General features: G+C 55.3%; 25 protein-coding genes across 25 annotated transcripts; 10 read left to right on the forward strand and 15 right to left on the reverse strand.

Annotated features, from left to right (window-relative positions):
• Positions 1–215: 215 nt before the first annotated feature.
• On the forward strand, positions 216–854 carry KRP23_9061 (DNA mismatch repair protein PMS1; the record flags this gene model as incomplete). Its single annotated transcript, XM_067894576.1, has 3 exons — positions 216–355; positions 455–569; positions 657–854. 3 exons carry the CDS (start codon positions 216–218, stop codon positions 852–854), a joined length of 453 nt encoding a protein of 150 aa, XP_067742237.1.
• A 29-nt stretch (positions 855–883) lies between these two features.
• On the forward strand, positions 884–2,576 carry KRP23_9062 (Mismatch repair endonuclease PMS2; the record flags this gene model as incomplete). Its single annotated transcript, XM_067894577.1, has 6 exons — positions 884–1,700; positions 1,766–1,914; positions 1,994–2,042; positions 2,228–2,237; positions 2,305–2,454; positions 2,570–2,576. 6 exons carry the CDS (start codon positions 884–886, stop codon positions 2,574–2,576), a joined length of 1,182 nt encoding a protein of 393 aa, XP_067742238.1.
• Positions 2,577–2,832: 256 nt separating this feature from the next.
• KRP23_9063 (Vacuolar protein sorting-associated protein 27) lies at positions 2,833–5,704 on the reverse strand (the record flags this gene model as incomplete). Its single annotated transcript, XM_067894578.1, has 3 exons — positions 2,833–4,554; positions 4,642–4,737; positions 5,699–5,704. 3 exons carry the CDS (start codon positions 5,702–5,704, stop codon positions 2,833–2,835), a joined length of 1,824 nt encoding a protein of 607 aa, XP_067742239.1.
• Positions 5,705–8,751: 3,047 nt separating this feature from the next.
• Positions 8,752–10,184, forward strand: KRP23_9064 (putative acyl-CoA thioester hydrolase; the record flags this gene model as incomplete). Its single annotated transcript, XM_067894579.1, has 6 exons — positions 8,752–8,856; positions 8,922–9,007; positions 9,069–9,576; positions 9,639–9,778; positions 9,834–9,911; positions 9,974–10,184. The coding sequence occupies 6 exons, from the start codon at positions 8,752–8,754 to the stop codon at positions 10,182–10,184; spliced, it is 1,128 nt and encodes a 375-aa protein (XP_067742240.1).
• Positions 10,185–10,252: 68 nt separating this feature from the next.
• KRP23_9065 (uncharacterized protein) lies at positions 10,253–11,244 on the reverse strand (the record flags this gene model as incomplete). Its single annotated transcript, XM_067894580.1, has 4 exons — positions 10,253–10,258; positions 10,359–10,597; positions 10,672–11,118; positions 11,190–11,244. 4 exons carry the CDS (start codon positions 11,242–11,244, stop codon positions 10,253–10,255), a joined length of 747 nt encoding a protein of 248 aa, XP_067742241.1.
• Positions 11,245–11,414: 170 nt separating this feature from the next.
• Positions 11,415–12,852, forward strand: KRP23_9066 (Protein zntC; the record flags this gene model as incomplete). The annotated part of the gene is made up of 5 exons (XM_067894582.1): positions 11,415–11,829; positions 11,891–12,081; positions 12,138–12,268; positions 12,332–12,461; positions 12,526–12,852. 5 exons carry the CDS (start codon positions 11,415–11,417, stop codon positions 12,850–12,852), a joined length of 1,194 nt encoding a protein of 397 aa, XP_067742242.1.
• Positions 12,853–15,287: 2,435 nt separating this feature from the next.
• Positions 15,288–15,806, forward strand: KRP23_9067 (uncharacterized protein; the record flags this gene model as incomplete). Its single annotated transcript, XM_067894583.1, has 1 exon — positions 15,288–15,806. The coding sequence occupies one exon, from the start codon at positions 15,288–15,290 to the stop codon at positions 15,804–15,806; it is 519 nt and encodes a 172-aa protein (XP_067742243.1).
• A 2,119-nt stretch (positions 15,807–17,925) lies between these two features.
• Positions 17,926–18,774, forward strand: KRP23_9068 (uncharacterized protein; the record flags this gene model as incomplete). Its single annotated transcript, XM_067894584.1, has 1 exon — positions 17,926–18,774. The coding sequence occupies one exon, from the start codon at positions 17,926–17,928 to the stop codon at positions 18,772–18,774; it is 849 nt and encodes a 282-aa protein (XP_067742244.1).
• Positions 18,775–18,897: 123 nt separating this feature from the next.
• On the reverse strand, positions 18,898–21,297 carry KRP23_9069 (3'(2'),5'-bisphosphate nucleotidase 1; the record flags this gene model as incomplete). The annotated part of the gene is made up of 4 exons (XM_067894585.1): positions 18,898–20,191; positions 20,268–20,730; positions 20,789–20,967; positions 21,023–21,297. The coding sequence occupies 4 exons, from the start codon at positions 21,295–21,297 to the stop codon at positions 18,898–18,900; spliced, it is 2,211 nt and encodes a 736-aa protein (XP_067742245.1).
• Positions 21,298–22,303: 1,006 nt separating this feature from the next.
• KRP23_9070 (uncharacterized protein) lies at positions 22,304–22,822 on the reverse strand (the record flags this gene model as incomplete). Its single annotated transcript, XM_067894586.1, has 1 exon — positions 22,304–22,822. The coding sequence occupies one exon, from the start codon at positions 22,820–22,822 to the stop codon at positions 22,304–22,306; it is 519 nt and encodes a 172-aa protein (XP_067742246.1).
• A 2,436-nt stretch (positions 22,823–25,258) lies between these two features.
• Positions 25,259–25,573, reverse strand: KRP23_9071 (Protein zntC; the record flags this gene model as incomplete). Its single annotated transcript, XM_067894587.1, has 1 exon — positions 25,259–25,573. One exon carries the CDS (start codon positions 25,571–25,573, stop codon positions 25,259–25,261), a length of 315 nt encoding a protein of 104 aa, XP_067742247.1.
• Positions 25,574–25,669: 96 nt separating this feature from the next.
• Positions 25,670–29,911, forward strand: KRP23_9072 (Dynein regulatory complex subunit 6; the record flags this gene model as incomplete). The annotated part of the gene is made up of 8 exons (XM_067894588.1): positions 25,670–25,780; positions 25,878–25,952; positions 26,021–26,123; positions 26,186–26,291; positions 26,363–27,092; positions 27,154–27,474; positions 27,541–29,078; positions 29,221–29,911. The coding sequence occupies 8 exons, from the start codon at positions 25,670–25,672 to the stop codon at positions 29,909–29,911; spliced, it is 3,675 nt and encodes a 1,224-aa protein (XP_067742248.1).
• Positions 29,912–30,076: 165 nt separating this feature from the next.
• Positions 30,077–31,483, reverse strand: KRP23_9073 (Glucokinase; the record flags this gene model as incomplete). The annotated part of the gene is made up of 4 exons (XM_067894589.1): positions 30,077–30,467; positions 30,542–31,084; positions 31,159–31,416; positions 31,479–31,483. 4 exons carry the CDS (start codon positions 31,481–31,483, stop codon positions 30,077–30,079), a joined length of 1,197 nt encoding a protein of 398 aa, XP_067742249.1.
• Positions 31,484–32,125: 642 nt separating this feature from the next.
• On the reverse strand, positions 32,126–33,294 carry KRP23_9074 (Glucokinase; the record flags this gene model as incomplete). Its single annotated transcript, XM_067894590.1, has 3 exons — positions 32,126–32,506; positions 32,556–33,183; positions 33,290–33,294. 3 exons carry the CDS (start codon positions 33,292–33,294, stop codon positions 32,126–32,128), a joined length of 1,014 nt encoding a protein of 337 aa, XP_067742250.1.
• A 789-nt stretch (positions 33,295–34,083) lies between these two features.
• On the reverse strand, positions 34,084–35,142 carry KRP23_9075 (Glucokinase; the record flags this gene model as incomplete). The annotated part of the gene is made up of 1 exon (XM_067894591.1): positions 34,084–35,142. The coding sequence occupies one exon, from the start codon at positions 35,140–35,142 to the stop codon at positions 34,084–34,086; it is 1,059 nt and encodes a 352-aa protein (XP_067742251.1).
• A 479-nt stretch (positions 35,143–35,621) lies between these two features.
• On the forward strand, positions 35,622–36,011 carry KRP23_9076 (uncharacterized protein; the record flags this gene model as incomplete). Its single annotated transcript, XM_067894593.1, has 1 exon — positions 35,622–36,011. The coding sequence occupies one exon, from the start codon at positions 35,622–35,624 to the stop codon at positions 36,009–36,011; it is 390 nt and encodes a 129-aa protein (XP_067742252.1).
• A 1,046-nt stretch (positions 36,012–37,057) lies between these two features.
• On the reverse strand, positions 37,058–38,270 carry KRP23_9077 (Glucokinase; the record flags this gene model as incomplete). Its single annotated transcript, XM_067894594.1, has 2 exons — positions 37,058–38,177; positions 38,263–38,270. The coding sequence occupies 2 exons, from the start codon at positions 38,268–38,270 to the stop codon at positions 37,058–37,060; spliced, it is 1,128 nt and encodes a 375-aa protein (XP_067742253.1).
• An 805-nt stretch (positions 38,271–39,075) lies between these two features.
• Positions 39,076–40,137, reverse strand: KRP23_9078 (Glucokinase; the record flags this gene model as incomplete). Its single annotated transcript, XM_067894595.1, has 1 exon — positions 39,076–40,137. One exon carries the CDS (start codon positions 40,135–40,137, stop codon positions 39,076–39,078), a length of 1,062 nt encoding a protein of 353 aa, XP_067742254.1.
• A 1,880-nt stretch (positions 40,138–42,017) lies between these two features.
• Positions 42,018–43,433, reverse strand: KRP23_9079 (putative signaling protein; the record flags this gene model as incomplete). The annotated part of the gene is made up of 4 exons (XM_067894596.1): positions 42,018–42,509; positions 42,583–42,852; positions 42,932–43,227; positions 43,292–43,433. 4 exons carry the CDS (start codon positions 43,431–43,433, stop codon positions 42,018–42,020), a joined length of 1,200 nt encoding a protein of 399 aa, XP_067742255.1.
• A 196-nt stretch (positions 43,434–43,629) lies between these two features.
• On the reverse strand, positions 43,630–44,905 carry KRP23_9080 (putative signaling protein; the record flags this gene model as incomplete). The annotated part of the gene is made up of 5 exons (XM_067894597.1): positions 43,630–43,983; positions 44,043–44,243; positions 44,308–44,376; positions 44,444–44,739; positions 44,812–44,905. 5 exons carry the CDS (start codon positions 44,903–44,905, stop codon positions 43,630–43,632), a joined length of 1,014 nt encoding a protein of 337 aa, XP_067742256.1.
• A 628-nt stretch (positions 44,906–45,533) lies between these two features.
• On the forward strand, positions 45,534–47,412 carry KRP23_9081 (uncharacterized protein; the record flags this gene model as incomplete). The annotated part of the gene is made up of 2 exons (XM_067894598.1): positions 45,534–46,334; positions 46,393–47,412. The coding sequence occupies 2 exons, from the start codon at positions 45,534–45,536 to the stop codon at positions 47,410–47,412; spliced, it is 1,821 nt and encodes a 606-aa protein (XP_067742257.1).
• A 667-nt stretch (positions 47,413–48,079) lies between these two features.
• Positions 48,080–49,769, forward strand: KRP23_9082 (uncharacterized protein; the record flags this gene model as incomplete). Its single annotated transcript, XM_067894599.1, has 3 exons — positions 48,080–48,802; positions 48,867–49,193; positions 49,263–49,769. The coding sequence occupies 3 exons, from the start codon at positions 48,080–48,082 to the stop codon at positions 49,767–49,769; spliced, it is 1,557 nt and encodes a 518-aa protein (XP_067742258.1).
• A 2,832-nt stretch (positions 49,770–52,601) lies between these two features.
• On the reverse strand, positions 52,602–53,775 carry KRP23_9083 (uncharacterized protein; the record flags this gene model as incomplete). The annotated part of the gene is made up of 2 exons (XM_067894600.1): positions 52,602–53,438; positions 53,524–53,775. 2 exons carry the CDS (start codon positions 53,773–53,775, stop codon positions 52,602–52,604), a joined length of 1,089 nt encoding a protein of 362 aa, XP_067742259.1.
• A 2,385-nt stretch (positions 53,776–56,160) lies between these two features.
• On the reverse strand, positions 56,161–56,745 carry KRP23_9084 (uncharacterized protein; the record flags this gene model as incomplete). Its single annotated transcript, XM_067894601.1, has 1 exon — positions 56,161–56,745. The coding sequence occupies one exon, from the start codon at positions 56,743–56,745 to the stop codon at positions 56,161–56,163; it is 585 nt and encodes a 194-aa protein (XP_067742260.1).
• A 228-nt stretch (positions 56,746–56,973) lies between these two features.
• On the reverse strand, positions 56,974–57,365 carry KRP23_9085 (uncharacterized protein; the record flags this gene model as incomplete). Its single annotated transcript, XM_067894602.1, has 2 exons — positions 56,974–57,020; positions 57,119–57,365. 2 exons carry the CDS (start codon positions 57,363–57,365, stop codon positions 56,974–56,976), a joined length of 294 nt encoding a protein of 97 aa, XP_067742261.1.
• Between the last annotated feature and the right edge of the window lie 7,920 nt (positions 57,366–65,285).

The raw sequence follows: 65,285 nt of genomic DNA on the forward strand, positions 1-65,285 counted from the left end.
GCGTGTTTAATATTACCGGCAAGAACGCCACTCGCCATGTTGTGCTGGCTACTCAAGCGCATCAGACGATGGGGGAGAATATCGCCAACGTGTTCGGCACCAAGTTTTTCAGAACTTGGTACACGTGGACTTTGAGCTGTGTAGTATGAACAAGGAGAGAGATGATAAGGACAGGGCAAGTGGTGATGACAATGACAGTGAAAAAAAGCTCTGAGATGGAAGAGGAAGAGGATACTTTGAGTGGACAGGTGCGCAAGGTGGAGGGATACGTTTCCAAAGTTGGAGCTGGGGTCGGCCGAAGCGACAACGACCGGCAGTTCTTCTTCATCAATGGCCGACCGTTGATTTGCCAAAGGTACGTACAATGTTTGAGCAGTTGGAAGTGAGTTTGGATACCTAACACATATTATTCCTTTTATATGCTACGTGTAGATGGCCAAGATGCTGAATGAAGTGTGGCGCCAATACGAAATGAAGCAGAAGCCGGCGTGTGTACTGAACTTTCACCTTCCTCTGGCGACTACGACGTGAATGTTACTCCCGACAAACGCGAGACCTTTGTGAAGCATGTTCGTGTGGCATCTCTCCTATCAGAAACTACGTTTTGTGTATGAATCTAATCTTCGCGTTTGTTTTACATTTGACTCGATGTTTAGGAAGCAGAAATTATCGATGCCTTCAAGAGAGGTCTGAACACGTTATACGAGCCTAGCCGAGGGACATTTACAGTCCAGCCGTTGATGACAACGTTTGCTCGAGTGGCAAAACCTGAGGAGTCTACTGCTACGTCAATCCCTCATCTCCAGGCCAAAAAGACACAGCAATTGAACAGTCTGAACGCGTGCTCACTGTAGAAACCCGGGAAGACGACAACGGCAAGCCAATGGATACTGGCTCACAACGTGAAGCAACTCGAGATAACTCGGATGAGCAAAGGCCAAAGCATGCAATTGTTGAAGTCTTGCAGCCGAGGTTCCAGAGGGATCAAAGTGCTGACCGAGTGCCAGAGAGACTACGAGAAATCGAGAAAACAAAACCGGCGCCATCATCGAAAACGAGCACTGCATCTCCACCTTCATCTCCAGAAACCGTCGTCTTGGACTTGCGGAACCCTGCAAAGAGGCAGAAATTATACTCCCCTTTGCCGTCTGAATCGGCCCCTTCGACTCCAGAGGAGCACGTGTGGTCTTTCGACGAGATGCTCAAGCAGCGTCAGCAGTATTTCGAGGAAGAAGTCGAATACAAGCAGAAACACAAGACAAATCGTCTCAAGGTTCCGAAGGCATGTTCGACCTCGGTCGATAGTAACACTGTCGAGACAGACAATGCGATCGCAGCAGCAGCTTTACAGCGCGTGCTGAAGAAAGAGGATTTCAAGCGCATGGAGGTACTTGGTCAGTTCAACCTTGGCTTCATCATTGGCAAGCTGGACAACGACTTGTTCATCATTGACCAGCACGCAAGCGACGAAAAGTTCAACTACGAAACACTGCAACAGACCACAGTCATGCACCAGCAGCCTCTTGTCCGACCGCTGATGTTGGAACTGACAGCTGGAGAAGAAATGATCGTTTTGGACCATCTGGATGTGTTTGCGAAGAATGGGTTTACCTTTTTGGTAGACAAAGACGCTCCGACCACACGAAAGTTGAAGCTGCTTTCGTTGCCTTTCACGAAGCACACGCAGTTCGGTACCGAAGGTACGTAATGCCATGCACTGCCACCCAGATGAAGTGATCTAATCTTACGTCTATGTCGGGTTCAGATATTCGCGAGCTCGCATCGCTTCTCATGGACGCACCGTTAAATCCATCGACCATCCGCTTGCCTAAAGTAATGGCAATGTTTGCATCGCGAGCGTGTAGAAGTTCGATTATGATTGGAACGGCACTGCACAAGGAGGAGATGCAAAAGGTAGGCTGCACTTATATGACGCTACGAAGCAAACTAGCTGGTCTCTGACTTTTGAAACCTCGTGCCCTTGCCATCATAGATCGTTCGCAATCTCTCTGGCCTGGACCAGCCGTGGAATTGTCCACACGGTAAGCCTTGAGCTGAATTGGGTCATCTCTAGGTATCTAACATGGTCTTTTTTGCCTCCAGCCGCCCTACCCTTCGCCACTTAGTCGATCTTATGCATCTCGATGACAGCAACAGCAACAAATGAACGCGAGATATCTCTTGTACTCAAGCACGCAGTCCCGTCCGACTAGCGCGTGAGTGTGAGCCACTTTCATGTAAGGCTACCAGAATAATTATCTACCTTTGCCGCGTCTTATGGCGCTGTCCCATTTGCCATTGCAGGATTTTTGTTGCTGGAGCTCGAGGGTGGCAGTTGTTTGTGATACTTCTCGCACAGCTTGTTGTAGGCATCCACGATGACGGGGTCGTTGGGATCTCCGCGGTAATTAGCGTTAACGAACTCCGTCCACTGGCGAATGTCGTTCTCTTCGGGTGAGTGTGTGAAGCAGCCTCCTTCGCACTGGCATTCACCGCCGTATTCTTTAGGCAGGTTCTCGGGTGCAACGAATTCTAACAGAGCTTTGGTGATATCCTTCTGGCCCCGTAGCACGTGAATACGCTCGCGCGTTTTGGGGTTGACAAGGGGAGACACAAGTTTCCAGATGAGGTTGAACCAAGCCGGTGGGTTAATGATGAAAACCTGGTAAACACGCTCCGGATTGTAGGTAGCAATCACCTCGCCCCACTTCTTCGTGTAATTGACCACATCGCTCGACATGTCAGCCATCGAGATGCCTTTGATGTCGTAGATCTTGAGCATGTTGCCTTCTGGGAACGGCCGCGGGTCGACCACATTCCACATGAACTCCATCATGCGAACGTGGTGCATGATTGCCTCATTTCCGTCACACCGCGGGCCGTGAAATCATGCAGCGCCTTCCGTTGACCGCCTAGGAACTCGAAGGAAATCGGGTGCCCCAGTCTATCCTTCTTGTGGATAAAGTGCGTGAAGCACTCCTTCATGTCCGTCAACACGTGCGACGGACGTAGTAGAATTGTGTCAACGTCGTTTTCTTTTCGCCACTTCTTCGTGGTAGCGTAGCGTTCCTTCGCTTCTTCAACGTCGCCTTCGCAACCTGCCAGGAAACGGGTATCAAGCTCTAGTTCCTCGTGTTGCTCGTCTTCATCGCCGTCAGACGAACCCTCGCTCTTGCCCATCGTGATCTCCACACATTCAACACGCAACTGCTGAGCCCGCGAGAACCTTTTCGTCGTGAGCAACAGGCTGATACGCTCATGGAAGCGAGTGAGGAACAAAACGAGAGCTGACAGCCACGCCAGCAGCTCAAATGATCCGTTATCCATCGAGTTCATGACTGCTGCTACGGCTGCCAGGAACGAGGTCAGGCCCCAGAAGCGTCTGTTGGTCTCCTCCGAACCATCGAGACTGCCCAAAGCCTTCTCCGTTCGGACGGAAACATGCAGCACGTGGTCATCGCGCGGGCCATTTCCCAAGGGTTCAGCCTCCACTACAACAGGTGGACGTCCCTTCTTACCGCGAGCGAGCATCTCGCACGAGTAGAGCGCCGTGCCATTAGCCAAAGGGCCGTTCACATAAAATCGGAGAATGCTCGAGGGATACATCTCCACCAGGAAAGCTTCACCAACGGCCGGGTTGCTGATGACTACAGACTCTGGGAGTGAAGACTCGTGCTGGACAGTCACACAACTGATGCTGTTGTCCTCAGGTTGCGGACCACGCTGCAGTTTGAAGAGGGCGTCCTGGAAGAGCTGCATGGCCTTGCGCAGCGTTACCGCAATCTCCGTGCACTGTTCGGGCGTACGTGCACGCACGCGGAACACTCGACCGTCTGCGCGGATCACCGTGAGAATGCGTGGAAACTGGTCGTTCACCTCGATGTGCAAAATATCTGACAGGTGAACGGAAGAACGCACTTCACCCAGCGCCATCGACAACATCGTAGCCGAGTCATCGTCAGAAATGGATCCTGTAGCCTTAAAGCACAACATCTCCGCCGTCGTAAGCATGAAGATTCTCCACTTCCACAATGCCACGTTGGCGCTCATTCGACGACTCGCAAGCGAGCGTCCTCCCATGGTAAACGTTCCCAAATACAGGATCTCGTCCATAGTGTTGTCTTGTTCCTCCAGCAAGCAGCTGTACAAGATGCCAGGCATCGCGTTAGCGGTGCTGTTCACGAGTCCGCTGCCCAACGAGTTCAAGTTGAAGCTCCCTCGACCGCTCACCTCGGGCGTTCCTGGTGTGCCGTCCATCGACGGCAGTCTGTCCTTGCCAAGAGCCGGCGGCGTCAACGGCGCCAAGAGCATCGGCATTCTCTCCCCAGAGAGCGGCGACAACTCCGGGTCGCTCTCTCTCTCAGCAAAATTGGGGTTCGAGTTCTGCCTGGCTCTGGGAATCTTGGGGCTGCGGTATCCCGCTCGACGCTGCACCAACTGTCTCGTACACAAGTCGCACACTCGCACCTCCTTCATGATCCCCAAGTGAGGCAACGGCACTTGGTTCTTACTGTGCACGCCGCACACCGCCATGCCACAGTTGCGACAGTGATGCTGCAGTCAATCCACAAAACTCCATCAGCGATCAATAAAAACTCAATCCCAACTTAATAAACCCAGTGAAAGTATAATAAAACCCACCCGAACACGCAGCAGGCGGAGAGAAGCATTGCATACGTGACACTTTGAGTCTGCGCCGCTTTGCGGGGCCACGGGCGTCACGCCGTCCAGCGACCGCTGGCTGCTCCAGTCTCCGGTGAGCACCGTGTCCTCCCCTGCTCGTTTGGCTGTTGTTGCTCTTGAAATGCGCCAAGAAGGCGGCTTTGCGTCTCTGGAGCTCCTCGACCATCGACGATTCGGCGTCACCAGCGCTGGGCGACGCAGGGGACGGAGACGCAGAAGAGGAGGAGGAGGAGGAAGGAACCACGTCGGGCGCACGCTCGCGGACGCTTTCGCGCAGGAATCGGGGCATCGCGAGGCGTTCGCCGGCCCCCATGGTAGCAGATTACGACGCCGTGGAGAGGTCCTGTGCTGGCGTTCACCACTTGTGAAGTGGGGCACACAAAGGCCGGAACGTTGAGATGACGTGCAAGCGACACGTGATAAAATGGAAAGTTACAGGACCGGTATTCCTAATGTCCTTGCATATCTGTTTGTCACGGAAGAGGCAGTAAGCAGTATTGAGTATTCATCTTGGGCTGCTATCATACATTCCCTCCCTAATCACAGCCATGGATTACGCTGTACTGATTGGTTCCGTTTAGGTAAAGTATATGCTGTTGGTCATCGTTAAATAGTAAGGGATCCGACCCTTCGTCATGTCTCACGCTCACTTATTCGGGATATGACGCTGCAGGGTTCAATGGAACTTCACCTGGCTAAGCTGGCAGGCTTGCAATCGCTGCCGCTGTCGAGCGCTACTGCTTGCGGACGCTGCCGATACGCGTCGAACGAAACTCCTTCGCCAGGGGGATCAACTGTCGCGAGATCGGTCGCGAGGTCGTGGAGATGCTCCCGGCGACTGTCTCCATAGTCCGATGTTTACGCTTTCGACTAAGTCGCTGGATTTTAGCGAATGGATGAAGCGTATCAATCACTTTTTCAACCAGTCACAGCGCGTTTCAGCACTCACTTCAACTTGCTCTTCAAGTACAGGTACTTGCAACTTCCTGCACCGATACTTTGTCTTTTAACGCACCAGCATGGTTATCCAAAGCCGCCTCGCTGCTGGTGCGTTAGTTGGTCGGCAGCACCGTCGTGCGTTGTCAACGACTCGTCGAACTGTCGTCGAGACGGCACAGCACCCGGTTGTTGCTTTCTCGCCGACGTTCACCTGTCTATCGGACGACTAGAGCAGACAGGAACAAGCACCGCACGTCTGCAAAGAGGAGACTTCCAGCTGGATACTGCTAGGACAAATAGGTCTGTAGCTTGCTGCAGCCAGCCAAGACCCATGCAAAGTGCTGGCCTCGGCTTGCTCGAAGACTGCTCCATCGCAGAAACAGCCAGCAGAAACCATTACAAGCGATACGGGTGCCTGCCACCTCCCAGCGCGTTGACAGTATCGAGTGGATAAGAGAGTGAACGCGCTTGGCCTGCGTGAGTCAAGTGCGAGTCACAGAGTTGCTCGCACCTTGCAATCACATTGCGCTAAGCTATCCGATGGAGCATATTAATCATACGCACAACCATTGCAATGCAGGCTCCTGTTGAGCAGCGCCACCATCGACGACGGAGCCCGCGTTGGTTTCCGCTAACTGCTCCGTTCCGCGGAAAAATTCTCGGACAGACGTAGCCAGCTCATTTGCCTCTCCGCATCGCCGGTGCTGGGCTGTTGCCAGCACCACCAGCAGTCTTCTACATTCTCATTGCTGTGGAGTATAGTTTTCGCGTGCATTCGTGGAGATCAAGGGAGTGCCGGAGGCGAAAAACTGCGCGCCGTTCGGGCGGTTAGCATAGTGGGAAAAGCTGTTCTGGAGGCAAGTTGCTGCCTGGTCCGAAACTCAATATGCGCGGGCGATTTGGGGGCTCCATGGCCGATACTTGCATCTCGAGCAGCACTCCGCTCACGCCGACTCCGTACGACCCATCGGACGGAATTTCCGTGGCCTCATCCGGCGTCGGAGACGCTATCGACAGCGCTGACTTCGAGGCTGGGCACGGGTGCAGTTTAACGACACCAACAAGTGAGCTACGGTCTCCTTCAATCACCATGGACGCCCACTACGGTTGCCTGAACACGAGTACAGCCGACGGTGCTGTGTCCGAAGCCAAGAAGTCCAAATCGTTTGATTTCGCAGCGGAAGTAGAGTCTGCGCAACGTCGCCAGCGTGGTTCCTTGCAGCAGTGCTCGATCAGTTGGCAACACGTTTCGTACATCATCCAGCCCAAAACGCGCTGGTTTCCAGGTCGATTCGCACGCAACAGCTCCGATCAGCAGCGACGCCTTGAACTCGAACGTCGGCAGCCTCGAAAAATCCTGAAGAACGTGTGGGGCAGATCGGGTCCTGGGGATCTTACAGCTATCGGTCCGTCCGGAGCCGGCAAAACTACGCTGTTGGACATCCTCGCAGATCGAGTGCCGCCAGGAGGCCCCGGAGTACGCGTCGAGGGCATTGTGGACGTGAACGGTCAGCCTCGAAACCCACGCACCTTCCATTCGATCATGAACTACGTCTCGCAAGACATGGCATTTCTCGGGTCGTTTTCAGTTCTGGAAACTCTCCAAATCGCGGCAGGCCTTGGGCTGCCAAGTCACGTCCCCGCTCTCACGCGCGAGTCACGCGTACAAGACGTTATCGACGCCATGGGGCTACGGACTTGCATGAACGCAAACGTTGGAGATGTCTTCCACAAAGGGATCTCATCTGGGCAGCGCAAGAGACTGGGAATTGCTGTGGAACTTCTGTCAGATCCGGCGTTGCTCCTGCTTGACGAGCCTACCTCAGGCCTAGACGCTTCGTCGGCCCGTAGTGTCATGCAGCACATCGAACGCCTCTGCCAGGAGGGTGGCAAGAACGTGATATGCACAATTCACCAGCCATCGTCTTCCGTGTACGAAATGCTGACAAACCTGGTGATCCTAAGCAACGGCGAACTGGTGTACTTTGGTCCAGCAACAGCAGCGCTCACACATTTCTTCTCCTTGGGTTACGTGTGTCCAATGTACTCCAACCCCGAGTACTTCGTCCACTTGGTGAACCTGGATTTCCACGCCAGTTTGCATCTTGAGCCGTTCGTTCGAGCTCTCGAGGAAGGGTCAGAGCCACAGCGTTTGCGTGTCGAGGTAGCACGAGATCGCTCGATGCGGGACGTGAATCTGATCAACTACGAGATGCTTCGGGCCTTGCGCCCCTCGAGACTTGACCAGTTCTGCGTGCTGCTGCAACGGAATCTGACCAACAATTGGCGCCACCCGGGAGTGTTCTGGCTGCGTGTGCTCATGTACATCCTGCTGTCGTTCATGGTCGGTACGATGTACCTGAGCTCGAACCAGGAAATCACAAGCGCTGCCATGGTCCCTCTGCTCTTCTACGTGCAAGCCTTCCTGGTGTTCATGTCCGTTGCAGCTTTACCGGCTCTTTTGGAACAACGAGCAGTGCTGGAACGAGAAGTGCGGTCACATTCGCTGCACCTCGCAAGTTACACGACTGCCAATCTCCTCGGTGCACTGCCCGGTATCACGTTTATCTCGGTATTGGCGTCCTTCATTGTAGTGTACTTTGCTCACGTGCATTCGTTCGGGTCTTTCTTCCTGAACTTGACGTTGTCACTCGTCACTGCCGAGTCGATGATGCATCTTCTCGGAGCTGCCGTGCCGCACTACATCATGGGCATCGCACTGGGAGCCGGTCTCTTCGGTATGTTCATGCTCTGCGAAGGCTTCATGGTGCCGTTCTCCGCAATCCCTGCGTACTGGAAATGGGGCTACTATCTCGCCTTCCACACGTACTCGTTCGAGTCGTTCATGTACGAGCATTTCTCTCGAGAAGACACGGAGGAAGCGTGGGAACTGCTCAAGAGCTACGGCATGGAAAACGTCAACGTATCTCGCAACATGCTCATTCTTCTAGGCTACGCGTTAGTGCTGCAGCTCATCGGGATCCTCGTGCTGGTGCTACGCTTTGGTCGACATAAGTACCGTTAGTTTTAACAAACAAAAATGTACAAACATCTAACGGGACCACCTCAGTTGAAGTCACGTCGGACTTGTTGACGCAACAGGTAACGTGCAGCCGACTGCTCGAGACCATGCTGAAGGCGGTGATCGGCACCGCGAAGGATCGCTGGCGTCTACGTCGAATGCCTGCCCAAGTGCGCCCGAAGGACACGCAGTCGGTCATCACCGACGTAATTGTACGATGACCTGCATCTTGAGCTCCAATGCAGGCAGTTTTAACGCCTGAATCTGTGGTTTACAGGGCGATGAAAGCCAGAAGGGCACAATGCTGAGTACAGGGCCCATACTCGCGCTTATGGACGTGGTGGCTGGATCCATCGCGTACCGGTAGGGAGAGGGAGATCGACGGACAATTGTCAATATCTGACCGCGTTTGAATGCCTGACAGACTGTCCATGGGGGCAGCAGCTACCATATCGTTTGACCGCGTGGACCTGGTGAAGCCGGTGTTTCATGGGGACCATGTGCGACTGGAAGGGGAGGTCATCGGGCTGGGAAAGTCGTCCATGGCAGTGCAAGTGAGCACCTTTCGCCACGATCTCGTGACCGACACGCTCCAGCACACACACGACGCAATCATCACAATGGTGGCTATCAACCGGTTCGGGCGGCCACGGAAAGGGTTGCCAAAGCTGTTCGATGCGGACCATGGTGAATATTGCTTGAAAATGAGCGAGCTTGCTGACCAGCGAAAGGAGCTGTCAACGCAGTGGAGGCAGGAGCAAGATGCAGTGGATGGACTTGCGTTTGTAAAGCAGACAGACCTGCTACCAGCCGAGAGTAAAGCCAACTACGTATCTGTGAGCGACACGGAGGTCGAAGTGCGCAACTGTTTCCTGCCTCGCAATCTCAATCCCCACGACACGGTCTTCGGCGGCGATCTGCTGTCGTGGATGGTACGATTCCTTGCTCGAGCCACGGACAGATTGCAGCTTTTTATTCATGTTTGCTCTCACAGGACAAGATCGCCTTGCACTGCGCTCAGAAGTTCACCAGATCCGAGAAAATGGTGACCATAGCTATGAATCGCGTGCTGTTCAAGCTGCCAATTCGGATGCTTGACATGGTGAGGATGCGTGCGCGCGTCGTCAACGTCCAGTAAGTGGGCAACGAAGTTGCTAGCCACAAGAACTGACAAGTTGCTGCATTGCAGGCGCTTCCACCTGGAAGTTGAGGTCGAGGTGTTCATCCACTCGGTAATTGACGGCGACGAGCACAAGTCACACAGCGGGTGCGGTCGCTGTAGATTTACACATTCGTGTGTGCACTACTTAACAATGTTGCTGCATGCAGCTTCTTCACCGTGCTCAAATTGGACGACAAGGACAGGTTCAAGTTGATCGAGAAGGGCCTCAAGGTCGACGAGCGCAACCAGGACGAAATGCGAGTGCTCCTGAAGGCTCAGAAACGACTGAAGTTTGAGGAAGAAGATACAAACCTGTACGCACTCAAGACGCGAATCCTGTCCGGCGAGTTTGCAGCAGATCGGCGCACGCATGTGTGAGGGCACCGGCAAAGCGAAGTCGTTCGCAACGCACTGCAACCTCAAGTTGACACTATAAAACATCACTTTCATTGCTAAACATGAAGTAGGGGACCAGATGAGGGTCCTGTTTTCTTTCTCAAGCTGGCGACGAGCTCTCTGGCTCTGTTGGAGCTCCGATGTCGCCACAATCACTGTCGTCATGAGCGGTGCAGTTGGCTCTTCAAACTCCTCGGATACCTCGCAGTCCTGGTCGCATTCCTTCTCGCTGCTCTTCATCTGAATGGGGTCAAGCTGCGGGAGCTCGACAAACCGATCTCGTTGCGCCGCTTTCTGCAGCTTCGTAAGTGTCCGTAGACCCAGCACAAACTCTCCAACGATGCAGAGTAGCAGCATCGTCGGCGTAAATCCAATGCTGCCCACGAACACGAGCCCTGCAGCACACGACAACGTCGAAACAGTCAGCAACCCTCGACGTCGCCTTCGCTGATACCCGTCGTCCACTTACCGACGTAGTGCCATGGCGAGACCGGGTCGCAGTGCTCCAGCTCCACGGACACCCTAATGGGTCCGTCATCTTGAGCCAAGTCGTCCTCACTGGCGTTTGACCACCTCGCGACCACTAAATTGTAGACCGTCGCCTTGGACAGCCCTTCCTGCAGCTGGTAGCAGCTCAGCACGTTGTGGCACGCGTGGCTGTCTCCTAGAGCTGCCAAGCTGTTCATCGTCTCGTTGCTTGCCTCACTCGTCGAGTCCTGCAGTCTTCGGCCACTTCGGCCGCCTTTGAGGTCTCTCGAGTCGTAAAAGAGCACCTCCAGTGGCTGGGGAGATAGGATGTTCATGGTGTAGCACGTGTGGCCGAAGAGCGTAAGCAGGAACCGCTCGGACCTGCCCAGCAGCAGCTCGTCCTCGCACGGCACTCGTACCTGTCCGTACTTGGTGCACGACCGAAGCGCTACAAGCCCCAACGTAACACAACTCGTCACTTCACACCCCTTCAAGCACACATGCACCACGACACCCTACCGTCGCCCGACTGCGCCAGCAGCACGCCCAGCATGAATGCCAACCACGTTCTCATGACGAGATCCTCCAACGACTTGTGCGGTCTCACCAAACGAGCGGTCCGTACAGATGAATGATCGGCCGAACCGCCGTGGTTGAGCTCAAAGATCGCTTGTCTGTCGCACTGCAGGTGCAAGTCACGCCATCGCTAATCCTCGAGGAGCCCAAGCTATCGACCCGAATCCAATGGCGGTGACTCAAGCTATGGAGGGCGACTCGGCCGCGTCAATGGAGACCGTGCGCGTGTTCAAGTATGCGGCCATGGTGGTGCTGCTGGTGATCACGGGTGTGTCGGCCTTGCTGCCCCTGTGGGTGTCGAGCCACGGCACCCGCAGAGCGCAGAACCTGCTGAGTCGGAAGCTGCCGTTCGCGACGGCCGGCGTCTTCCTGGGCTCCGGACTGCTGCATCTGCTGCCGGACGCCGTCAAGCTGTACGACGAGGTGGTGGTCCGCATGGAGACGCCGCCGCATTGGATGACGACGTTCCCGAGCGTCTACCTGCTCTGTGCACTGGGCTGCTCCATCGTCTGGAGCGTGGACCTGCTCAACATGGGCAACTCGGGCAAACTCATGGCCGTAGCGAGTGCGGCGCGCCCCGACTGTACGTGCGTCCTGCAGGTTGTGGACAAGTGGTGGGGAGTAATGGAGCTTTGGTGGAGCAGATGAGACCAGCATGTACCGAGTGCAGATCCCGTCGGTCACGTCGTTCGGGTGGCGCAGTCGGTCGGTCTCCGTGGACGGCAAGGAGCGGTTCTACTCGTGCTCGTGCGGCAGCGTGCCGTCGCCGTCGCTCTTCCACCGCGCAGCCAAGGCGGAGGAAGGCACGTGTCTGCTCACGCAGAGCGGCGTCAAGGTGCGTTAGACGTATTGGCACTGTTGTGGCTCCTTGCTGAGCGCTGTGGATGGCAGGTGGTGAACAGTACGTCGGGGCCTCAGGTCGTGATGGAGTACGAGTCCGCGGCGACGGAGCTGCTACAGGAGGATCACCAGACCGAGTCTGAGGCCACAGTCAGCGAGCACATCGTGTTCTCCGGCGACAGGTACGCAACGACAAGCTACTCGGCCGGTGAAGCGAGGGCACTAACCTTTGTGCTTGGTGCCAGCTACTTCCTCCCTTATTTATTAGCAGCGCTCTTCTCGGTGCACTCGCTCATCGCCGGCTTTGCGTTGGGCGTCAACCACTCCATGAACCGGACGGCCATCGCCACCACCGTCGCCATCTTCAGCCACAAGGTAGGGAAACGGCAACTATTGGCTGACCAAGTTGAAGCGGGCCGTTACTGACTGTGTGCGGCAGTTCATCGAGGCCATGTCCGTGGGGGCCAACTTCGCCAAGGCCAAGAGCAGCATCGCAGCCCAGCGGTCCATCGCCGTGCTCACACTCTACAGCTGCATGACGCCACTGGGCATCTTCCTGGGCATGGTACTGTCCGAGTCTCTCCGCGGCAGCAGCGCGCTGGCCATGGAGGCCGTGGCGCTGAGCATTGCGGCCGGAAGCTTCATCTACCTGGCCTTCCACGAGCTCTCGGAGGAGAACGCGAGCCAGGAGACCAACGCCGCCGAGAAGCTCGCGCTCTTCTCCACGGGCATCTCGAGCATGGCCGTGCTGGCCGCCTGGGCGTAACAGCAGGAGGCTTGGGGTCCTCGACAGACATTCGGACGGTCGCCTCTTGGTATGGGGAGCCCACGCAGCGCCTTGTCATTAGTAACGGGCGCGTTCGGCGTAGCTAAAGAGTGCAATGCCATAGATATGAAGGTCGAGATGTCGTGCTGGTCTTGCACTTTGGACAGGCAGATGCAGATGCAGCCATCCATGTGCGCTCCCATCGGAGCCCGCGGTGCCCAGTGACATGACATGCTAGCGGAGTCCCCATCGTGCGGCGCGAGAGTCCGGTGGGGGACAGAGCTCGGGCCTGTGGCGCAGCGTTCGTCGCTACATGCCCAGCCCAACAGGAATATCAACTTTCATTTTTACGCGGATGGATTTTCATCTGTAAGATGGCGGGCAGCCCGCAGCGGCCACGTGCGGCCTCGATGGCGCCAGTGTGTCCACCATGTGCAGCGAGCTGCGGGCACCGGGATTCTCGCCTCGGGGCTGACTATAGCAAAAATGAGCCCCAGCTGGGCTCAAAATACTGGTCGCATTGTCAACCTGAGCCTGAAAATCGATGCGACAACAATCGCCGCGTGGCAAGATGTTGTTGGGGCTGGTGCAGCCAAGGCTTGAGCTCCGTCCGGAGCGTCTTTGAAGTTGCCTCTCTCGGCCGGACAAAGCATGTGCTTCGGCGCCACGAAAGACGACTTGGCTGCAATCGACGACCATGACAACGTCAAGGCGAGGACAGATAAGGGGCCATTTGCTGCCATTTGTACGAGGCGCCCATCGCCGCGCTGCCCTCTTTGAACGAGGCGCTCGCGCAGCAGCGAAACGTGCGGCAACACACCTTTTCGTCGCTGCCAGCAGCCTTGCCTTTGAGCAGCCTCAACGTCCTGCGAGAACGTTGCTATCGATCGACCCGCCCCCGCTTTTTCAAGGCTGCTTGGGCGCAGTAGAGTCTTGCAAGCTATTGCAGCCACGCGCGGAGTTGAGGGTGTCGGGCTGCTGCCACCGAGGTAGAGTTTGCTGCTCAAGCTTTTCGCTGGGAAGTAACTCGCGCTATAATTTACGCGGAGCAACGCCGCGCAATGCTGCCGTTACACTTCCGCACCCGAAACGGCGATCAAATCTGAATATTCGGTTAAGTGGGGTATGACTTCAACAAGGTCATCTTGAGCACCACGTTGTATCACCTCCCGTGGAAACAGATCAATGCTGCCAGCACACACTGCACGGGATATGCGCGCTGCAAGGCTCGTTGCCACAAACCTCACTTTTGGCAGCTTTGATGATGATCGCGCGAGTTTACCCCGAACGCCGTGCATAGATCGCCGAGCGCTGACGACAGCTTCATGGTGCACCGTATCAGCAGCTCCGGTGGCGTGCCTTCGATTTGCTTGCCAGTCCGGCAGGCGGCACCGACCGAGCCTATGCCTCACTCTATGCTGTCTATGGTGCACCATTGGCGCTGCTCGATGAGCTCGCGTTGCTTCGACGACCAGCCGCAGAGGCAAACAGGCGCTCGAAGCTCTTGCCCTTATCGGCGCCTGTTTGCTCGATCCTCGAGGAAGGCAGCGCCATGTGTGGTGCCGAGACTTCGAGTCTGAAGTCGTAGGGATTCCCTAACTACTCGAAATCGCTTCTCCAAAATCCATCGTTTCTATGGAATTGGGGGAATTGGGAACCTCGACTATTCGTAGAAGGCATCAGGTGCGGAGGTCGAGCTCTACATTCTCGCCAACGTGTGCGTGCGTGCGCGTGAGGGTTCCGTTGTTTTCCGGCGTGGGGCCTCTCCGTTACCTAGCGCCGGCCGGCACCTCGCCGAGATGATAGGGCTGGGAAAGCCTGGAGACCTGCAGCTCTGCATCGAGGCTCATCGGTCCGTATGACACGCAGCCTGCCACCAGCCGTGCCGCGCCACCGAGCGAGAAGCAGGGCCGCCGGCAAGCGAGGCGACGACCGTTTCTCGCACCGTCCGGCACCGATAAGTCGCCAGCGCAGAGCAGAGCAGCACTGAAGTCGCCCTCGCCGGCTGGACAGGCACCAAACCTCAGCCTCAGTCCTATTCCCCGCAAACTGCAAGCCCAAATGTTGGCAAAAGTTTAGAGAAAGCGTCACATTTCCACATACAAATGGCCTGTCAACCGCTTCCGAAAAAGAAATCCACCTGGTGGCAAAATCCACTTTCCGCGTTTAACTCTGGCGATCGTGCCGAGAGACGCGCGGTCACAAGGCCATCAGATCTGCGCTGTCGTCTGTTGTCGGACTGTGAGTGAGGCGAGCGATGGCCTCCTCTTGGCTGGCATTGCACATTTCGATCACTTCTGCAGCAGCTTCTTCCGCCTCTAGCAGCAGCAAGCAGCAAGCTACAAGCAACTAATAGCAGTCCCCGCTACAGACTGTCCGATACTACCACAACAAAGTACAAACTACTTTCCACCACTACAACTTCTACCACCGCAATGCCGTACGAAAGCTTCACGCCGCAGCAACAGGTGGAGATCACCGAAGTCGTGCAGGACTCGGCCACCAACGCCTGGATGTACGTGCTGCACGTACAGCGCGGCAACACGAGCACGCACTCGTCGCCGCGTGGGCCCGTGGAGGAAGGCTTCAGCCACGAGTACGTCATCAGCCACCGCTTCAGCGAGTTCAAGCAGCTCCACGCGGCGCTCTTGCCCGTCATGGGGGACGCGCTCACGCCGCTGCCGGCCGACGGGCTCATGACGCTCATCCTGGCCGACAACCAGGCGCTGCTGGACGAGCGCCGCCAGGTGCTGGCGCAGATCGTCATGGACATCCTGCACCACCCGGTGGCGCGCGACCTGCCGGACGTGCTCGAGTTCCTGGGCCACGAGTCCATCAGCGCCAAGGTCATGGCGCCGCTGTCGGGGCAGTGCACGGGCTCCATCCGCAAGACGTCTAGTCCGGCCTGGACGGCGCTCAACGGCTCGTTCCGTGCGTCCGTCGTGTCGTCGTAGACGATGAGAGAAGATGCTGACACCAACACACTCAGAGGAGAGGAGGCACCGACGGTCGAGTGACGGCACTCCCCTCCGAGGATAGTATTTAACCATTATTGTAGAATAGCAGTAGACAAATGTCAATGAAGAAGTCAACCAATTTACTTTGAACGGATGGTCTCGTCGTTTTGAGTTTGATTTCTGGGTTGCCTCGCAAGATCCGAGCCAAACGGAAGCATGACAAGGCATTGGAAGCATTGCGGATGTCGTGCAGGCAAATGCATTGGAAGCGGCCATGCAATTCATCGAGCGAATGTGTGTCCTAAGCTTACTAGAGGATCAGCAGACTGCTGGCCTCCGGCAGTATGGAGTCTCCATTGGAGAGGCTTGGGTGGCGCTGTCGATCGTATGAACCCTTTCAAGCATCCACGTTGAAGGCAACTTTGGGTTGTACCAAACAGACGCATCGATCGCCAGCGAAGAGCACCCGATGGCATCTTATCTTCTCGATTGCTCGCCACCGAGAGTGCATGCGTGCTAGGCTTGTTTAAGTCGCAGCTGATGAGCAGTCGCGTGTTGGCTCTCGGCGACGATCGGCTACCGGTACTAGTGCTCGCTCGTTGGAAGGTGAATCAGCAAATGACCCACAGTGCCACCTCGTGCTTCTGATTTGTGTCCTCTTTGTAAATTCTTGTTGCTGGAGAGGAAGACCAATCCAATACCTTGTACTAAGCTTCGTCCAGGAATGCGGCTCGAAGACAGCAACGCGGCATCGACTGGTCCAATCGACGTTGGGCAGGCATGGCGTGAAAGCGCATGGGTCAACGCAACGGCTTCTCGCGTAGCGAGGCCGGAAAGAATTTCGGTGTGTCGCGAGCACGATTGCTGGGGCACTCCAAGTCGGGAGTTGCATACGTCTCCATCGATCAAGGTGACGCAGAGCAAGACGGAGCTCGTCATCGTTGGGCTCCGTGAACGTGGCTGTCGACAAGAACGACGCCAGCAGCCCAATTCCCCGACGTTGTCTTTTGCCAGACGATAGCAATGCAGCGCTGCGAAACATTGAGTCTGTCATTGCCAGCAGCAGCATGTAACACGCTCCAGCCTGGAGCTCCAGAGCAGCGCGCTTCATGAGAGATCCAATATGCGTTCCGGGGAACTTTCCGATTCGGTGGAACCCTCAACGATCTTGCGCCTAACGTGGCACATCATGAGCTCTGCAGCCGCTCGACGAGCGACGCCCATTACTCCATTGCCATTGCCGTCGGCAATAATGCAGGGCCTGGACGCCGTGACGGCTCGTGAGTCCGTGACAGTGGCGCTGAGAAATCATGCGCGGTTCGACTGCATCAGTGCGTTGGTTCTTTGTCTGGCGTTGAAGCGGTCTAAGTCGTCTACGTCTACATTAGGCATTGAACTCCTCTGCGATGCTAAGACCTGGCCCGTGTTGGCAGCGCCAGCACCTTGCCTCTGCTTGCCGGCACTGCATGTATCGCCTTTGAGCACAGGCAGCGCAGAGCAACCGCTGCTTTGCTCGAAGACCAATTTGGCCATCTCGCTCCATACACCTGTGAGCAACGCGGCGTCGAAGGGGCGCGAGATCCAAGCAGCAGTTTCTGAACTTGTCATGTGACCGCACAATGCTGTCCTGCAATCGTCCTGCGCTGTTGTCCGCCACGCTGACCGCGACGGGATCACCTCGCTCGTTGCCTGCGGTGGCAGCAATGGCCACCAACAATGCTGCGCAAATGCATCATGCAAGTGCGCGCGCCGTCCGACCTCGCCAGCATGAACGAGTCGTGATCGTGGTCGATATCTTGGCGCAGGTGAGCCCCCGGTGTCGTGCGCGTTCCAGATCGACTCCTGATTTGCGCGAGGCGGGAAAATCAGCTCCGGGGCTGGAGCTCCACCGCTCGGAGCCGCGCACGCCAGCGCCGCTGCCTGGGCGCCCCAGTCTATGTGAGAGCGCTCGCTTCAACGCGCGGGCCGCCATAGTCAACACGCGCCCGCCCATGCGCGCAAGGCTTGACCAGTGGTTGCTGCTGGTGACACTCGCAGGCAGCAGCAGCCGTCCGCACCAAAGCAAGACAACGCTGCCGGCACGCACACTCGCCTGTCCCGAAACTGCGCCACCGTTATGCTGGCCCAGCACCAGCGAGAGGCGCGGCAAACGAGTCGCAGCCAGCTCGCAGAGTGGGAGTTCGACGCACTCTCCGCTTGGATTCGTCGCGGCGTCGGCGCGTGCGACAAGCCAGGCCGAACTAGCGCCTCGGACCAGCTCGGTCATTCGCGCATTTGCTCGATCAAGCTCACTCCTCCTCCACCGATGCCGTACGAGAGCTTCAAGAGTTCGCAGCACGTGTCCATCCGGGGCCTCGTGCAGGACCGCAAGACCGGCACGTGGCGGTATCTGCTGCAAGTCACGCGCCACATGAAGGACGACGCGTTCGGCGAGAGCGTGCCGCGCCGGCAAAAGACCGACCCGGCCGCCTTCACGCGGCCCTGCACCACGCAGTCGTACGCCATCCGCCGCAGCTTCGAGGACTTCAAGCGGCTGCACGAGGCCGTGGCGCCGCTCATGGCGCGCGGCGGCAAGTCGCAGTTGCCCAAGCTGCCCAACGACAGCCTCCTGACCTTCTTCGTGGGGGAGACGCAGACGGCGTTGCAGAAGAAGCGGCTCGCGCTCGAGCGCGTCCTGGCGGCCATCGAGGCGCACCCGGCAGCCAGCGACGCCCCCGAGTATGGCGAGTTCCTGGCCAACCTCAATTCGTACGAGGAGGTGACCAAGGCGCCGCTGTCACCAAGCATCAGTTCGCGCAGCAGCTTCAGCTTCAGCGAGGACGGAACCGTCACGCCCCGGGAGTTCGTGGGGCCCAATGTGCTCACTACGTCCAGGTCGGCCAATGCCCTGCGACGAGCCTACTACCAACATGACACCGCCGCGCGAGAGAATCACGTGGCGTTCTCGCACTTCAGCATGACCTGAAGTGACTCGAGAGGAGCAAATAATAAGGAGAAGTACCGACTGCATGTACAGAAGTAAGGACTCGAGCGAAGGCAGGCTAGAAATTTAGATCCGACCAGGCCATCGGTCCAAGTAAGTAATTTATCACCTCAAATGCTCCGCCTTGACGCGTTCCAGGCCTTGGTGCAGCTTGCGCACCATGCGCACGACATGCGGCACCGACCGATAGCCGAGGCCGCAGTTGGCGTTGCCCGCCTTGGCCACGCAGCTTTGCGGCGTCATGCGCTTCCAGAAGTTGGAGATCAACAGCCGTGCGTACTCAAGCGTGGCCAGCATGTAGTGCCGCTCGAAGGCTGCGAACGGGTAGTTCTTGTGCAGGTCGGACGTGACCCCGAGCGTCTGCAGTCTCTCGTTCAAGCAATCGTAGTAGAACTGCAGCAGCTGCAGCTCGTTCTCGTCGTTGTCGAGCAGTGAGATACCCACCGACGTGTTGAGCAGGTTGGCGACATCCATGGCGCCGAGACCCATTCCAGTCCACTGCCAGTCGAACGCCACCACCTTTCGTGACTGAGTCTCGAAGAACAGGTTGGCGCTCTTGAAGTCGCCGTGCACTAATGTGCTTAACGGCGCATTGGCATCCACGCTGAGGCTGAGGCTGTTGCTGATGTACGCGGCTTCCTGGATCATGCGTTCACCAAGAGACTCGAGGTCTGCTGTCGTAGGCAAGCACGACTCGGCCTCGAAGACCTTCACCCAATGACTAAGCATCTGTGGCCAGATCTCCGAAGCCTGAGCGAGCTCCTTCTCGCCTCGCTTCGGGAACGCCCACCAGCACGCAGCAGGCCAGAGCTCCGTAGCAGCCCTCTCAATCAGATCTGCTTGACCCCACGCGGAAGCATGCAAATTCGCGAGATAGCTCAGCGCCTGCCGAGTGTCCACGAGTTCGAGGCAGTCCGCGGCCTCGTAGTTGGCAAACGTAGAGCACTCATTCGGAGCAGACCCAAGACACTCGAGCAGCATCATGAAGTTTTCAGGAGACGAGCACGTCGCCGAATCGCTGGACGTGGCAGCAACCATATTAGCCGTGCAATTTCCTGCAGCATCGCTCTGGAACACTGCAAGCGGCCGGATGAGCAACACACCGCGCGCGTGCAGGGACGACGCGAGATGCGCGTAGAATGCCGCCTCGGTGCGATACGAGGCGAGGTCCCGCTTCCAGTGTGCCGCCGATCTCGCCGGCAGTTCACTCCTTGCGGACTTCTTGAGGAACAAGGTCGTCTTGCTGTCCTCGTCATCAAAATGCACTTGGAGCTTCGCGACAGCCGAGTGTTTGCCTCGGTGGATGGAGCCGGCAACCACATGCACCGCCGACACTCGTCGCTCAGGGAAAACGCACTCTTGAAACCACTGCGGCGTCATGTCCCGGCCGTCCAGTGCACTGCACAATGAACAGCACAAGTCGACGCCGCAGATGAGTACACACCATTGTATTTGGTTGATAGCTACACATCTACCTCGTGAGCTGGGTCTTGGCCATGACGTTCAACACCGTCTGGTGCGCTTCAGGCTCCACGCACGCGAGCAGGCCGCGCTCGTTGTCGAAGTCGGGCGCGTTGCCAATGTGGTCGTACATGTACACGTTGCCCTGCGTGTCGGTGAGCTTGCCGCCGAGCGCCTCAATGAGCGGCTCGACGGCACAGATATCCCACTTCCGGGTGGCCGCCTTGAAACGGAAGAAGGCGTCGCTGTGGCCGGTGATGACACCGAGCACCATCGTGCCAGTCGCTCCGCCCGTCAGGATGGAGGACGGCGCCAGCAACCGCATGGCGCTGTTCACCAGGTCACAATGAGTGGACGACACGGTGCAGATGAACGGACGCTGAGGGAACATGGGCGACTGCTTGGGGAACGCCGCGTGGGTCGTCTGCCCCTCGCTCTCCTCGTGCTCGCTACGGAAGACGCCGATCCCCGGACCACCTGCAGCATAACATTTAGCAACGAGAGCAGCATCAGACAGCAAGAAACTGCTGCGTACCCCAGTAAGTGACACCGTGCTCGCCGTGGAAGGGCAGGTGCACGACTCCCGCGACGGGGCGCTGCTTGTACGTGATGCCGATGAGCACCGACACTTCGTCAAACTTCTTGGCGGCAAAGCGCTTGGTGCCGTCCAGCGGGTCCACCCAGCACGAGGTCGCTCCAGTCCAGCACGCGGTTCTGCGCGTCGTCGCCGCCGACAAAGGCCACGTCGTCTAGCGCTTTGAGGTCGCACTGCACGACGTCCTCCGGGGCGGGCGGCGCCAGTTCACCCTCCTCACCCACGATCGTGAGCTGCGGGAAGGCCTCGCGCAGGGCGTGGATGATCCGCTGCTGCGAGCGGCGGTCGGCCACCGTCTGCGGGTCGTACGCGCCTTCCTGCTTGTTCACCAGGTCGAGCGCCACGTGCTGCTGCACCACGTCGCGGATGACGCGGCCACCGTGCACGCTGGCGGAGAAGCAGGCGGCTAGCAGCGGCCGCAGCAAAGGACCGGACGTCGCGGCGGTCATGACGAGAAGGAGGTCGGGCGGCGAACACTTGGGAATGGCTGGCTCGGCGGCGGCATAAGACTTTGCTCACACGGCCGGCCACGCACGCAGTCGATTAACACGGATCATGTCTATTTTCTGGAAGCGACCGGATTGGTCCAAAATAGAAACAAAGCGGCACGATTGGATGTAAACAGGGAGACAGGCCTCGCTTGCTAACAATAGAAACAGATGGGAAGACGCGAAGCTCGGCCTTGTTTGGATGTGGCTTTCCTTGCGTCTTGCCGTGAAGCTGCTGCGGCATCTCCATGCGCTTCACGCTATGACCTGCACCTGCTCGGTGATGGTGGCGTTGCCTATTGACCTGAAAGGCTTGGCGCTTGAAGACTGACGTCGAGGCATGCATTGCGTTGCAGCACGGCTACAAGCAATACTTCGACGATCCCATCATCTTGAGTAGCACGAAGTGATGCTGCACGTCCGATGCCACAGCTCTTTCACGGCCTGGCACGCTTGCACTCTCGGTGGCGAGCAATCGAGAAGATAAGATGCCATCGGGTGCTCTTCGCTGGCGATCGATGCGTCTGTTTGGTACAACCCAAAGTTGCCTTCAACGTGGATGCTTGAAAGGGTTCATACGATCGACAGCGCCACCCAAGCCTCTCCAATGGAGACTCCATACTGCCGGAGGCCAGCAGTCTGCTGATCCTCTAGTAAGCTTAGGACACACATTCGCTCGATGAATTGCATGGCCGCTTCCAATGCATTTGCCTGCACGACATCCGCAATGCTTCCAATGCCTTGTCATGCTTCCGTTTGGCTCGGATCTTGCGAGGCAACCCAGAAATCAAACTCAAAACGACGAGACCATCCGTTCAAAGTAAATTGGTTGACTTCTTCATTGACATTTGTCTACTGCTATTCTACAATAATGGTTAAATACTATCCTCGGAGGGGAGTGCCGTCACTCGACCGTCGGTGCCTCCTCTCCTCTGAGTGTGTTGGTGTCAGCATCTTCTCTCATCGTCTACGACGACACGACGGACGCACGGAACGAGCCGTTGAGCGCCGTCCAGGCCGGACTAGACGTCTTGCGGATGGAGCCCGTGCACTGCCCCGACAGCGGCGCCATGACCTTGGCGCTGATGGACTCGTGGCCCAGGAACTCGAGCACGTCCGGCAGGTCGCGCGCCACCGGGTGGTGCAGGATGTCCATGACGATCTGCGCCAGCACCTGGCGGCGCTCGTCCAGCAGCGCCTGGTTGTCGGCCAGGATGAGCGTCATGAGCCCGTCGGCCGGCAGCGGCGTGAGCGCGTCCCCCATGACGGGCAAGAGCGCCGCGTGGAGCTGCTTGAACTCGCTGAAGCGGTGGCTGATGACGTACTCGTGGCTGAAGCCTTCCTCCACGGGCCCACGCGGCGACGAGTGCGTGCTCGTGTTGCCGCGCTGTACGTGCAGCACGTACATCCAGGCGTTGGTGGCCGAGTCCTGCACGACTTCGGTGATCTCCACCTGTTGCTGCGGCGTGAAGCTTTCGTACGGCATTGCGGTGGTAGAAGTTGTAGTGGTGGAAAGTAGTTTGTACTTTGTTGTGGTAGTATCGGACAGTCTGTAGCGGGGACTGCTATTAGTTGCTTGTAGCTTGCTGCTTGCTGCTGCTAGAGGCGGAAGAAGCTGCTGCAGAAGTGATCGAAATGTGCAATGCCAGCCAAGAGGAGGCCATCGCTCGCCTCACTCACAGTCCGACAACAGACGACAGCGCAGATCTGATGGCCTTGTGACCGCGCGTCTCTCGGCACGATCGCCAGAGTTAAACGCGGAAAGTGGATTTTGCCACCAGGTGGATTTCTTTTTCGGAAGCGGTTGACAGGCCATTTGTATGTGGAAATGTGACGCTTTCTCTAAACTTTTGCCAACATTTGGGCTTGCAGTTTGCGGGGAATAGGACTGAGGCTGAGGTTTGGTGCCTGTCCAGCCGGCGAGGGCGACTTCAGTGCTGCTCTGCTCTGCGCTGGCGACTTATCGGTGCCGGACGGTGCGAGAAACGGTCGTCGCCTCGCTTGCCGGCGGCCCTGCTTCTCGCTCGGTGGCGCGGCACGGCTGGTGGCAGGCTGCGTGTCATACGGACCGATGAGCCTCGATGCAGAGCTGCAGGTCTCCGAGCTTTCCCAGCCCTATCATCTCGGCGAGGTGCCGGCCGGCGCTAGGTAACGGAGAGGCCCCACGCCGGAAAACAACGGAACCCTCGCACGCACGCACGCACACGTTGGCGAGAATGTAGAGCTCGACCTCCGCACCTGATGCCTTCTACGAATAGTCGAGGTTCCCAATTCCCCCAATTCCATAGAAACGATGGATTTTGGAGAAGCGATTTCGAGTAGTTAGGGAATCCCTACGACTTCAGACTCGAAGTCTCGGCACCACACATGGCGCTGCCTTCCTCGAGGATCGAGCAAACAGGCGCCGATAAGGGCAAGAGCTTCGAGCGCCTGTTTGCCTCTGCGGCTGGTCGTCGAGGCAACGCGAGCTCATCGAGCAGCGCCAATGGTGCAGCATAGACAGCATAGAGTGAGGCATAGGCTCGGTCGGTGCCGCCTGCCGGACTGGCAAGCAAATCGAAGGCACGCCACCGGAGCTGCTGATACGGTGCACCATGAAGCTGTCGTCAGCGCTCGGCGGTCTATGCACGGCGTTCGGGGTAAACTCGCGCGATCATCATCAAAGCTGCCAAAAGTGAGGTTTGTGGCAACGAGCCTTGCACTGCGCATATCCCGTGCAGTGTGTGCTGGCAGCATTGATCTGTTTCCACGGGAGGTGATAGAATGTGGTGTTCAAGATGACCTTGTTGAACTCATACCCTACTTAACCGAATATTCAGATTTGATCGCCGTTTCGGGTGCGGAGGTGTAACGGCAGCATTGCGCGGCGTTGCTCCGCGTAAATTATAGCGCGAGTTACTTCCCAGCGAAAAGCTTGAGCAGCAAACTCTACCTCGGTGGCAGCAGCCCGACACCCTCAACTCCGCGCGTGGCTGCAATAGCTTGCAAGACTCTACTGCTACCAAGCAGCCTTGAAAAAGCGGTGGCGGGTCGATCGATAGCAACGTTCTCGCAGGACGTTGAGGCTGCTCAAAGGCAAGGCTGCTGGCAGCGACGAAAAGGTGTGTTGCCGCACGTTTCGCTGCTGCGCGAGCGCCTCGTTCAAAGAGGGCAGCGCGGCGATGGGCGCCTCGTACAAATGGCAGCAAATGGCCCCTTATCTGTCCTCGCCTTGACGTTGTCATGGTCGTCGATTGCAGCCAAGTCGTCTTTCGTGGCGCCGAAGCACATGCTTTGTCCGGCCGAGAGAGGCAACTTCAAAGACGCTCCGGACGGAGCCCAAGCCTCGGCTGCACCAGCCCCAACAACATCTTGCCACGCGGCGATTGTTGTCGCATCGATTTTCAGGCTCAGGTTGACAATGCGACCAGTATTTTGAGCCCAGCTGGGGCTCATTTTTGCTATAGTCAGCCCCGAGGCGAGAATCCCGGTGCCCGCAGCTCGCTGCACATGGTGGACACACTGGCGCCATCGAGGCCGCACGTGGCCGCTGCGGGCTGCTCGCCATCTTACAGATGAAAATCCATCCGCGTAAAAATGAAAGTTGATATTCCTGTTGGGCTGGGCATGTAGCGACGAACGCTGCGCCACAGGCCCGAGCTCTGTCCCGCACCGGACTCTCGCGCCGCACGATGGGGACTCCGCTAGCATGTCATGTCACTGGGCACCGCGGGCTCCGATGGGAGCGCACATGGATGGCTGCACCTGCATCTGCCTGTCCAAAGTGCAAGACCAGCACGACATCTCGACCTTCATATCTATGGCATTGCACTCTTTAGCTACGCCGGACGCGCTCCGTTACTAATGACAAGGCGCTGCGTGGGTTCCCCATACCAAGAGGCGACCGTCCGAATGTCTGTCGAGGACCCCAAGCCTCCTGCTGTTACGCCCAGGTGGCCAGCACGGCCATGCTCGAGATGCCCGTGGAGAAGAGCGCGAGCTTCTCGGCGGCGTTGGTCTCCTGGCTCGCGTTCTCCTCCGAGAGCTCGTGAAAGGCCAGGTAGATGAAGCTTCCGGCCGCAATGCTCAGCGCCACGGCCTCCATGGCCAGCGCGCTGCTGCCGCGGAGAGACTCGGACAGTACCATGCCCAGGAAGATGCCCAGTGGCGTCATGCAGCTGTAGAGTGTGAGCACGGCGATGGACCGCTGGGCTGCGATGCTGCTCTTGGCCTTGGCGAAGTTGGCCCCCACGGACATGACAATGATTGGTAGTAATTGTCCACTTCAACTTGGGTAGCCAATAGTTGCCGACCTTATGTTTGCGCGGGAAGGGGCACAATTTGGAGGTCCTCCATGGACGCACTAGAGCACCAAGATGAGGTCTTTGCAGCGAGACTGGAGCTTCTTCAACGCCAAAAGGAGCGCCGCGTGGTCGTCCGGCTACCTGAGAATCTCACGGAGCGGGTGCGTGGAACTCAAATTTTGTCGTGGACTTCGTGAAGAGACGACGCGATCTTTAGCTGCTGGTTGGGCTCATGATGCCGCGTTGCTTTGATTGTAGATGCGAGGAGCTGTGCGTCACTGTCAAGGTGGCATGAAGCACTTCGCCGCGCCTCCGACAGAGCTCTTCTGCCAGGTAGGTAGTGGTCCGCTGGAATGTGAGGATTCAGCCTCATTCTCACGAACTTTCGTTTGGACGTGCAGGATATCCGCGGTGTGGTGATGAAGAGAGAAGTGAACTTGCGCAATTTCACTAGCGTCTCCAGCGAGTGGTTGATCGCTATGGCATCACATCCTAGTGCTAGCGGTACGAAGGGTACGCAGAAGCTTGCGGTGCCGACTAACGCACTCGTGGCTGAGGTGCTGTAGGTGCTGGGAACTGTCGGACTCTCGTTCTGGAAGGAACTTCAATCGCCGACAATGGTGTTCTGCACCTGCACAAGCTCAAATACCTGGTGAGTTTAAACGTATCCAGGTACGAGAAACCTGCTACACGATGTCATTTGCCACCGGAAGTTCATTAGATTGCTAATTTATTCGGGTCAGGTGTCATGCGCTGACAGATGAGGGGTTGAATACTATTCGGCGCCACCTAAGCTTGCTGCAAGAACTGCAGCTCAACGAGTGTCACCACTTTTCCAGCGCTGTGCTCTGCAAGGTGTGGAAGGACTGCAAGCGTCTCCACTCGTTATCCGTTCGCGGGTGTCCGGGCGTCACAGACGCCGTCTTGCAGTGCCTTGCGACCACGAAGCGAGCATCGGCGGCGTGCACACTTCGCTCGCTAGACGTCCGACAGTGTAAGAACCTTACATCATCCGGCGTTTCGTACCTGGCCAGCTCGACCGTCAAGGACATGGCGATGCATTCCTTGGCCGTGGACGACTGCCTCAGTGTGGACAACATGGGCTTCTTCGGCTTCGAAACCAGCTCTGGCCTTCGTTCGCTGACATCGTTGAGTCTTGGCGGACTGGGGATCGATGAGACTGCTATCAGCTGGATCGTCAAAGGCTGTGGGGCGTCCTTGCAGCGACTGAATGTCGCGCGGTGCAAGGTACTCTCAGACTTTGCGCTGCTGCTTATGGCGCCTTTGATCTCGTCACCCGTGTTCGCCAAGCTGAACATGCAGGACTGTCCGCTCATCACCGATATGGGCATCAAGAACCTCTTCTCGCTCCAAGAAGAAAAGGACCAGGACGACGAGGATGAGGATACCCCACGAACACGCTTGGCGTCGCTCAATCTGAAAAACTGCTTGCACATTGGAGACGAAGCCATGGTGCTAGTGGGGAAATACGGTGGAAATCCTCGTCAAACTGAACCTGAAAGGCTTGCGGAAGGTGTCGGACCGAGGAGTGATGGAGATCGCCAAGGGCTGTCCGTCGGTCACGAACATTTCTCTCTCGGGTCGGAACATCACGGCGCAGACGTTCAAGCTGCTCGGGAAAATGTGTCGGAAGTTACGTGTCCTGGACGTCTCGGAGCGACAGGATTTGGAAACCCCAGCGTGCTTCATGAACCTAGTGTCGAGGACAACTAGAGGGATTTATCCGCCGAATCCTCTGAGAAGAATTGATCTAAGCGCCACCAACGTCTGCGATACCGGTGTGAGCGTACTCGCAGCCGCATGCCGCCAACTAGAATGCATCAACCTATCCAAGGTGAGTTTTCCCGGGTCGAACATGATAGTTGATCGAGACTGATCTGTCTGGCGCTGTTTTGTGTAGTGTGCGCAAATCACGGACTTCGCAGCCGAAGCTGTTGCCTCACGGTGCTTCCAGCTGAAAGTTCTCCTCCTTGCCAACACTCGCGGAATCACAGACAGAACGCTTACAGCTCTTGCGTTCACCAAGATCCCATTGGAAGTCCTGGACTTGAGTGGGAATACACGCGTGACGGACGAGGGCATTCTCGCATTGAGCACAAGCTGCCAGCAGATCCAGGAACTGCGGCTGAAAGGCTGTGACCGACTGTCCCAGAAAATGATCAAGCGCTGCAATGACGAGCTGCTGCCGTTTACCAAGCCGTTCGCGGCCGCTTCGTTGATCAAGACACTTGCCGCAGGAGGCGGAAACTCGGCCATGGTATTGGAGCCACTTCCAAAAGTGCACATTGAGCTGCTACACGCGATCCAGGAGCGGTACGAAGCTGCAGTTGTTCTGCAGACACGCTTCCGCAAGTGGCAGAACAAACGATTCACTGTACACTTCCTCGCAAACCGCCGACTGCTACGCGAAACGAGAGCAGCCAGGAAGATCCAAAAGTGTGTGCGGGAGTTCTTGGCCTGGCGTCGCTTTCTGCACTTGCTGTCGCTCAAGGAGAGCGTTGATAAAGTCGTGCTCGTCCAAGCGCATGTCCGAGGCAACCAGACTCGTCGACAAGTGCGAACTTGGCGCTTCACTGCGAATTTGGCCGTTCGTCGGATTCAGCGCTGCTATCGGGCACACTACGTCATCCAGATGAGGATCCGCAACTTCCACGCGCGGGAAATCCAACGAGTGTATCGCGGCTGCCTCGGGCGACGACGGTACGCGCAGTTTGTCTACGAGCGAAGACTTGCATGTGCTGGGAAGATTTGGCGCTGGTATCGTAGCTGCCTAAACCACCGCGAGTTCCGAGCGCGCTCTCGATGGCTTGTCGAGAAAATTCACAGCATTCAAGGCCAGTGGCGGACGTACAAGCGCCGAAGCAACTTCTCCACGTACATGGCCTACTACCGTGACGCAGCTATCCAAATCCAGAGTGCGTGGCGAAGGAAGTTGGCGGTGTGGCATGTGGCTGCCATGCGCATCGAGATGAACGCTGCGGCGCTCACGCTCCAGCGAGTTTATCGCGGCCACGTGGCTCGAACACGCGTGGCTTTCTACCGAACATTGGCTACGAGCACTGCAATCGCGATCCAGTCTCAGTGGCGGCGCTACCGGGCTCGAAAGGCGTACTTGTATCAACGCGGACTGATCCTCCACACTCAGCAAATGATTCGGTACGCTCGAACGGTGACACGAATGCGAGGCATTGCTCGCCACGCTGTGGCAACGCACCGCAACGAAGCTGCAGTGGATATCCAACGCTGCTATCGCGGGATGCTCGGTCGAAAACGAGCGCTGTTGTTTCGCAAGATCCGCCGCGCGAAGTACGCACGCAAAGGCCAAAACGCGACCCAAGCTCTGCTCCGGCGACGGTTTATCCACACGGGCGCTGTCCTGTGCATTCAGCAATGGACTCGAAGCGTTCTTGCACGGCGCAAGGTGCTGAAGATCAGGAGGTGGCGGCGATTTCTCGCCGCTCAGCGGATTCAGCAGTACATGAAGCAGTGGATCAGCACGTTGAGGCTGAGCCGCAAGCGTGAAGCGAAGGACGCACGCTGTCGTAGATATTCAACGGGCATTTCGAGGTCACCGGGGTAGAATCTACTTCAAGGCAGAGCGACACGGACGGCGACGTCTTGAGGCGGCCCGGCTTCTCCAGCGAGTGTGTCGTGGTCGCCTTGGGCGAAAGCGCTTTGCACAGATTTCCGAGGCGAAGACGAACGCTGCCTCATTGCTGCAGCGAGCATACCGAACACGCCAGTCCCGCAAATTGTTCGAGATCAGCAAAGCTGTAGCAGCACTCAAGGCGAAGGAGCAGCACGACCGCTCGCTCTTAGGCAGACTGGATGCTAGACGCAACCCGATGGACGAACTTTTCCGCCGAGCAAAGCTGCCAAGGGAGAAGGAGGTACTAACCAAGCTGAAGGACAAGTGGGAATCGCATCGCACGCTGGAAGAGCGCGCTGTGAGGAAGCTCAAGCGCGAGTGCACTGCCGTCTGGGCCAACGCAGACGAAATCATTGGCAACCAGTACGGAGTTGGGCGCAAGCTGTACGGCGTGACGGAAAACGTCTACTCGACGCATCGGGAGCTCGAGCAGCGCAAAAAGCTTCACGCGTCACTTGATGAGGAGCTGGCCGGGCTAAAACTCCGAGTACGAGCGTTCAAACGAGCCATGCGGGACGCCGTGGAGAATCGGCGCATGCTGGAAGGCAGCGAGGTCTTCGATCTCCTCAACGAACAGGGCCTCTTCCTCGAGCCAGAGCCTCCAAACAACCAGCGAGGTTAGCGAGATCTGTAACAAGCACCACGAACGACTTTTAACGGCCCATTTCTCCATTTTCTGCAGCTTATACACAGCGATCGGTTGAGCAGTGGGTGCTTGTCTTGTGGCCTTGGCCATGTACGAGACCGGAGCAGTACCATCGGGCAAGCGACTGGTCCAGTGCAGCGCTTACTTCCGCAGCACATTTCCGAGGATGATACCGGCGGCCACACCTGCGGCAGCGATGGTCGAGTAGAGCACCAGGTGGTCGCTCGTGGCGAACTTCTCCTGCACACGCTCGCGCGCGATGGTGTTGCCCAGCAAACTGTTGTTGTACGACTCCAGTAGCTGGTACGCGTAGTAGTGCGCCCCACGCTCGCCGAGCTCCTCCGTCAGGACCAGGTAGATCGGACACGCCTGCAGCGCGGGACTCACACGGCCCTTGTTGAAGCACGCCTTGAGGAAAATGTCCTTCTGCGTGAAGTAGTCCAGGTTCTTCGGCGCAAGCCCACCCGTGATGTAGAAACCTCCACGCGGAAGGTACTTCAGCATCGCGTTGCCAGCTTCACGGCCGTAAACGCTACCAAATCACAACACAACGGAGTAAAGCAGTCAGCACAACACTCAGGGCTGCAATTCCTCCCGTTCACGTACTCGACGAAGATCTCCATGGCCTGGTTGCACAGCTCGTTCGTCTTGGCGTTATCGCCCACAATCTTCCCCTGGAGCGACTTGGCGGCCAAGAAGGCGTCGTGAACCTTCTGGTCCACTTTGTGCGGGAACTTCTTGGCCAGGAACTTGTAGATCGTGGCCAGGCCAGGGCCGCTGACGATGCGCTCGACTGAGAAGCGGCGGTGGCAGCCCAAGTCGTCCTTAATGGAGTTGTACAGCTCGATCTCAAGCGCATCGGACGGCGCGAAATCCGTGTGGCCGCCTTCACAGGCGAAGCACGAGTACTGGCCATCCTTGTCGGCCGTCAAGTAGCACTGTCCCAGGCCCGTTCCAGCGCCAATGGTGGCGATCGGGGCCCCCTCTTCCTTCTCGGCCTCATTCAGCACAATGTACTCGTGAGGCTTCAATGTCAGCAGGCCGTAGCCCATGGCCGCAAAGTCGTTAATGAGCTTCACAGTGATGATGCCCAGCTCCTTCTCCAGACCCGGGCCGTCGATCTTCCAGCCGTCCTTGATGTTCGTAAACCTGCAACCACGGAATTTCACGAGAAAATTAACAGCTGAAAATCTAAGAAAATGAAAAACAAGAAAGTCTCCTACTCGACAGTGTTGTTGAGGATGGGCCCGGCGCAGGCCAGCACACAGGCCACCGGCAGCTTTTCCACGAGTTTGGCCTCCTTCATGAAGAGGTGGCAGACCTCCGAGAAGCAGCTGTAGCTCTCGTTGTGGTACTTTTTGGCGAACGTGATCTCGCCCGGGGCCACGGACCCTTTGAAGGCCACGGAGCCTTTGGGGATGAGCCACAGCGAGAGGCGCGTCGTGGTGCCGCCGCAGTCGCCCGAGATGATGAGGTCGCCACTGGGAAATTTCACGTTAGACAAGTGTTGGAATGGTGAAAGTTGTTAGGGACTGTTACGTACGACATGACTTTCGTTTGGTTTCTTTGATGGCTGCGGGGGAGATTTCAGAATGAGAAGCTCGGCTGAAAGTCGCATCTTGAAGTGATGGATGCACGCGACTCAAGGTCTTGCAGCAACGGTACCGCAACGTTACAGCAACTGAATCGATTATGGCACGGCTTAAGTTGCTGTTTATGATTATGTGCCACACGCCAAGTTCTTTTGACAAGCATCTTGTGGCAACGTTTGTCAAAATGCGAAACACAAAGCTACTTCGCCACTTTATTGTCAATGGGGCCCGTGTGCATGCATTGCATTGGCACTTCCAGCGAGCCAAAGCAGACGACGTTGACGCCACAAGATATCTTGCGATCGATGTTGGATCGCCACTTCCGTGCATAGGCAAGATCGGCCTTCTCTTGCATAGAATCCCGCCCAGCAATCGTCAAGGAGGCGACAGCTCGAGCACCTTCGATCGAAACAAACCGCCAAAACAAATGCAACGAACGAGCCGAGTAATACGGAAGAATCATGTCTTAACAAAGGGAGTTGCTCGATGGCAAACGGAACGCTACTCGACCTCACACGTGGGAGCAGGATCTGCATCCTGTCCACGACATCAGCCACGTCTACACCTCAGCAGCACTTGCACGCGATGCGACAAGAGTTCAGGCGCTCGAGTGCAGCAGCTGGTACGCGTAGAAGTGAGCGCCGCGCTCGCCGAGCTCCTCCGTCAGCACCAGATAAATCGGGCATGCGCGGAGAGCGGGGCTCACGCGACCCTTGTCGAACAGAGAGTTGAGGAAAATGTCCTTCTTCGTGAAGTAGTCCAGGTTCTTGGGAGCAAGACCGCCCGTGATGTAGAAACCACCGCGAGGAAGGTACTTCAGCATCGCGTTACCAGCCTCACGGCCGTACGCGCCCACGAAGATCTCCAGCGTCTGGTTACACAGCTCGTTCGTCTTGGCGTTCTCGCCGATCACCTTGCCCTGCTGCGTGTTGGCCTTCAGGAACTCCTCGTGCACCTTGGCGTCCACCTTCTCGGGGAACTTCTTGGCCAGGAACTCGTAGATCGTGGCCAGGCCGGGGCCCGCTCACGATGCGCTCCACCGAGAAACGCTTACCACAGCCCAGCTTGGACTTGATCTCGTTGTACAGCTCGATTTCGATCTCGTCAGCGGGGGCGAAGTCGGTGTGGCCGCCCTCGCACGCGAAGCAAGAGTACTGGCCGTCGTTGCCAGGGGTCAAGAAGCACTCGCCCAGACCAGTGCCAGCGCCGATGGTGGCCATGGGAGCAGTCTCGTCCTTGGGCACATCGTTCAGCACAATGTACTCGTGCGGACGCAGGGTCAGCAGACCGTAGCCCATGGCGGCGAAGTCGTTGATGAGCTTCACCTGCTTGATGCCGAGCTGCTTCTCGAGGCTGGCACCGTCGATCTTCCAGCCGAACTCGACGTTGGTGAAGTCCACCGTGTTGTTGAGGATGGGGCCAGCGCAGGCCAGCACGCAGGCCTCGGGCACCTGGTCCGTGAGCTTGGCCTCGTTCATGAAGAGGTGGCACACCTCGTTGAAGCTCGAGTGCTCCTCGTTCAGGTACTTCTTGGCGAAGATAGCGTCACCGGGGGCGATGTTGCCCTTGAGCTGGGTGGCGCCATTGGGGATCTTCCAGAGCGACAGGCGCGTGTTGGTGCCGCCGCAGTCGCCGGAGATGATGAGGCTGAACTCACTGTGTCAATTGAGCACAAAAATGGACATTGTGAGACTCCCAGCTATGGTTACTCGAGCAACGAGCCTCGGTTCGGTCCGTCTGGACAAGGCGAATGGCCACGTACGACATGGTGCTGGAGAAGTAGGCGGGAGGTGCTTGCTCGAGAGGCGGAAGATTCCGGAATGACCGAAGGCGTGGGCCCCGAAACGGATCGTTTTGCCGACGTGGCAGCAACTCGAACCCGGTTTATGGCACTTTGAAGTTGTGCCGCTTGGCGCGGTCTCTGCTCGGAGTCTGAACTTTCACAATCGCATCGAATGGTGCGGGCGCCGCCGCGTGCACGTGCAGCCGAGAGAGATGGCTTCGCTGTGAATCAGCAAAAGTGGCTTGGCCCGAGTGTTACTAAGCTCGGAAAAGCATGTCAATCAACGGCACAGTCTCCAGTATATGGCCTCCATTATGAGACTTTGCTTTGGCGGAGGCCATGCGAATGCTCGGCTGCTTGTAATATACCGGCGGGCGGTGGGATGGAGTGCTCCAGCTCCCGCCATGTGCTTCCGACCGAGGCGTGACGTCACGCACCAAGCTTGATTCCTGTATGGCGCGCCTTCAACTCGCGCATAGCCATGTCCGGCTGCTTGGGGCCGCAAGTCGAAGTGGACCGTCGAGGCGAGCGTCTGAGTTGGTGCTTGACTTGACTTGGCTTCACCATCCGGGCGCGGCAACCTCAACCAGGCTGGACTTGATACAAGGTGCATGGACTCGGCTCGTGGGCCTCGCGCATCATCTCGGCAAGACGGAGACCTTGACCAGCAAACGCAAGACCCAAGCGAACAAGACGCACTAGAGGTTTATTACCAAACACATTGGGGCTGCTGCCCACCTCGGCATGTTGCACGCCAGCTCAGCCAAAGTTTACTAGAACTCCTGCAGGAGCTGGTACGCGTAGTAGTGGGCGCCGCGCTCACCCAGGTCCTCGTTCAGCACCAGGTAGATCGGGCATGCGCGGAGAGCGGGGCTCACGCGACCCTTGTCGAACAGAGAGTTGAGGAAAATGTCCTTCTTCGTGAAGTAGTCCAGGTTCTTGGGAGCAAGACCGCCCGTGATGTAGAAACCGCCGCGAGGAAGGTACTTCAGCATCGCGTTACCAGCCTCACGGCCGTACGCGCCCACGAAGATCTCCAGCGTCTGGTTGCACAGCTCGTTCGTCTTGGCGTTCTCGCCGATCACCTTGCCCTGCTGCGTGTTGGCCTTCAGGAACTCCTCGTGCACCTTGGCGTCCACCTTCTCGGGGAACTTCTTGGCCAGGAACTCGTAGATTGTGGCCAGGCCGGGGCCGCTCACGATGCGCTCCACCGAGAAACGCTGGCCGCATCCGAGCTTGGCCTTGATCTCGTTGTACAGCTCGATTTCGATCTCGTCAGCGGGGGCGAAGTCGGTGTGGCCACCCTCACAAGCAAAGCAAGAGTACTGACCATCCGTACCTGGGGTCAGGAAGCACTCGCCCAGACCGGTACCGGCGCCGATGGTGGCCATGGGAGCAGTCTCGTCCTTCGGAGCATCGTTGAGGACGATGTACTCGTGCGGGCGCAGGGTCAGCAGACCGTAACCCATGCCGGCGAAGTCGTTGATCAGACGCACCTTCTTGATGCCCAGCTCCTTCTCAAGATTGGGGCCATCGATCTTCCAGCCGAACTCGACGTTCGTGAAGTCCACGGTGTTCTTGAGGATCGGACCGGCGCAAGCCAGCACACAAGCCTTCGGGACGTCGTTCACGAGCTTGGCCTCGTTCAGGAACAGGTGACACACCTCGGCGAAGCTGGCGTGCTCCTCGTTCAGGTACTTCTTGGAGAAGAGCATCTCACCGGGGGCGATGTCGCCTTTGGTGTGCTTGGATTCCTTGGGGATGTTCCAGAGCGACAGACGCGTGTTGGTGCCGCCGCAGTCGCCGGACATGATGAGATCAGTAGCAGCCATGGGGCTTGGAAGGTGGTGAGAGGTGGTTGGGTGGTCTGCGACTTGAGTCCTCGACGGTGTAATTGGAAATGAAGACTGCTTTGGCAGGGCTCGCGGACTTGATTGAATTTGCGTCAGAACGCCATGCAGGACTTGCTCACGAGGTACGTGGCGATGCCCGTCAGCTTTGGAGCGTGTGTGTAGTTGGTCGCAAAATTGAAGTTCGGTTGCGGTCAGTATGCTGCCCGGCCGGTAGTCAAAGCGAGCTCAATTCTTACCAAGGTCCGTTTATATAAGCAGACAGCATTGATAAATTAGGCTCACGGCAGTGCGTTTCCCAGCGTCTTTGAATAGGTTTTGTTTCTGGTTTGGTTTGAATTGCTACGCATCTGCAATTTTTGTAAATAAGATATGGTCCACCCTGCGGAAAACGAGGTGCATGACTGTACTGCACGAGTACAACTTTTCTTACCGACACCCTCTTTCCGCCTTCAAGCACGATGCGTGTCTCTCAAGTGCTGTTAGCAGCTACTGTCACACTCCTCGCAGCTAGTGCCGATGACGCCACCGCCAGTGACGCTGCTGTAGCTGCAAAGACCAAGTCTTCAGCAGCTACAAACGAAGTCCCTGAGCTTTTCGTGAAGAAGATTCCGTTCAAGTATGGCAACGTTACTGGCACGATGGTGATCACGATCGGCCCGGACAGTCTGCGCGAGGTTGACGATGACTCTGCCTCCACCGACGCATCAAAGGTATATGACTTCACCCAGTCTGACGAATCTGGATCGGAGGGTGAAGAGAGAGCGCTGTTTGGGGGCAAGTTTATGGAGTCGCTTGTGCTAGGATTTAATGGTTGGCGCAATACGTGGACTAGGTTCAAACTGGGATAAAGTGATTCGTATCACGCAAATGCCTGTAACCACAGTAGTTTTCGTTGGCTGTAGTCTACTGCATCTACTGTGTTGAAAAAAGCAATTGTCCCCCCCAGATCGGTTGGCCGCTACGTAAGTACTTCTCTGGTGATGTTGCAGTTGGCATTCACTGCATCTCCAGACTCTTCAGTCAATAGCCTCCTTCAGTAAGATCGGCTGATAGTGTTTCTCCTAGCAATTTTCACAGCGTCCAGAGCCATCCTCTTGATCTGTCTGCAAACGTGCCAGTCCGATTTTGAAACACCCATATCCGGGATTGCACTGATTTTAATGGGTCAACTCTAGCTGTGATCATCGACGTAGCTACTCGACATTTGACCACAATCAACAATGTGCTACAGGCAGTGGTAACATGTAGTTGACTGGTTCCATGCCGGGGTTGCCTTTTATTGATGATTTCACTCCGACTCCTATTTCGGACCAGTATATCTAAGAATTAGTTATATCGGACTCAGAAATAAATGGGCAAACAATCTTTTTGAAGCATTATTGTCAATTTTAATTGACAACAACTTAAAGTTTCGATGAACCTGGATTTTGACAATAGTGATTAGAAACTGGTTTCGCTTTTGCCAATTTCATGGATGCCTATTTCTAAATGTTGTTTTGACAGTCTTGTGAGTCTGCTGTGTGAACGAACGTGTGTGATGTTATCGCGGATGGTGGAAAGCATTTATTGTCAGGTTCCTATCGTAGTGCTCACTTCTAACTTGGATTTCTGCTTGAAGAGGTATGGGCTGCTCCGGAGTCTCAGTTTTGTCTTGGAAATAGATAGTCAAAGATCAAAGACCAGCAGCTGCACGACGAGGTACCATCGCCATGGACACGAGTCCGGTTCAAGTACGTTGGTATATTGTATCTGAATCGATTGACAGCTCCACGGTGCACCAAACAATCGCAGAAGAATTTATACGCTGCATGCATTTACCTTTCGTCCATTTTGGCACAGTGGACGAGCACTTGCTACGAGGATCGTAGGGCGTGTGAATACTCCAGCGACCGAGTTACTGCCCCAGCAACTGGTACGCGTAGAAGTGAGCGCCGCGCTCGCCGAGCTCCTCCGTCAGTACCAGGTAGATCGGGCATGCGCGGAGAGCGGGGCTCACGCGACCCTTGTCGAACAGAGAGTTGAGGAAAATGTCCTTCTTCGTGAAGTAGTCCAGGTTCTTGGGAGCAAGACCGCCCGTGATGTAGAAACCACCGCGAGGCAGGTACTTCAGCATCGCGTTACCAGCCTCACGGCCGTACGCGCCCACGAAGATCTCCAGCGTCTGGTTGCACAGCTCGTTCGTCTTGGCGTTCTCGCCGATCACCTTGCCCTGCTGCGTGTTGGCCTTCAGGAACTCCTCGTGCACCTTGGCGTCCACCTTCTCGGGGAACTTCTTGGCCAGGAACTCGTAGATTGTGGCCAGGCCGGGGCCGCTCACGATGCGCTCCACCGAGAAACGCTGGCCGCATCCGAGCTTGGCCTTGATCTCGTTGTACAGCTCGATTTCGATCTCGTCAGCGGGGGCGAAGTCGGTGTGGCCACCCTCACAAGCAAAGCAAGAGTACTGACCATCCGTACCTGGGGTCAGGAAGCACTCACCCAGACCGGTACCGGCGCCGATGGTGGCCATGGGTGCGGTCTCGTCCCTTGGGGCATCGTTCAGCACAATATACTCGTGCGGGCGCAGGGTCAGCAGGCCATAGCCCATAGCGGCGAAGTCGTTGATCAGACGCACAGTGCTGATCCCCAGTTCCTTCTCGAGACTACCACCGTCGATCTTCCAGCCAGCCTCCACGTTCGTGAAGTCCACCGTGTTGTTGATGATGGGGCCGGCACAGGCCAGGACACAAGCCTTCGGGACTTCGTTCACGAGTTTAGCCTCGTTCAGGAACAGGTGACACACCTCGTTGAAGCTTCCGTACTGCTCGTTCAGGTACTTCTTGGAGAAGAGCATCTCACCGGGGGCGATGTCGCCTTTGGTGTACTTGGAATCATTGGGGATGTTCCAGAGCGCCAGACGGGTGTTGGTTCCGCCGCAGTCGCCCGACATGACCAGATCATGACCAGGGGCACCAGCGGGGACTGGAGTAGCGACGACGTTGATCGTCGACTCGTCGGAGCAGCATCCAAGCCACCTTTGATAAGGTATTCACACAACAATTAGAAATACTGTTTGGTAGTGCATACACCGATATATCCCGACGACAGGAAGGTGCGTACGGAGCCATAGTGTGAGAAAGGTGACGGAGGCAGCTAACGTTAGAAGGTGAGTCGCTTGATCTCTCAAAAGTCGATTCGGGAATGAGAGAGCCGCTCGAAATCTTTCAAATCGTGGTAGCAACTCACTTCAAGCCCGCGGTAGTAGCACTCAAGACACACGAAACGGTGGACTAGATATGCGAGGGCAACTTCAACTTTGCTTTTTAGAAATTGCTTAGCAATTTACGAAGCCTCGGCTGCAAGATTGACAAGACTGTGGTGCAGTATATTGCTGCGATGCGAGCACGACCACAAGCGTCGACACTTTCCCCGAAAAGTGGGGTTTGTGCGAACACACGCGATGCAAAAAGCGCGGGGGTTTCTCCATCAATTCGAAGCAGCGCTGGTTTTTCGTAGAAGTGCAACATGTTGGGTTTACGTGCATATATCGCTTGCCATCTTTGCCGTTCTAGACCACTTGATAGCAAGACGACGTCAGCGAAAGTATCTTCGTCGTCGTCGCTCGAGCGCAAATTACCGGAGGCAAAGACGCGGAAATCAACAGTTGCGCGCAAGTTGCAGTTCGGAAATGAATCTGTTAGCGTGCATCTCTGCAAATCTCGCTTCAACACGGAACGCCCTTTATAAATCATGGATGGCATGTGCTAACAAAACACCAGCACCGCATCAGAAATCTGTAGGCATCCAGGAAATTGTCAGGGCAGTACAAGATTAAATGTACTGAAGAATATGTACTGAAATGAAGGTTAATTATCAGAAACAAATACCGACGCAACTGCACTACAAGTGCATCAACACAATACTTGCCACTTCTTACTCCATCTCCTTCAGCAGCTGGTACGCGTAGTAGTGAGCGCCGCGCTCACCCAGGTCCTCGTTCAGCACCAGGTAGATCGGGCATGCGCGGAGAGCGGGGCTCACGCGACCCTTGTCGAACAGAGAGTTGAGGAAAATGTCCTTCTTCGTGAAGTAGTCCAGGTTCTTGGGAGCAAGACCGCCCGTGATGTAGAAACCGCCGCGAGGAAGGTACTTCAGCATCGCGTTACCAGCCTCACGGCCGTACGCGCCCACGAAGATCTCCAGCGTCTGGTTGCACAGCTCGTTCGTCTTGGCGTTCTCGCCGATCACCTTGCCCTGCTGCGTGTTGGCCTTCAGGAACTCCTCGTGCACCTTGGCGTCCACCTTCTCGGGGAACTTCTTGGCCAGGAACTCGTAGATTGTGGCCAGGCCGGGGCCGCTCACGATGCGCTCCACCGAGAAACGCTGGCCGCATCCGAGCTTGGCCTTGATCTCGTTGTACAGCTCGATTTCGATCTCGTCAGCGGGGGCGAAGTCGGTGTGGCCACCCTCACAAGCAAAGCAAGAGTACTGACCATCCGTACCTGGGGTCAGGAAGCACTCGCCCAGACCGGTACCGGCGCCGATGGTGGCCATGGGAGCAGTCTCGTCCTTCGGAGCATCGTTGAGGACGATGTACTCGTGCGGGCGCAGGGTCAGCAGACCGTAACCCATGCCGGCGAAGTCGTTGATCAGACGCACCTTCTTGATGCCCAGCTCCTTCTCAAGATTGGGGCCATCGATCTTCCAGCCGAACTCGACGTTCGTGAAGTCCACGGTGTTCTTGAGGATCGGACCGGCGCAAGCCAGCACACAAGCCTTCGGGACGTCGTTCACGAGCTTGGCCTCGTTCAGGAACAGGTGACACACCTCGGCGAAGCTGGCGTGCTCCTCGTTCAGGTACTTCTTGGAGAAGAGCATCTCACCGGGGGCGATGTCGCCTTTGGTGTGCTTGGATTCCTTGGGGATGTTCCAGAGCGACAGACGCGTGTTGGTGCCGCCGCAGTCGCCGGACATGATGAGATCAGTAGCAGCCATGGTGCCTGAGTGGTGGTATGGGAAGTAGTGAGGTGGTGTTCAAGCGCTTGAGCTCTGGAACGTGGATTGGGAAATGAGGGCATTGGCGATCTTTCAAATCGGGCTCCAAGCTTCATGCACAGCGTCGCCGTATTGTTGCGTGTGCATGAAGCTCAAGTTGGCGTGCTTGTTCAGCGCTTGCCATCTGCGATACCGTGCGAACCTTCGCATACACAGCCACTTTAGTCCAAAGTTTAGGGGGGTTAACGTGCAAGCAGGGATTTGGAAAGCCAGCGAAAGGCAGCGTCGTCACTGTCAAATGTCCCTCGATTGCTGATTATGCACTGCAACTTCAGTTTTCGTGTTTTATGCAGCGAGCAAGATTTTTGTTTCTTGACAAGACCCAAGCAAATGGCTCGGAGCACGTTGTCCTGGTCAGACCTTGAGGCTCAAGGTCCGGCCAGGTTGAGCGGCATCAACCCAAGTGCTGTACATGAGGTGGCGCGGCGAAGCTCCCGATTCTGCGGCCAGGCGTCATCGCGTTGACGCTGCTCTCTCTGCTTGAAGAGGCAGAAACATGCCGAGGTCAAGTTGCAGGCAAGTTGTACAACACCGGATGTACCAGCAACAGTTGGCCGCTGCGAGAACTCGGTGGGGTTTCATTGCCGATTTCTAAAGTTGTTTTCAACCCGCAATTTCTCGGGTTGGTGGATTACTGGTGCGGTCCGAAGGCGGCCGGTCGTATCGCCATAGACGTGGGAGGTTAATTATCGTCGAGGGACACCTGAATGCTCACCTTCAAGGGTCTATGCACTACTTGCAGTTGAAGGCGTTCGCTCGTTTCTCATCGGCCGACGCCAGTCGCCACGTGGCCGACAGCGATGGCAGCCGTCAGTGCTCTCTATGGACCTTGAGAACCTCTTCAGCATGGGTTTGCTCTCAAGGAGAAGCTCCTGGAGAGCCTGAGTTCGAGAGGCTCTCCATTCCGTTCCTGTGAAAGTCTTGGCCGAAATCAGGCTGCTTGGGTTTCAGTGACGCACGTCTTTGTTGCCCATAGTCGCTGCTGTCGCCACACAAACTGTACGAGTCCGTGACAATATGTGTTGCTAATCAGATTCGGCGTCGTTGAAGCTGCTCAATCCTATCGACTTCACGGGATGTTTCGACACGGGATGTTTTGACAGCAGAGTGGATAACTGAGATCACTGCTTCGCGTAATTGTAATCAGCGCGATCTTCAGACTCGCACGCGCACCGGCCTCCACGGAGATGAGAGACATCACAATTAGACCCAGCTCCGCAATACTTTGTACTTTTCAAGAGAGGTGTTGTCCTGAAGCTCGAGAGCCGTCACGCCCGATAAAAAAGAGTGCGCAGATGGCCAGACCCACCCAAGAAAACTCTGCATCACCTTTTGCTGGCTAGCAACTTCCACACGGCGACAATTCTCCACCAGCTTGGATTGCTGTATTGAGATAGGGATCACGATGCGGTTCGTCGACATCAGAGGCGTACTGCAGAAGCTTCCGGAGATCGTGACAGCACGTTGGATCCCGATAGTTGTTCATGCGGTTGCTTATGTTGTAAGCACGAAATGGTTTACTATGCACGCTACATTATGCTGTGAACGCGTTACAAATGCAGTTTGGCCACGAGAGGATAGGGAGGACGGCAGGAAACATAATGCTGGCCGAGAGAGGTCAAAGGCAGTGATTGACTTGTGCCAGACAAGCACGCTAATTTCTGTCAGGAAAGCGATAATGCAAGCAAGTATTGCTTAGTTGGAGTTGAGGCTGGAACATTGAAGGGCACGGAGCGACTGCGGGCTGTGCGAGAGCAGCTAGCATAGGTGAAAAGAGAGATATTCAAATTATTTCGGATTCTCTTGTTATCACCGGTCAGCTACACTTCGTCGAACTCGCTGACGGATGACTTCGACCCCGTGTCGGCCATCGACTCTTGTGGCACCGTCAATCCACGAGGGGCCTCAGGAGCAGCGGGGCCTCCAGCTGTGTTCGCCTTGACATCATGCTCGCTCACCCGAATGCTGCTTTCATTCATCTTTACCTGCCCGACGACAATTTTACGTGGTCCAGTTGCACCAGGGTCCCGTTTGCTGACCTTGCTTAGGGTCGACGTCATCGATGCGATGTTGCGTACGCTAGAAGCGACGCTCCACGTCATGACCCAGTAGCAGAACAGCAACGAGCCGTGAGATGCGAGAATCGCAGCCTGGGATCCTTTCATGACCACACCAGCATGACCCATGCCGGTGTTCTCAGTGTAAACGTAGCTGGCGGCACCCATACCGGAGTAGTGTGTTCCGCAAACAGCAATCCCCATAATGAGAGCACTACCAAGGCGAAGCATTTCGCTATCCTGAAAAAATGTAAGCTGCGTAGAAATTAAGTCACGACAGTCAGTTTAGGGTACTCGCTGCAGATATTAGCTAGGTAGGGCCTCGTACCGCACGGAAAAGGATCCAAAACGCAGCCGTGGCCGTGAAAAAAGCGATAAGCACCGAGACCACAACGACTCCAGCTGACAAGGTCATTTCCACGTCGGCTCGCTGGGCCATCATGCCCAAATAGTGCATCACTAGGACTCCGAGAGCAGCAAACAGACCTCCTCCAGCTATCCGAGGTAGACGTGAAAATAGAGCGATGAACTTGATGCGTTTGGCAACCTTCTGCTTGTTCACGACGTCTGACATAGCCGTCGCTGCGAGGTCTTTCACCTATGGTACAACAAAAAGTTCACGGCGAGTGAGTGAAATGCGAGCTTGCAGCAATCGTGAGCTACGAGTGATCCCGTACCAGGATGTTTTTACGCTTTTCCTGCTCCAGTTCCAGGAAAAACGGGTCGGCAGATGCAATCCAGAGGCCGATGAACACGCCTCCGACAGCGCAGATGAACGAGAGTATGGTCAATCCAGCTTCAAAGTTCACGGTCAACACAGAGCCATCTTCTCGCGTCAGCTCGAGTGCGTTCATGCCGGTGAAGTGCATGCACCAAATGCCACACCCGCCCAGCGCAACTGACGAGAGCATCAAGAGTATGAGCTTGTCCCTGGTCTCGATTGCACTGCGCCATTTCTCCATTAGCTGGATCGCTGTGTCACATGAACAGGCGATGAGTTAAGGTTGACAGTAGAAGACCGCAAACGCAATACCTACTGCAAAAGCTCCCGGTGATAGCAATCAGGTACGAGAGGAAGATCTTGGACACCTGCCAATGCTGCGAGATCTCCCCGGAGCTGTCCATTACCTTGGGCTCTGGGCTTTGCAGGAACGCGAAGAATATAAAATGCGTGGGCATGCAAACCTTTTTAAGGACTGCAGCCGCGGCCATATTTAGAGGGGCTGCATGTCTGATAGCGTTGAAAGACTCAGGACAGGAAGCATTTTGGTCCTTTGGGTTGAAGTGAATCTCTTCCGAATGTGAGAACAGGGAATATTTGCATCAAAAGTGGAAATGCACTAACGAGGGCTATCTGTAGTTTGGGACGGCACATCTAATTGGCCGCGTGAATCTTCTGGCCGCTGCTCTTTCGACCCTTTGAGCTGCGGTGCGATTGTCGAGACAGTCCTTCACGCATAGTAGTCGCAGTTGCTGTCATCTCCGCGATGCGAACACTGCGCACCACACTGAAGCTGGCCAACCAGTAGCACGTCAACAATGCCCCGTGCGATGCTACAATAGCAGCTTCGGACCGATTGATGATAAACCGTGTCGATCCTGCCAATTTTTCGACACTCGGCTCGTAGGACGCCGCTCCCATGCCACAGTAGTGCGTTGCACAAACTGCGACACCCATGATCAATGCGCTCCCTAGCCGAAGAAGCTCACTATCAGGCATGAATGTCAACTGCAGGCAAAGTTAGTGAATCGGTGACCAGTGTAGTGGCATACCAATGCATCGCTCACCGCTCGAAAGAGAATCCAAAAGGCTGCATTGGCAGTGAAGAAGGCGATGAGGACGGAGAGCACCACAATTCCTACATTGAGGTTCATAGTAGCATTTGAGCGCTGAGCGAGCATGCCTAGGTAGTGCATGCCGAGAACACCCAGCGCTGCAAACGCTCCTCCCAGCATAATGAGCCATAATCGCGAAAAGAGGGCAATGATCTACAGTAAAAAGTTGTCTGTCAATATGCTCAGCCCCGTCAACTGCAGATCGAGCCACACTTACTTTGATGCGGCGGGTGACGGCATTTTTGTTGACTACTGTAGACATCTTCATGTTTTTTAGATTCGCTGCCTAAGACACAGAGCAACGATAAGAACTCTTGAACGTAAGAATGACAAAACCCGAAGAAGCGACGTACCAGCATCTCTTTGCGTCTAGCAGCCTCCATTTCGAGGAAGTACGGGTCGGACGATGCAATTTTCAATCCAACGAGCACACCCAGCACCGCGAAGATGAACGATAGGATCGTGAGACCGAGCTCAAAGTCCATCTCAAGCGCCGAACCGTCCTTCAGCTCCAGTTGTAGTGCGGTCATGCCCGTGAAGTGCGTGCACCAAATGCCACAGCCTCCCAACGCGAAGGCTGAGAGTACCAACATCAATCGTTTGTGGCCAACTCCGTCAACTCGGCGCCAGTTTTCCATCAGTTGGATTGCTACAACATCGGTGACAACCAGAACGGTGAGAACCCACTGTACGCATTCAGACAAATGCGAGAGGAACTCACTGCAGTAGCTCCCAGTGGTGGATATCAAGTACGAGAGCACGATCATGGACCAGGACCAGTACTGGTGGATGTGAGCACCATCATCGCTCGCCATTTCGCGCGCAAGTTTTTACGAGGACAGGACGAAGATCACCCGCTTGTTCGCCGTGATGCCTTGTTTCGTGAAGACTGCGCTGGTAGGCAGACACGTCCAGGAAGAACGCACACTAATAATACTTTCATCGAGTTCGTCTAATTTTGATGCGTGCTTTCTTGTCTTCCATGCAACAAGTGTATCACTGTTCGAGCTATCTTTGGGCGAAAAGTACAGCCCCACATGCGCAGATCAATGCTGCCTTACCAGTTGCTAAGAGCTAAAGTGCGTCGTACCCGAAAGCGCCCCCGTAAATGGCAAAAGCAACCCGCGAGATTACATTCCCCTTTCATCCAATCACATCGCTTGACTGGAAGGTACCTCCCGTTCAATTCATCCTCGTCTTCCAGTAGATTTGCCTCTAACACCCTTCTCGATCCTTGCAACAACTGCAACGGCGGACCTTCAACTTAATCGAGAGATCGTCATGTCTCACGCTCTTCTGTGATTGGCACAATAGCCAGTCTCACCCTTCCACGCCGTTCGAGAAGAAAGCATACAAAGCCTCAGTCACCGCTTTTAAAGCGCGGGCGTGGAAGAAACGCCAAAGCTCCGGAGCCCCTCACTACTGGTAACAACGCAACCAGCCATGGCCGCGGGACTGCCGGACGACCTCGTGCTCGAGTACGACATGCTGCAGCTCGTGGACGGCGACGACGGCGTCTCCAGCAGCTTCCTGGACGCCCCGGCGGCGTCCTCCGCCACGTCGCACGTCGAGGACCTGCTGGCCAGCTGCTCCGTGGGTGTGAGCATCGCCACGTCCTCCGCCGCCTCTGATCCTGCGGCGGGATCCTGCGCGTCCTCGGCGTGCGCGTCGGGCGGCGCCGGCTGCTGCTCGGCCACAGCCACCAAGTCCCCGGAAGCAGAGACCAACACTCACGACGAGTTTGCAGAATTCCTATTGGACGGCGAGCAGTTTCTACGGGACATGGAGAAAGTGGTAAAATTAGACTTGGACGCGAATCAGAAGAATCAGACGCCGCTGGAGCAGAGTGGTGGTGCCATCGACCTGGGCGCGTTCACGGACTTGGACATGCTGTCCCCGTGCCCGAGCGCGCCCAGCACGACGGATGGGTCGCCCTGCAAGACGGACATGGACGAGTTCGATGTGGACGTGTGCCCGCTGCTGGCCGACGAGCACAAGAAGATGGAGGAGGAGCAGGCCAGGCAGCTCCACGAGGCCATGATGGGCCACGTGCTACCCCCCATGTCCCCGCCCAGGCTGCCGCACACGAACTCGTCGCTATCCACGATATCCGAGCTGTCGGACGTGTCCTCCTTGGGCCACACGGACGGGAGTGTGACGGCTTCTCCTCTTCCTACTATGCCCGAAGAGGCTGTTCAGGAGACCCACGAGGAGGACGAAGAGATGGAGGAGGAAGCCATGGAGGTACGTGGTTGATTGAAGAGGTGGTGGAGTTGAGGAGGCTGATTGTTGTCTTGTGCAGGACGAGATGGACCTGCTGGAGAAGGAGGCCAAGTATCTAGATGCGCAGAAGGATTTCCTGCAGTCCCGGGCAAAGTCGAGCCGTCCTCAGCGACAGAGCATCAAGCAACGCCGTCCTCGTGATACCGAGCAGCCGAAGTTGCTGGCCAAGAGCCAGGAAAACAACCAGCTGCTGAACGAACTCGTGAACCAGCAGAAGGTCTACCAGGACAACTTCAAGGCCATGCTCGCGTTCGCCCCCGTGAACGACGTGCGCATGGCGCTGATGACCCCCATGGAGTCGTACATTCGTCTAGGCAAGGACTTCGACGAGCGAAGGAAAACCATTCTTTCTTTGCGGGAGGAGAAGCTCGATATGACGTACAAGTACATCGAGCAGAAGTCTGCGGGCCTTGACATTAACCAGCCGTACCAGTACTCAGACATGTTCGAAAAGTTCGGCAAACACTACTGCGTGAACTTCGCGATCTCCAAGTACGACGGAGTGAGCGTTTTCCAGGTTGGTCGCGCTATCTACGAGCAGATTGCAGGGAAGGACGAGGCACTGAACAACGCGATGGGAAACACAACGATTCGCGAGTCATTTGACACGATCAAGTGCAACTTCATGCACCAGCGCATCGTCTCGAGTATGAACTGGGAGGGCGAGGACACAGATAAAATGCCGGATATGGAGTCGAACGCTATCTTCTACTGCCGCTTCGGTGACAACTCAGCAGTATTAGCAACAGATTACATCGACCAGGACGACCTGCACCCGTACGACTCGTCAAACCGCATCCGGAAGGATGTTTCCAGCGGAGTGGTGCTCTCTGGCCATACTGACGCTAACGGCAAGAAGTTCGTGGTGATGAAGCGCTACCTGATGGCCAAGTATCACATGTACCCGCACAAGGTGTCACAGGAGCAGCAGGACCGTTTCTTCGCTAGCATGCCTAAGTGTCATGATACTATGAAGACGCTTATCGTGGATCGCTTACAGCGCAACGACACTGGCTGTCCATGCGCAGGCGAGGACTGAGTCAGTCCCCACCGACGTTCTGGAGACACGCACCCGAAGACCTGCGGTGAAGTTTCTAAGTCTCTCGCCGGTTATCCTCGGGCTTTACATATTTTCTTCTCAAGTGGTTCGTTTCCGCTGTTTCGGGCTTCCTTTCGGGGTCGCGTCGTTGACTCGTTGAGCTTGGACGCCCCGTCGAAGTCAAGGCAATCGAAGAAGGACTCGTACATTTGGCATGGAGCGAGTGACTACCGTTAATTATGTGGCAGCAGCTGTGAAAGCGCTCCGTGCTCACCATGACCAAGTGGAGTGGGCGTGTGATTCTCTTGCAGCGCTACAAGCGCGTGCTAACCAGCACATTGAATCAATCCGTCCATGTACTCAAACACTGTCGTTTTGATCATCTGTTCGTCTACATGTACACTTGACTTTGTTCACACGTGCTGAGCTGGGCTGATTGCATTTGATCCGCAGCTTCTTCTGCGAGGCAGCAGTCGAAGCTTGAAGACGCCCGACTACCTAAAGCTTAGTTGACAACAAGATTTACCCTTCCGGAGTGCAGCGTTGAAAAACGTCAAGCTCCAAGGTTCAGTCAACAAACTGAAGTTTTCGCTATCGTAAAATTACTATCGTAACATTCACATTAGGTTTTTGCCATTATGGACTTCGCACTGACCATTTCTCGACCATGGGCGTGGAGCTTCCGGACGGCTTGGTGCGCGACTACGACCTGCTGCAGCTGCTGGATGAGGACGCCAGCGACTGCATGGACTTCTCCGCATCCTCTCTAGCGGACGAGCATCTCTCCCATGAGCCCCCAAGCTCCTGCGCGTTGCCCTCGGGTTCGCACAAAAGCGACGAATTATCCGGATTTTTGTTCCAAGACGAGGAATTCCTGTTCGAAATGGAGCTACATGATGACGCAGTCCCAGACCTGGACATGCTGCTGCCATTGAGCTCTGATGCCAATTCATGGCTCAACGCTCTGGACGACGCCACAGACGTCGAGGAACTCGAGCTGGACAATCCATTGCCCCAGGACGGGAAAGTGGGGGAAATTCTGCCCCCACTGAGACTTTTACACTCCGATTCGTCACTTTCCGAAAAATCGGAAAATTCTCTAGACTTAACCGACGACAGTGGGGTGGAATCGCCTCGCTCAGAGAGCCCTGAGGATGACGAAGTGGAGTTGTTGAGGAGAGAGGAGAAATATCTCAAAGCTCAGAAGGAGTTTTTGGAGTTTCGAGGTAACAGACGTCCACAACGTAAAAGTGTGAAAAGAAGAGGAGAGTTGAAGTTGCTGCTGAAGAGTCAGGAGGACAACCAAATCCTCAATGGACTTGCCACGCAGCAGAAAATGTACGCGGACAATTTCAAGGCCATGCTGGCATTTGCACCTGTGAATGATGTGGTACGTGCGGGGATTTCTTTTCTTTCTTTTTAGGTTCTTTGTGGCTTACTTGCTGTTTTTTCAGCGGATGTCGTTGATGACACCTTTGGAGTCGTATATTCGTCTGGGGAAGGACTTGGACGAGCGGAGGAAGACGATTCTGTCCCTACGCAAGGAGAAGCTCGACATGACGTCCAGGTTTATTGAACAGAAGACCCAGGGAATGGACTGCAATGAGCCTCACGAGTTCTCAGACATGTTCGACAAGTTTGGCAAGCACTACTGTGTCAATTTCACGATTTCCAGATATGACGGAGTGAGCATTTACCAAGTTGCACGTGGAGTCTACAATCAGCTTGCCGAGAAGGATGAGGCGCTAAACCAGGCAATAGGAGTCACACCCCTGCGTGAGGTACGTTTCTGGCGTAAAATCAAATGGGTCTTGCTCTAACAAGCTACTTTTGATATCTACATGTATTAGTCAACTGGCACGCTCAAGTGCAACTATATGCACCAGCGCATTGTCTCGCGACCAAACCAGGTACACAAGAATCCGGACAAGATGCCGGATATGGAGTCCAATGGGGTTTTCTACTGTCGTTTTGGGGACAAGTCAGCAGTACTAGCTTCCGACTACGTCGACCTAGACGAGCTGCACCCGTACGACGTATCGAATCGCATCCGAAAGGATATGTCGAGTGGTGTGGTGCTCTCTGCGCACAAGGATACTGACGGCAAAAAGTATGTGATTGTTAAACGATACACGGTGACCAAGCTTCACATGTATCCGCACAAAGTCTCACAGAAGCAGCAGGATCGCTTCTTCCTGAACATGTTCCATTCTCATGACAACATGAAGAAGCTCGTCGTAGATCGCGTACTACAACACAGTGACGCGGGCTGCTCGTGTACGGGTGACAAGACGAGCTGTTGCTGCGCTAGTGATGAGGCGAGCATTCCGTGTGGAGGACACCACGCGGCTCTGTAAATTAAGCTCGGATAAGTGTCGCACTCGAACGCGAGTGATAAAGTACGTGGTTGTTGATGATGGCTGGACACTCTCGCTGCTGGAGTTGGCTTGGAGTACGTATTCTGTTAAACGCATGGAGTAATCTGCATACAGACGTGGGATATTGCGGGATGCTGATGGTACTGAATCTCCGATTGGAACGCAGTCTTCTTTTCTCCGTCGGAAGGCAACAATTCGATCTTATTGCACACCAAGGTTTTGATCACAGTGATGAAGAATGTTCAAGGATCTTTATGTAACAAGGACACTTTGCCTTCTTCAAAGCGACAAAGCCAACGCATCTGGTTCGCAAAGAGGAATGCTGTGCTTTGGAGACGAGGATTCAAACCTTACGAGAGGAGCTGATGATTCTCTAGGAATCAAACGAAGATGGGGATGCCAAGTTGAAATCAAATGGAGCCAACAGCCAAGCCATGAAAGGTTTGGTGCGCAACTATTAGCTCGCAGTAGCATCAGTCCAACCCATGATCTTCAACCATCTTGAGGGTCAACGTACAAGTCCGATGTTTTTGAATATCCATCTGCCCCGAGAGTGTGGTTCTCGGCGCGAGACCCGTTTATCTTTGAAAGACGAAAGCTCCGGCAAGCCCGCACGTATTTAACGGCACGTAGCAATTGTTTGAACATGGTGAGGGACCACTACTCGGGGGAACATTTCGAGGACGAGGACGGGAAGTTTATTGGGCATCCACTTCGACCTGATTCACTTTCGCGCTGCCCGGTCAGTTAAGCAAGTCTACGATGCATGGTGTTTTGTGCGTCCAACACGGATACCGCGACCTCTGGAGACAGTTCGCAAACCCACGACCCGGGTCGACGACAACAGGCAAAACGACGACGTGTACATCTCGAATCATCGATTGTTATCAGAACAAGAAGCTGGCGTGTGACGTCGGAGGTGAGTACTATGAAGGTCAAAATGATTTTGAAAACTCTTCGTGCGCAGTACTGACTGACAACGGACAGCATTGATGAAGTCGACTTGTACTCGTTCGACCACTTAATGACCTCGTGTGGTATGTTGTGGATAGACCAATTCGGCAAGAGTTCATTGCAGCGCTTGTTCTGACTGAGAAATGGCGAGCTTAGCGAACACAGGCGAATGTCGAGCAGGACGCCACGCACGCAGGCAGCACTCAAGACGGTAGTGACGATATGCAGAACTTGTGGTGGTATGATGCGGAGCGCTCCCTCTTTGAAGGTCTATTGACCAACCTTTGAGATGTTGGACGACCCGATGGCCGGTATCGCTCAGTCGCCTGGCACAGACGGCCCGCCAGATAATTGAGGCTCAGTCGTTGTAATTCACCAACAACGTTTTGTGTTTTGGTAAGCTACGCCATGCAGTAGACTTTAGACTTGACACTTCCTACTTTTTGTGTTACCAAATCTTGTAGCTTGCGATAGCTTGATTGGATGCCGGCGATCCCTCAAGCTTGGTTTTTAAACTCGCCAGGGGCTCCCCCCTCACACACTGATCATCAATCTGAGACTCGTTCTTCTTGTTTTTCAACCCGGGTACCAACTTTGATGATCATGGCAACGAGCCACATCGGGTTGTCTTGCTGGCACGAGAGGTGATGGGAAAGCATTGCGTGAGCAGAAACAAACGCAATTTGCTGGTTGTATAGCAAGTGGAATACATAAACGTCGGCTCCCTCTTCTTGGCGACACCTCGTCGTCACTACTCATGTTTCCTCGAAAAGGTGTAATCTTCGTAATGCTATTACTTGAAGTATTGAACTCCCAGCAGCTTGACTTCCAGCGGTACAAAATGGAGACTGCGATAGCTGTCTGTCCAACATCAGTGGCGTTAACATTGCCTATCCGCGAGTCGATGCTTCGATGTTCAGGTCGGAAGAAAGAGGTTCTTCTTGGTGAGGTCGATCAGTTCTGTGCGGCAAACGCGAAATGCACATCAATACGTTCGTACAGACCTGAATCGAATTGTTGTCGTCTGCGGCATCATTGTCGCCATCGCAGCTCCTAATCGCGTTATGCCAGGGTGTCAAGTTCAGACAATCTTACGACTATTTGATGACAAGGTCTCGCCACTTGGACATGCCCGGAGAACAGCTCGATGACACGGACAGGAGCTTCATCTGCGATCTCATCACTCAAGCAAGTCTAAGATGCGCTTGTTTTCTTCATGTTCAATACGGAGATTAGGTGCTGGGAGATATCACGGCTCGGGAAGACTACGACGGCCTAAATGACGGTGTGTCCATATCGAATCACCGATTGGAGTCAAACCACGCCAGCGTGGCTCGATTCTGCCTCGTTCACACACGGCAGTACTTCGAAGACCAAAATGACTTTCAAAAATCAACGCGCGCTGTGCTGGTTACAGACAGCATTGACGAGGATGACGTGCACCCGTACGATTCACTCAAGAGAGACCTCACGACGGCTATTGTATTGGTTGAAGAGCGGCGCGACAAGAATGCTGAACTCGATCGTGAGCTCGGTAGAGAAGTCAACCAAAATGGTAACGAAGATGAGGATAAAGTCGTGGTGGATATACGACGGGCCGCATTCATCAAGACGTACCAGCCAAACCTCGAAATGCCGAAAACCGCGATGGTCGATATGTGCGAGCAATTTTCCCGGTGGCCATACGTAATGGTGGGATGATCGACACTAAATCGTTGTGTTGCACACACACTTGCCAACTCGTTTGTTCACAGACTGTTACTTCGTTTTGTTCTCCGTGAATCTCCAATACATGTCAGTAAACCTACACAGGTTTCCACGAGCCACGAGCGTGAGTCGTTCGTATGAAGTGGTTTATTACAACGCACAGACAAACTCGCGAATCGTCTGCAGCATCACCTTGACCCAGCCCGCTGAGCCATCACCAACAGCGCTCAGTGTCTCAGTGGGCACGTCGAATTCTGGCCGACGGACTTTCATGAAAGATGCGCACCGGATCAAGATCATCGACTCCTCGTCAACGTCCGTTTTGAGAGCCTGGTCAACTTCGGCCCCACTTCCTTCAACGGGTTGCTGCTCGTGGCGTTTTGTGCACCCCGGTCTGTTCCTCCTCACTTCCGTCATGACGAGTGTGGCGCTCACGTCCAGCCGAACTCGTGTCTTGGGATCGTACGGATGCAACTCGTCCTCGTCGACGCTGTCGGTGACCATGACAGCGCATGGCCGTCCTCCAATCAGCTCATGGTGTTCGTAAAATTTGTCGTACAGCACCTTGTTCGACTCTGTCACAATTCCAGTCGGACGAGCGGAAATCAGACGAAAGCTGCCGATCGACTCGTCCTCTCCGATCGTGTCGTAGTCTTCCCGCACAGTGATTTGGCCCAGCGCCTCCGTCGTGCTAATCTCCACATTCGTCAAGAAGAACTTGGCTGCATTGTACACTTCCCTCAGAGACTTGACTCCCACCAAGTGGCTCACTTCGAATCGTTCGCAGCAAAAGGCACCCGCAGCATCTTCGTAGCGATTTTCCGAGCTGTGTTTGGTTAGTAGATTGAGGTGCTGCGAGCGCGCGAGGACGTATGGGAGCGCCGAATTGAGCTTGTCGTCTTTCATATCCACCAGCAGCTGCCTGCGTTTCACCCAGCACTTTGGCAGGTGAACGTACGAGTACAGAGGATTCATAACCTGTCCCTCCTGGATAACCAACAAGGAAATAACGGATACCATGTCAGATCAGCTTAAGAGTATAGTATAAGGCTGCCAAGCGTTGGTGGTGCACCTGATAGTCTATGAGCTCGGACTGAGCGCCGGCCAGGACCAGTTTTTGGTCGTGAATTAACTCTTGCAGTGCATTCTTCGTGCGCAGCGAGCGCCACAGCAGCTGCAAATGGTCACTCGGAGTCATTGCCGCCGCCTCCACCCGAGCGTTGAGCTCTTGCACCTGGTCCTGCAGCGCCCGAATCTGCTCCCTAAGCGCCTCTGCCTTCTCCCTCCGCACTTGGTTCGTCGACTTGCGCTTCTTCGCGGGCATTTCGGACAGCCTTGAGCTTCTGGCACAACGTTTCGGAATGATGGCGATTCTCTTTAGTCGGTATTATACGTGTTACTGTACTGGTTAACAGACTGGCTTCTGTTGCAGTATTTAAGACTTGCCTACTGAGCAAGCTTGCATTCTGGAGTGACAAGTGCGTTGTCGAACACGCGAGAGACGGTCTCCAAGTCGCCCAGTAAGTGCAGCATCGGAGTCAAAAGGTCCGCTTTTGACTGCACAAGCTTCACGCGGCTTGTTATACTGTCCCACTTGAAATGGATCAAGCCTCGCAGCACAAACCGCTGGTCGAGCAACTTGACAGCAAGCGGTGACCACTGATCTCGGTCTCCATTGTGGACGAGATGAGGGAACGCGAAGTGCAGCGTGTTGGCCGTGATGGTGATTCCAACTGTAGTGGTGGCGGTGAGCGAGTCTTCGGGGCCGGTATCGAGTCGCACGAGTTGGGTATCCGAGTCTGGCAGGTAGAGAGCGAGGTGTCGGTAGTCCTCGATGAGGCTCTCAACGCCAAACCCCGTCTCGCCAACCACATCCGGCGATGTCGCTGCATGCAGGAAGTCGCGTTGTACGGTAGAAACATTGGTGTTCGGGGCCATTTTCGTGCTGTTGTCGGGGTCGTTCATTAGGGCGGATCCTTTCAAGCCGTAGCGGAACAGGCGAAAGTATTCTGCCACCACCGACAAGGCAGTCGTTCCTGTGGGGACACCGGAAGAGAGCGTCTGGCACTGGAGCTGAAGCGTTTGGGTTTCTCCTCGTAGCTTTCTGACGTCACGCTCTAAAGCGATCGCATGGTCCTCGATCTTTTTCCTGTATCGCTGCATGCCTGTCCGACTACGCTGTCGGCGCAGCTCTGTATCACCTTTTCCCTCTGCGATCAGTGATTTTGCAGCATACTGGCCAGGGACATCCATGTTGACAGCGAGCTCTGAGAGAGGCTTGTTGGGAACTGGGTTCAACATACCCTTGTGCTTGGAAGGAGCCGCAGCCCGCGTGGACTGTGTCTGCGGTGCTGTCTGGAGGACGTCGTGTGCAACCACCACCACGCTACCATGTCGATGTTGGGGAAAGTGTGGTCTTGAACTTGTGTATCTTGTCGTCGTTGAACTCCTCACTTTTCCGATCACACCGTCGCTCAGCATGTGCACGTTCGGCGGTTGGAGGTAGCTGCTGTGCATGTTGTTCTACAAGCTTTCGTGGCCAGTTTCAAAGTGATTCAAGAAATGCCTAGATGCCCGTGACAATTTTGTCAATGACGAATCCCCTTGGTGGTGAATTTATACCACGCAATGTGAGACACACAATGCGTGACACACGGTTTGTGTTAAATACAGATGATGTGATGTGTGCATCCTATATCCTGATCGATCACAACTATCTGGGGGAACTGGCCAATACATGTACCCCAGAAAATCATAAGCCATTCCGTTGCTATTACCTATGTGGATACACTCGCCACTGTTTTGGTTTGATCCGAGCAGCACAGACAGCATTAGCTCCTGGAAGGACACGGTGCGCTCTCCCGCATCGGCGTGTAGTGGCGCGACGCAAGCACTGACAAAAAAGCCTTCGTAGCCTCAATATAGAGTAACGATGTTTAGCACTTCCTCCGGGCGTGGATGATTGCCTCGATGGCCTTTCCACAGGCTTCAGCCTGCTGGCAAGGCGGTCTCGGGCTGCAAATCGCGACAGATCAAGTATATGAAATAAATTATAGTGACGGATGAGAGAAAGTTGGTCGCGGCTGTCGCTTGGGGTCTCAACAGGGTCATCGGCGGCGGCGTTGGCGCTAACTAGGTAGGAAAGAGCACAAAAAAGGGTATTTTTGCCTCGGCGGGCATGATCGACCAAAGTTTCATCATTTTCAATCAATCTTAGGCGATCACAAGACTGTAGCTCAAACCACGTCGACGCCACGCATGCCAAGCGAAGACACAGAAAACAACAGACTTTCCCGGATTTTTCCATCTGCTTTTACAGGCAATCATAGACATTATATAATAAATGTAACAGTACTATAATAGTCATTCTGGAATTAGTTTAGGAGCCGACGGTGTAATGAAATGTGGATACGTACTAAGAGAAGCCCTTGGAGCTCGCGTGCACCTTGAAAGTAGAATACAAGAAGCTTTACGTTAACAGGGCCGGTTTCCAAATCCTTATCTGAAGTCGCTGTCGAGGAGACAGCAGAGGTGGTGGTACTTCCATCACTCGACCGCGACGCGCTTTTCTTTCTGTCTAACGACATCAGAAGTATGGTATTATTTAATAGATTTGCTATTTTCTTTATCATGTTACTGCGCGTTATGCAGGAAGTCCTTAATCAAAGGGTTCTGGGACGAGAAGTGTCTGCCATAATGCACAAACGGATCATGCGTTGACAGCATCTCTGATTGACTGCACCTCAACCTCTCCCCAGCTCGCGATACCTTCCTTTAACGACCACATCGCACTTCTCGAGATCTCGAATTCAGGTTTGTGCATTTTCATGAACGCGGCACGCTGCATCACAACCACAAGTTCCTCTCTTTCCTCTTCGCCGGTGTGGACGCCATCACCCTGACTGCTGTTTCCTCCTTCGCTTCCAGACACGTGGCTGACTCGCTGTTCGCTCTCGGTGGACGTTGACCGTTCGTTCTTCTTGCGTTTCATTTCTGTCAGCACAGTTGTGGCACTGATATCTCGTCGCACTCGTTCTCGGGGGTTGTAAGGATAGAGGTCGTCAACATCAACGCTGTCCGTGACCACCACGGCACACGGCCGACCTCCCATCGTCACCGACTCGTCAAAATATTCCGTCAACACCACTTTGTTCACCTCCGACGTGATTCCGTTGCTATCTGTCGAAAGCAGTCGGTAATTCCAGATCGACGTCCCATCATCCACCGTGTCGTAGTCCTCACGAACTGTAGTATGTCCCAAGGCTTCGGAGATCGTGATCTCCATGTTCAGCATGAAGTATTTGATGGCTTCGAACACCTGCTTGATCGACTGGACTCCAGTAAAATGGAAAAACTCGAATCTCTCACAACAAAGTTGCCTTGAGCGTCTTCATATCGATGGTCCATCAGCTGCGGTTTCATCAGATCCAGATGCTGACTGCGAGCCACCACATACTGGAAGCCTCTAGTGATCATACCAGTCTTCGCATTTAGCAGCAGTTGGCGCCGCCCCCACCACTCTTTAGGCAAGTGAATATGTCTGCACAACGGACTTCCAGTCTGCCTCTCCTACTCAGACACCACCAGCATATAAAAACACATCACTGTGAGTAAACCCATTTCTTTAACGTTAAAAATGCATGAAAAGTGTGAATTCTTATTCTTACCCTCCATCCCAGCCAACATGGACCGAGCGCCAGCCACCGCCAATTGCTGGCCATGTATAATATCTCGGAGGGAGTTATTCGCCCCCACGACGTCCAGAAGTTGGGCTCGCGCGCTGCGGGGACGAGCCTGGAGACGCGCCAGCTTGTTCTGAAGAACCTCCAGCTGCGCCTTGACCGTCTTCACCTCCTCCTGCCGCACCAAGTACGAAGGTTTGCGTCGCTTAGCTCCGCCGCGTCGCCCCGTCATTTATTATATGGAAATTTGAAAATGGCTCAATCACCCAAGTGAAAAATTGGGTTATTTACAGTGACAATGCGCATTTTGACGTTAGGTCGTTAGGGTTCCGCGCAACGTGAAATTCTCGTAGATTTAAAGATATTGTAAATCGAGGATGCCAGTATGTCACTGCACGAAGCCGACTCAAGCCACACTTGTCAGACCATCGCTACGAAGACGAGAACGGGTATGGTTTCTGCGAACGGTTCGAGCTCTTCCACTTCAAAGGAGTAAAGTCTCTAAAACAAGTATTTGGAACTGTTTAGTTCTTCGTGAATGGGTAACATGGAAAACAGCATACCGGTATCCGAAAGATTGGGGCTCACGAGGATTACGACACCGAGGACGGAGCGTCAACTAACGAAGCTAAGCTGACAATCCCCGTTTGTTGTCGGGAATCGGCGATGGAGTAACAACCGGGATGAAATACCGGTAACATCACGCTCGTGGAGTATTTCGATCAACGCAACGAGTTTGAAGGTCGGCCCTGTGTTGTCATGATCACTGAGCAGCTAGTCGTGTCGATGCGGCGTGCAACATTTTTAAAAATCCACTACCCCAGTTTGAGGTGCCGGCCTCCACAATCGACTCACTTCACGAGGATGCTTCGAGTTGGGGCGATGCCATGGTGCAAACAATTCGAGGATTTATCTAGGTGAGACTGCACATTAGAGAACTTTGTCCGTCATAACTGACAAGATACCGTGATGCCTCTCCTTGTCGCTTGATCTCGATGGGGTGGTTAAGCAGCGGAAGAAATCTCCGAACCCAGTCTGGAGGCAAAGAAGTGCAAACGGTCGACTTCGAGTCAACGTCGGCGGACTGGAGCATGCGTTACCCTCGGGCCTGGCAGGGTCTCGACTATCAAGCCGATGTGTACAACGCCACCGAGGCATTGACGATCACGCTGTCACTTTTTTCAGTGGTGGGTGGGTAGAGAGCGCTGTTGTTCATTGATGCCAATGATGTCGTTCAGAGTATGATTTTGCCAATAAGTTTGGAAGTGCTTGGTTGCATTATACGATACCGCATGTTTCCAATGTACGGACACCTGTAGTGTTTTCCGGAGGTTAAAGCAACTTGAAAACACGGGGCAGGGCAGGTGCAATCCTGCTGGAAACTTGTAGCCTTGTGTATTGCAGGTGCTTGTGCAGTAGCTAGCAGAAATGAAAGTGAGAGGAGTTGATAGTCGTCACCATCTATCCGTCTCAATGCAGTAAGATGCAGATATGAAGCCTTCTTGCTGCTTGCAGCAGAAGAGGGCATATGTAAGACATCCAGTGAATCCACAAGGATCACTGGCGGCCGCTAACAAGATCCTGTTCTGTTATCAAACACTTGGTGTTCGACATCGCCATGAAGTGGGCTGGCTCTGGAAACACCAGGTTAGTCACCACAACTCTGTGATTGATATGGATGCACCATGTCTCTCGCAGTCTGGCAAACTCTGGGGTTTCATGCTGGAGGTGGAAGCTGGCTTGATACCAGGAATCCACTACAACACCCCGTGACACACAGTAAGCTCGGTCCTTCAGCTGTTGTGTCTTCCGTGCCCTTACTCACTGCTACTTCGTTACGGTGTCCACGTCGCGTCACCGCCAGTCCTGTCTCTAGCTAGAGGACGGTGTCCGGTGGCTGCAAACTACTGTCGTCCTTTAATGCACCTACCCTACGCTATACACAAATGACGAACAGTAGCGCGATCCTTGGTCGCGCGAGCCGTAAAGAGGTTCACACCCTGAGATCTTCCAGTTGCTTAGTGCGCGACGCCGGGGCTCCGAGTACCGGGGGCTCCTAGTACCCTCTCTTTGGCTGCCAGACACTGTTCGGGCTGCAGATACCGACAACTACGCGGGGCTGCATATACCCGCCTCTCTCACACTCAGGGGACTCTCCAATCGAACTTGGTAGCCGCTTTCGTTGACACTTGGACACTCTGCTGGTACTTGCTGCTGACGTTGTATTTGTATGTCGTTGTGCGTCAGACCGACACGTCGACTTCGCTGCCGCGGACACTTGCTAGTTCCGCTGCGCTTCTTACCTGACTGCCGCTATCCTATTCATGCACTTGGCCCTAGGGTCAGCCGTCGCCGTCCTGATCCAGCAACCACGACTCCATACCGGAAGATCGCATGCTTGTTGTGGCTTCACTCGACTCGTTCTGTAGATACAGGTTGCTCTTTCAGGGTACACATTCTCTTGCGACCCTTTGTCGTTCTTGCTGCTCTACTTCGGCGCTATCTGGTCCTCCGTCTGCTTGTTCGTCTGCCCGGGGATGGAGACGCCCCAAAGAGATTTCATTCTCTTACTCTCTTCCCCTAGGCCCGAATCGTCCTCGATTCGCGCTGCTGTCCGCTGTCCGCTGTCCGTCTCCTGTCCGGTTGCTGTGTTGCTGTCATTACCCCTAGCGATGGTACGCTGCTGGTATCTTCATCTGGCCCGCTATCTGCATCCTCTTCACTTGACTTACCTTCTGCTCGCTCGTTGCGTACGCGTCCTTCCCGCCATAGCTGCTCGTAGTCCTGCTGGTTGATTCAGAGGCACAAAGGCTCTTCAGCGTTAAGTCGATGACCCAACCGCTGTACTTGGAACTCCAATATGTAACGCCCTGCTCGTGTCCGATATCTTGCGTCGGCGCTCGACCACGGTCTCTTCTGGCTGAATCCTCGTAAGTGGCGGTCGTTTTCCCACGAGAGTGTCTGCACCTCGTCGGCCCTGGCCGGCGAAGACGTAAATACGCTCTTCTTCCTCTGCTTCATTTGCTGTCCCTCGCGACTGTACCCTAGGTTGCTCACGCGCATGTTCGTCGGCGTCATCCTTTTTGCCATCGTCGTGGGGTACTTGCGCTGCAACTTGTCCGTTTCCCGATTGTTGTTGCTCCGCTGCTCCTGTTTTGTCGACTGGTTGCTCGACTGCCCGTTCATGGCCGTACTGTACTTCTTCATGGTGCTCAATTGTTTCGTGATCCCGCTGCTCAACGGCACCGTGGGCGTGTTGTTCTTCTGCCTGGTCTCGTTGGTGCTAGACTCGGTGGCGAGTGCTGTCTCGCCAGCTCGGGCTCTGCTGGGACTTTCCGCGCGGTCACTGGTACTTCCGTCATGCTCGACACCTGCATACGGTGCTCTTCTGATCTTGGCCCTTGTCCGGCCTGCAATCGCGTCATCTGGGGCTGCTGGAACTGTTTTCGCTCGCTTACGCTGGGGTCTTACTGCTGGGACGCGTCCTTTGTTGTGGTTCTGTTAGTTGCAATCGTAGGAAGATCGAATTGCGCTACGCGCCGTTTCTTGCCCTTGCACATCCGTGTTGCTGTTCCCGCGGTTGTGATCGTGCTGGCGGATTGGTTTCTGCTGGCTCCGCTTGCTCCGCTCTGGTCGACTCGCTGCTGACCTTTGTTTCCACCTCTGCTGCTGTTGGTCTGGCAGCTGCCGCGTTCTCGACTGTCGCCAAGCTATTCCTGTCTTCGTCCTGGGCGGCTAGTTCCGGGGCTGCACTTTCCTCCTCGTCTGATTCAATATCGGCCGCTGCAATAGCTTCCTCACGATTGTTCAGCGCAATGTCCTTGGCCATCTGCTCTAGCAGGTTCGTCGGGTAGTAGTAGCTCAATAGGAATGTACAGTGCACGATCAATTCTTTGCCGGACTCCAACATCTGAATGAGGTAATTGTCGTACCCGGAGGCCTCTATAATCTTGCCAGGGCCCCTCCATCTGTGCCCAAACTTCGTGATTCCAGGCCCCTTCGCGGGTCGATACAGCCACACTAACTGTCCTGGCCTAAATTCACTGCGATGCCTCACATTCCTCTGGTTGTAGTACATGGCCTGTCGGGCCTGTTCCTTCTGTAGTGCTACGGCCGCTAGTTCTCGAGCCTTTCTCAGGTCCTGCAACAGCACTTCGTGGTAGTCTTGCAGCGTGCTGTGCGGGTGCTCTAGTCGATTACGTCTCAACAATTCAGCTGGCGTCCTCAACTTCCGGCCCATCATCAGTTCATTAGGCTGGTAGCCGTGCGTAGCATGTCGAGACCCGTTGTATGCGTACAGCGCGCTTGGCAAGAAGTCATCCCAGTCGTCTTGGGCTTCGTTCACATAGAGGCTCACCATATCCTTCCAGGTTCGATGAAATCGTTCTACTAAACCTAGCAAATTCGGTCTGTACGGGACTGGAGTCGATTGTTTCACTTGCATTAATTCCAGCAACTCTGCCGTTGCCCTGCTGCCAAATTCCATTGCTCCATCCATCATGATCTCACGCATGGGTCCATACACGAGAACCACCTTGTCCATCAAAAAGCGTGCAATGGCTTTCGCCGTGTGCTCAGGTACGGCTGCTGCCACAGCGTACCGAGTGTTTACTCCACCGCGGCAATCACATAGCGGTTGCCCCACATCGTCACTGGCAATGGCCCGGCGACGTCGATCGCCCACCGATCGCACACATCACCTGTTCGTACGCTTCGCAACGGCGGAACCACCGCCTTTGGTCGATCCTTCCGTGACCCACAGTCCTGGCACGCGGACACCCAGCTGTTCACAGCTTCTCTCATGTGCGGCCACCAGTACATCCGGTGCAGGCGGTCGTACGTTTGCGGGCCCCGCAAGTGGCCTGCCCATATACTGTCATGAGCTTCCTTGAAAGCGAGGGCTCAATAGATCGCTGGCAGGACAACTCTGCTTCCACTGTCTACTTCTGCGTGTATCACTCCATCACGATCACTAAATACACGCTGCCCTCGATACGCCCCCTTCTGTTTGAGTCTCTGCACCATCACCGATCTGTCCTGCTCTCTCTTGATGTCGTCGTCAGTGAACTGCACTACGCCCATCTCTGCCTCTTCAACGCGCCACACTACTCCCGTCTGGACTACATTTCTGGCTGCACGATCGACTTCCGCGTCCAAGTCATTGAGGTGCACATCCTGCACTGCCGCCAGCTTCCTTTTCTGGGGTGATGTCACCCTCGTAGCGTGCGTCACTGTGGCTGCATTTGTTCTTGTCATGACGGTGCTGTTTCTCTTCACGCGCTGACCGGACGGCTGCACCGGGTCACCGCTCCCCATGATGCTCTTATGGCGCTGAATCGTGTCACTGCTGGTCTTCTGGTCGCCTACCGCTTCACTTTCCTCGACCCCTGCTCGTGCGTGCTTCCGTTCTGACTCCGCGCTCCTCTTTCTGATGCTTCTGCACTCAACCGTGGGTTCTGTCACCTTCTTGTCGTCAACGTCCGTGCATGCCGCGACTTCCGCCTTCTCCTTACCCTCGACGGCGTCCTCGGTTCTTGTCGGTGCATCATCCTTTTCTACCGTCAATTGCTGCGTCGGCCTCGCTATCACAGAATCTTCGGCAACCTTGTCATGCTCCTCAATCGCTTCATGCTCCGCTGGCGCTGGTCCTCGCGACAAGGCATCCGCCACATAGTTTTCTCTACCAAGCCTGTACTGGATATCAAAATCGTATTCTTGGAGAGTCAAGGCCCATCTGTGCAACCGTCCTGCAGGCTCCTTGGTTTCATCAGCCACTTAAGGCTATGTGGTCTGTCACAATGGTGAATTTTCGCCGTAGAGATGCGGTCAGAAGAGTCGTACGGCCCACACGACCGCAAGACACTCGAGCTCGGAGATACTATAGTTGCTCACTGTCGGGCTGTTCACTTTTGAGGCGTACGCAACTGGTTGATCGCCACCACCTTGGTCTTGCGAAAGCACAGCACCAAGTCCAACCTTCGAAGCATCGGTTGTCAGTTTGAACGGCACTCTGTAGTCAGGATAGACTAGGACAGGCTTCTTGCTCAGCCATACCTTCGCCCACGTAAACGCTTCCTCCTGTGCTTCGTTCCATACCCACGCACTGCTTTTCCGGAGCAAACTCGTTAGCGGTGACATCTTAGCACCGAAGTCCGGGGCAAACCTCCGGTAGTAGCCTGCTAACGCCACGAACCGCCGTACTTGCACATCATCTACTGGTCGTGGGAAGTCCACGATGGCTTTGATCAATCGATCCGTCGGCTGGATTCCGTCCGGCGTCAAGTCGTGCCCCAAGTACTCCATCTTGGTGGTCGCGAAGGAGCACTTCGATGCCTTCAGGCTCAGTCCAGCGTCTACAATCCGTTCTAGTACTACAGCTAGCTCTACTACGTGCTGTGCAACTGTGCCCTTCGTGAATATCACCACGTCGTCTAGGTACACTAGGCAGCACACCCATGTCAATCCTCGCAATACACAATCCATCAGTCGCTGAAAAGTGCTGGGTGCGTTGCACAGTCCAAACGGCATTCGTCTGAACTGGAACAACCCACGCCGCGTTGTGAAAGCTGTCTTCGCTCGATCTTCTTTCGCCACACCTAGTTGCCAATAGCCAGCATGCAAATCTAAGCTCGTAAAACGCTGCGATCCGTACAAAGCTTCTAGCGTCTCGTCAACCCGGGGCAATGGGTACACATCCTTGACCGTGACCGCGTTGAGTGACCGGTAGTCAATGCAAACCGCACACTGCCGTCTTTCTTCCGCACAATCACCACAGGGAATCCCCATGCACCTTCTCCCGGCTCAATTACTTCGTTGTTCAGCATCTCGTCGACCTCCTTGTCTATCAATTCGTTCTCCGATACGGCATGCCTGCGTCGGCGCTGCATAATTGGCGCGACGTTCCCCGTATTGATGTGATGCTCCACGTTGACTTTCGCCAACGGCGGGCATCCTGGCTTCTTCTCGACTACGCCAGCGTACTGCCGGAGAAGCGCTATCACCAAGTCCCGGTCCTGGCCCCCATCTCACCGATGTCCAGTTTGTTCTCGTCTGTCAGCGGACGGGCGTCGTCCTTCTTCAATTCCGCTACCCACTTTGCTACTCGAGCTCTTTCGAGCTCGCCATTCATCGCCATGATCTGCATGTCATCATCTGTAGGAATCCAGATACCCAGGGCTTCTCTGGCGGGTAGCTTTTCGCGCCGTCCCTCGACATTCATCACCACCACGCGAACCATGCCGTCTTTTACCGTGTCGACTGTCGGTGCGATCAGCAAATGCCGCTTCGAGCTCGGTTTTGGCACAAATATCCCGGTCGAACCGTCTTCCGCATTCACCTGCAGATACAGCGTGCTGCGTGTGTTTGTTGCCAGCTTGGTCGTCCTCGCCAGCCGTACCACTGCTTTCCGCTCTTGTCCTAGCTGTTGCAATGTCGACACTCCATGGCAGGTGAACGGCAGTATGAACTTCTGTCCCTTAGCATCACGATACTTCAGCTCGCGTGCGCCAAAGTCTATCTTGACTTGGTGTTCCACCATCCAGTCCTCGCCGATCAGTAGCTCGTCGCCCTGCCCATCTACCAGTAGAGCATCCACCACGATCCGTTGCTGGTACTGTGTCGTCCCGGCGAATCGCCAGACCCCGAGCACCTTGCTTGTGCCTCCACCGAAGCCTTCAACGATATCCACCGGTGCGTTTCTCGTCATGCACTGTCCAAATTGGCGCAACTCGATTCCAGTTACACTATACTGGGCACAGCTATCTAACTTCTTGCGTGTGGGTCTTCGTCAATGCTAACAGCGCCGTCGGCAGACAACTTGGGCTTCCCGCGCCGGCCGCACGCAACTGTGCAACTCGCACGCTTTTCCCATCCTTGTCGAGTCGCCGCTCTACATCCCCATAACAGCCTTGTTTCACGTAGTGGTATGCTTTCTTGCGTGTCCACCTGCTTGTTTTGGCTGCTGCCGTCTGCCCTGCCGCTATGGCAGCTGCTACGCGCTCTACTTGCTGTCTTCGCTGCTGCAACCTTCGTGTCCGTCGGGCAACGCGGAATTTCTTCGCTTCCTTGGCCGCACTGCGCCTGACCGCCCTCATTTCGTCGAGCGTGCCTGTTTCTGCGAGCTCTACAGGAACGTCTTGAGCATAGCGCGCCA

Source organism: Phytophthora ramorum (genome assembly GCF_020800215.1).
Source record: "Phytophthora ramorum isolate Pr-102 chromosome Unknown Phyram_PR-102_s0008, whole genome shotgun sequence".
Lineage (NCBI taxonomy): Eukaryota > Oomycota > Peronosporomycetes > Peronosporales > Peronosporaceae > Phytophthora > Phytophthora ramorum.